At 30.1% G+C, this 58083-nt stretch overlaps 3 protein-coding genes and 1 pseudogene across 3 annotated transcripts; all 4 read left to right on the top strand.

The window, feature by feature from the left end:
* The first annotated feature begins 13650 nt into the window (after positions 1–13650).
* On the top strand, positions 13651–15350 carry LOC110643586 (myb-related protein 306). Its single transcript, XM_021796041.2, has 3 exons — positions 13651–13943; positions 14126–14255; positions 14373–15350. Exons 1-3 carry the CDS (start codon positions 13811–13813, stop codon positions 15085–15087), a joined length of 978 nt encoding a protein of 325 aa, XP_021651733.1. The 5' UTR covers positions 13651–13810; the 3' UTR covers positions 15088–15350.
* Positions 15351–30921: 15571 nt separating this feature from the next.
* Positions 30922–31656, top strand: LOC110643589 (mini zinc finger protein 3). The gene has a single exon (XM_021796046.2). The coding sequence runs from the start codon at positions 31185–31187 to the stop codon at positions 31473–31475; it is 291 nt and encodes a 96-aa protein (XP_021651738.2). The 5' UTR covers positions 30922–31184; the 3' UTR covers positions 31476–31656.
* Positions 31657–37599: 5943 nt separating this feature from the next.
* On the top strand, positions 37600–39181 carry LOC110643604 (gibberellin-regulated protein 6). The gene is made up of 4 exons (XM_021796064.2): positions 37600–38527; positions 38625–38660; positions 38768–38801; positions 38893–39181. Exons 1-4 carry the CDS (start codon positions 38459–38461, stop codon positions 39072–39074), a joined length of 321 nt encoding a protein of 106 aa, XP_021651756.1. The 5' UTR covers positions 37600–38458; the 3' UTR covers positions 39075–39181.
* A 14695-nt stretch (positions 39182–53876) lies between these two features.
* Positions 53877–57411, top strand: LOC110650770 (probable arabinosyltransferase ARAD1; annotated as a pseudogene).
* The last annotated feature ends 672 nt before the right edge of the window (positions 57412–58083 follow it).

Below are 58083 nucleotides of genomic sequence, written 5' to 3'. Positions count from 1 at the left end.
AAATTATTAAAGAGAATAGAACTGTGAATATTTGATTTTTCAACTTTCTATACCATAAGGTAAACATTGGATGCTGCTTTTAGGTTTCAACTAGTTCATTTTAAAAATAAGTTTATTGGCCTTTCCTGCTTAATTTGGTGGCCGAAGGATAATATTCACCTGATAAATTTATTCAAGTCTCCAATTCTATAACTCATATATTAAAAAAAAAAAATTATTTGGCCAAAAGTCTAATTATTCAGTGTCTTATTACTCAAAATTTAATATCGAATAATTTCCGGATTAAAAATTGACTTATCAATATTTTCAATTAATTCAACAATATTATCTAATTAGAAAGTATAAAATTTTTTAAATTGATTAGAACTTGATTTATATGAAAAATATTTTAAAACTATTACAGCTCCATAACTCATTTATTATCTTTAATATTTTGAATTGTCAAAAATGAAATTAATAATGAGGAAACAAGCATGGTATACAAGAGAGGAAGAGTCGAGTTAAAAGATCTTTATGGTATCTTCTTCGTGCACTCTTAATTTGCCATAAATATATAATATAAGGAAGAGTTAAGCAGTAGCTGGAAAGCTTCTTTCATTTAATTAATCTTGTCAAAACTTGGGGCCTTCATATGCTATACATAGAAATGACCGACTTAACCCACTTGTCTGAACCTGTGACTTGCAATGCTATTGTTGTAATGTCTCAGCTACCACATTCAAGTCACAAAGAAAATACACATAAACCTGTGAATTGCAAGTTTCTTTGTATATGATAATTAACAGTTTTTTTTAATTAATTACAAGTATCAAAATACCTTCTCCAATAGGTTCTTGAGAAAAAAAAAATATTTTTATTTATTACTATTTTACATAAAAAATTAATAATATTATATAAAAATATAAAATCCAGAAAAGGTGGCAATTATTCAAAGCAGAAATTAATTATACTGTATACTGTTTTACAGGGCGGCAGATTAAAAGACTTTTTTTTTCTCTGACAGAATTTGTCGGTGTCCCTGAAACCTGAATTTTTTTTTTTATGAATTTAAATGATGAGCCCATAACTGCTTCATCATCTAGATGACTGATCGATTTGGCATACTGTAACTAAATTATGTGATTGAGAGGACAACAAAAAAAAAAGAAAAAAAAATTTTCTTGTTCATCTATTTCATTTCAAAGTGACGGGGATGCTTACTTCAATATCAAGAAAGTTCAATTTTGAAATGACCTGCTGACAGGTACTCATTGATACAAATTATAGGTGTTTCAATGCATAGAATGAGCTGGACTGACTTTATTTTCGTAGACTTCATTTACTTGGATATTGCATGTAATCTTTTTAGATATAAGAGAAAATAAGATCATTTCAATTTGTTTGTGCTGAACACATTTTGAAGCATACATTAAGGGTTGTATAAAGCAACTCATGGCCTGATCAGTGCAAGTTCTCGGTTTTGAAACAAAAAAAAAAAAATTAAAAATTGCTCAAATCAAATGATATGTAAAAGGAGCGTTTCTTCTTACAGTAAGCTCATATTTAAGAGAGAGAGAGAAGGCCGTTTACAGAGGGAAAAAATTTGAGATATCTAATCTTTCATCAAGAAAGTTGAGATGCCTTAAGATTTTGAAGGTGACACTATAGGCACCTTGGTGACTCTCAACATTCAAATTTAGATGAATCAGTGATTGACTAGTTATGAATTGTTTGTTCTTCATCAAAGTTAAACATAAATTGGAGTTGGTTAATTAGTTTGAAGTGGCTTTTCCTTCTTGTTTTTTAGAACTCCCTAATAAATACATGATGTTTCATTATCAATTTGCCCCTTTGAATTTTCTTGTGCTAGCATTATGATGACTGTCATTGAATAGATAAATTAGTCATGCCGTGTACTGTAAATCTACAATGTCATTGTCACGTTCGTCTACACCTACATCTCCAACATCACCATTATATTCATTTTCATATCCAACTTCCTTATCTTCAAATCCTTCGTCTTCAAGTTGAAGAGGAGCAATATTTACATCTGCTTCTGCATTGCCTTTATCATGATCAAGTCCAAAAATATCTCTCGAAATTGCTCCATTTTTCACAGCGAGAATAAAATGGAGAGCTTGTTTTGCAGTTCATTAATAATGAACTCTTCTTGCTTATTTCAATCTTAAAAAGCCAATCAAATTTAATAGAAAAGCCAATCAAATTCAATGCAAAAACCAATAAAATTCAATGGAATGTGAAACATCTTCCTCTCCTTGCAGATGGACATTGTAAATTGCTTATAATAACTCACTTAATATAGAGGAAGATTATGGAGGGAATTAGAATTAATAGAGATGAATTAGGAAGGGAATTTCCCTCTCAGTTTGCTGCCAATTTTGCATCTCAATTAAGTTTAGCCTCTGGTTTTCAGCTTTTGCTCCTCCCCTCAAAGGAAAAAAATAAAAAAATAAAAAATAAAAAGAGTGAGGACTAAAGATACTTGGTCAGTTTCAATATTGTTCTTAACTATAAATAAATTAATTAAAAAAAATAATAATATCAAAAGTGTGATTAAATAAATTAAGAATGCAATAATAAAAAACCTCTCGAACTCATACAAAGATGAGCTTAATAATCATTAAATTAAATATTGAGTAATGATAAATAGATCAAATTGATCCGATGAGATGAAATATTATAGAAAATTCAAAAAATATAATTTTCAAACATTTATTAACACATTAAAATGAATGAAATTACAATCATAACTTTGATTATTGATTTGTTTTGAAATGTGGAGTCTGAATTCAACAATGCTCTAAATATGTGTGCTGCTTTAATTATAGAGATTAAATAGATCATTAGCTGTCTAAGAATTAGATTGGCTTAAGCCACCAAAAAAGTCCCACTTGATTTTTATCAGATTAATTTTGTTTCCACACTTTCTTTTTATTATGCTATTAGTTCACAAAAATCCCATTATTATGCCTTTTGAAAGATATACCATATGATTAACTAAGGATTTAGTATATTTTAACTTCTTAAATTATTTAATTTCTTAAAATATATAAGCGAAAGCTCAATTAAATCAATTTATTTAAATTGCCCATATTACATTAAGTAAATTTTTCAATAATTTTTTCCTACATTTAATTAATTTATTTATGTGATTCAAAATATATTACTTCATTAACTCTAGAAACTTCCAATAATTCATAAGTTAGATTTTATATATATATATATATATATATATATATATATATATATATATATATATATAATTTTTCCTCGATACTTTATATGTACTTTATATGTGAGGGATAAGAGATGAATTTACAAATAGATATACAAACAAGCCTACATTAATTAAAATAAGAAAAAAAAATAATGTAAGATAGTTTTTTGTGAGTAATTTATTATTTTTAAATTAAAAATAAAAATAAAAAGTTAAAAAGATTTTATTTTTCTAAGCAATTTTTTTAAATTAAAAAAAATATAAAACAAATCAAAACGATTGCTTTTAATAAGGAAATTTTAACATTTAAATATCGACCAATCAACTAGACATCTTTACATAATTTTCTTTTTTTTTATTTAAATTTTGTTGAAAATAATGCATTTGAATAATTATATAGTTAAATTTAAATATTATTTAATCTCTAGTTGAATAATGTGAAATTATTATATATATAATTATCATCTAACTTAAGTACATACTCTAAATTAAATTATAAGAAGTAATTGATGAAATACCTAGCACATATTATATTGAACTAAGATATAACACATTCATTTTATAATTGATTTAATTACTAATAATTTTATATGAAGCAATTGATGAAAAATTGTAGCATATATTATAGTATTATGTACTAAGTATATGGAATTAGGGTATGCATAACACATTTAATTATAATATTTTCATAATTAATTTAATACTAATTGAATTATAACAGCCATATTGATGAAATATTTAGACAAATTATATTGCTGTGTATTTATTATATAAAGTATACATAGCACATTTAATTATAATATGCTCCATAATTAATTTAAGTACCGATTGAATTATAATGAGCAATTTATGAAAAATCTAGCACATGATATAATGCTATATACTAACTATATTAAGCTAAGGTATATATAGCACATTTAATTATAATATATTTAATAAGTGTTTTTAGTACTAATTGAATTATAATGAGTAATTAATGAAAAATCTATTACCTATTATAATACTATGTGTTAATTATATGGAGTTCAGGTATGCATAGGTTTAATAATAATATGTTTTACAGGTTATTAAAATACTAATATGATTATAAGGAATGGTTAATGAAATATCTAGCACATATTATAGTTCTATGTGCTAACTACATAGAACTAAGGTGGGTATAACACATTTAATTATAATATTTCATAATTAAATACTAATTAAATTATAAAGAGCAATTAATAAAAAAAATTAGCACATTTTCATTCTAATTAGTAATTCTAATCTATTACTAATTTATATTAATTTTAAAATTAATATTTTTATTTTAATATCTAATTAATTAATTACTATTATCATATTTCTTTCTAAAGTGCTAAATCTAATGTCTTTTGCTACCTTTTTTTTCTATTAAACAACAATAACAATCATTTGAAAACGTACAAGGAAACCATTAACCTAATTCATTGCAATTGATATTAATTTGTAAAATATGATTTCTTCACTTGCAGGCAATATCATAAATATGTATTTTTGTTCTTAGATTATATTTATGCAACAAATATAAATAGATCTATAAAGTGTGTTGCAAGATATTAATTCAAGACTAATAGCCACTAAATTTAATAAAATCATTGCATTGGAAATAATTACTTTCATTAAATATTGTTTTTTAATCAAGATAAATTTTGAAAATCAAATTTCAGCTTTCAACTATTATTACTCTCCACATTAAAGGGTATTTATGTTGTTGTATAATAATATTTATTTAATTAATTTTTAACTAATATAAGTAAGATGTGAAAAATACCAGTCTAACTCTCTTAATATTGTCAAATATTTATATATAAATTTATATATTTATTATATATATTTTAATTAATTTTATATAAATTTAAATACAAATATTTGATTTAATTTAATGATAATTATTTTTTTTTATATTAAATGCACCTCAAAAATCAATGACGAGGAAGGAAGAATATTAATTAGAACTTTAGAAGACGGAGAGATCGAAGAGCGAAGCCACCTTATTGTACCAATTGTGTTATCGTTATTTAATTGTTAAAATAAAACAGACTAATTTGTTTTAAGGCATTGTTATCATTATGAATTAATAAATGCTATTATATTTAATAGTTTTTAAGTATGGATATTTTTATTTAGGCCAAATTTATGGTCGATTAGAAAATAAAATATAGTTAAAAGGAATATTTTTTAAGTATAAACTAATAATTATATAAATATTTAAAGTGCTTCAAAATTTAAATAAATCCTTCAAAATTTAAAAAATTAAATAAAATTTTCAAATTTAAAAAATATATCAAATAAGCAATTAAAATTTTAATTTTAAAAATATATTAAATAAACCTTGTTTTACTATTTTAGAGATATATATAAACCTTTTAACTTTTAAAAATATATATAAAAAAAATTAAATTATAATTTACTTCTAATATAAATATAATTAAGACTTCGCACAAAAACCCTCTAGTACTTGGGGTTCTTATCAATAATTCTATATATATGATTTGTAGTATATTGACAAATATTTACTACATCTTGAAATAAATTGATCAATTATTTTTTACCAAATGATTCAACAAACTTCTTTATGGGTTAATTATTTTCATCATAGTATTTGTAAAGCAACTTATTGAAATATTTGATAAATAACAACTTATCTATCTGCTTCAAGATACAGTAAATATTCATTAGCATGTTATAAATCGAATAACGCAATATTGCTGATGAGAGCTCCATGCACTAAAAGATTTTTATGCACTGTCTTCGCTAGATTTATATTAAATGTAAGTTATAGTTTAATATTTTTTTAATCTATTTTTAAAAATTAAAGGATTTATTTATTCTAAGGGTTTATTTGATCTATTTTTAAAAAATTAAAAATTTTATTTAATTATTTTAAAAGTTAAAGAGTTTGATTAAATCTTGAAATACTTTAAGAATTCATATATCTATTTTGTATAATTTTAATGATTAAAATAAGTCTTTTCCTAAAATATATGTATAGAATAATTAAAATATATATGAGATTCACCACTTTTTTCTCCTTCCAAAAACAGAAACAATAGACACCTACCCTACTTATCATTGTAAACTTCCACTAGAATTTCAGTGAAAAAGATAAAAAGAAAAAGCGAATAAATGAAATTCAAGAATAACGTTTTTAGATTGAAATTCATCTTATTTATCATTATTATTTTATCAGAAGTATATATATACATATATATTCGGGCTAACGTACAATTCAAATTTCAACTTAATCCGTTAAATTCTGATGTTTACAACTTGCAATATCAGTATAAAAAAGGTTAACCAACAACTGAAATAACTTAATAACTTCATTAAGAACAATAAATAAATATTTAAAACAGAAAGAAATAGATAACTAGCTGTCCAGATTACGTAGAGAAAGTGTGAATCAAAATCGAAAGAAGTATGCTTCCTCGATCTTCTGCTCAACTGAACAGGACCACAGAGCTGACTTTAGGGCCACCTAACCAACCATTATCATCATCAGCTCACAATCTCAACCCTAATTTCACATGCCAACATTTCATTTTTTCCAATATCACGCAAACATTTTAAATGGTCATATGTTAAAAACCTGTTTAATAAACTCTACATAATTAATTTAACTGATAAAAATGTAAATTTTTTATTAATTTAATTTTAATTTCATTAAAAAAATAATCGATATTATTTTAAAAAATTTTATAAAAATTGATTTGAAAGTATTTTAATTATAAATATTAAAAACCCTCAAAAATTTATAAATATTAGAAAATAAAATTATAGGAGTAATGGGTGTGCGCAATAGGGCCCTCCCCTAATAAAAACCCAAAAATAGGGCACTTCGCATCCAGGAGTGGCCTAAAATGAAATGCCCACATAATAAAATTAAAAAATTACTTTTAGGGTGGTGGGATCCAATTCCCACCTACCAAAGCCCAAAGAAGGTTATGTGTCCCAATTGTTTTAAGGGCAGTTAGGCTTTGCCTTTGGGATCACTATTCCTTTCTGTTAAATGTGTAATCTTCCACGTTGTTTATCCACTACCATACACGTAATAGTCATTGCCACGGGTACAAGCTGCGTGGAACTCGATGGGTCCCAAATGAGCTATGTGATCTCTCTCTAGTTTGACATTTGGTAGCGGTTCTTAATTACCAGATTTGATTCGTTGAAAATGAAACCGTGGGCTTGAGAGAGCGCCAATTTATTACTTATTGAGACGAATATAACAACTCGTCTATGTTGGGTCCTCTTCAATGAAGCGCCTTATGAATTCTGATCCTACTGCTTTGATTAATTTTTATAATTCTCGCCCAATAATATTTTTTAACTAAATAAAATATTTAAATTTCGTTCATTTCATAAAAATATTTTAAAAAAAATTTAGCATATAGAATACTCAAAAGAATAGCTTGACAAATTTTTTTTCATTAAATAAAAATTAAATTATTTTATTTTTTAAATTTTTATAATCTTATTAAAATATAAAAATATCTACATATGATATAATATATATTATTTATTTAATATTATAATTAAATAATAAAAAATATTTTTACATAAAAATTATTTTTACATAAAAATTATTTTTCCTAAAATAAATAAAAATTTAGATTATATTTATTTCATGTATATTTTTTAATATTTAAAACATTTAAAAAAATAAATAAATAAAAATATTTTTTTATCAAAAGAAAAATTAAATTATTTTTAAATAAAATAACTTTCTCTTAAATTATTTTTCAGATTTTAATAAATTTATTAAAATATAAAAATTTTTACATGTATAATATAAGTAAATATTATTAATTTAACAATTAAAAAATATTTTTTATAAAAAATAATTTTTTATATATAAATTATTTTTTATAAAATAAACATAGCCTTAATATGATAATTTTTTTCCTTCTTTAATATTATTATGACGCGTATATGTGTGGTCAACAAACCTTAATGGCTAGCCGCCCCATTATCTTCTGTTCACTCTTTATTATAAATTTCTTATTTTTGCTTGGTTTGGTTTTTTTTTTCTTTTTTTTTTCAAAGTTATTCTGATTTAGTTGAGTGGCTAAAAAGATATTATTCATTTAATAGGGGTTAGGTTAGAGTTTTTATTATCCTAATTTTTTTATAAAAAAATATAATTTTCTTATTTCTAATACTATTATAAGGCATTTTTATTATTATTATTTAATAAAGTGTTTTTTATATCTTATTTATTTAAATATCACTTTTATTTTAATAAAAATATTTTTATTATTTTACCTTTCAGTTATTGAATTTTTTACGATTTTTTTTATAAAATTTGGTAATTTATTAATAAATATTATAAAATAAACACATTATATTTTTTTCGTAAGGTAAAGAAATACAAACATGAATAATTAAAATTTTATGTTTAGAGATAATCTTGGTAGAACATAATAATTTTTAAAGTAGTTATCGGTCATTTTTCATTTTTGATTATCAAAAATATCTTTAACAATATTATCCTTTCATTTTTATGATTTATAAAAAAGATTAAACCAACTAATATCAATAAAGAAATAAGCCGTATTACTAAACTCCCATTGATAGAAGATTACTATTCATCAAGAACGAAAGTAGAACGATGAGATTGAGAGAGAAATGAAAATTTTAAATATTTAAAGAATTCAATGATTTTTTTTATTTTAAAATAATATATAAATAAATACAAGTAAAAATAATAATAATAATAAAAATTTGAAAGATTCTAGTAGTGTGAAAAATATTACCAAATATGGCGGCTGATTAAATAGTCAACCTCTATCACAATCCTAATCCTAATTAAATGAAAATATATAATTAGGGGACTTAGGAGAGTGATGTGTTGACTTGAGAAGTTTAAGTGTAATACTTTATATAGTTGCAAATTTAAATTTATTTTATTATTTTCATTATTATCTATGTATATCAATTTATAATAGTAAATTGATTAACGTCTAATATAGGAAGAGAAATTTGTAATTAAAAAAATTGTATAATTTATCAGTGATATGAATAATAAAAAAAATTATATAATTCATAACAATAAAAAATTACTATTATTAGTAAAAAATACAGTAGTCACATTCATTTGCATAGGCTTTAAATGTATAATTAAATTCCTTAATGAATTTATAATTAATTTATGAAAAATTAAAAATTAGATAATTTGATATGATCATCCATTGCATACTATACAAATTCAATAGTAAATTATGATTTAATTATTTCAGTTGGAGGTGACGGTGCAATTTTGTTGGCTTTCACACCTGCAATGATAAAATGAAGCAATAAAAAAATAAACATGAGTCTAAATCTTGTTAATTTTCTTTGTGAGATTGGAAACCCATGTGGTAGAAGCTAGACAAGAAGAAAAATGTCCACAACAATTTATTACTCCCAAAACAACAATTTGCAAGACTGCTGTACTTATCTAGTGGCCAAATTCAACCTCTAAATCCAAAATCACTCAGTTGCTTTCTATCAGCAGCTCTCGTCAATTGCCATTAACAATGGCTGGACTTATCCTGTCAAGTGTGAACGGGTCCATTTCAACTCCCCGCCCCAAAAATAAGAATTTGTCAAGCTCTTAAGTCTCTGCTTTCTTTTTCGCATCGCCCGATAATAACTTCGTTAATTTTGAGAAACTCTCATATAATAATAATAATAAAAAAAAGGACCACTTTCTTTTCTATTTTCATAATATTTTATTTATTTATTATTATTACTATGCAACATTCAATTCTCTTGTACTTCCTTCTCTCTATTTATTTTTTTCCTTGAAAAAAAAAAGGTTGGAGAAATAAGTGTCATTTAATTTTAATATTTGAATTTTTTTTTCTCTATTTAATTAATAATGTCTTTATTTTATAATTAAAAAGAGTAATTGCATTGTAATTTCAATTGCAAGATTTGTGTATTTATCAAACAAATACTGTACTTAAAATACTATAATGAGAGGATCCACGTCAATGAATGAGCTTAAGTAGTTCATTTAATTCAACCTCTCTCTTTTTTTTCTTCTTTTTTTTTTTTTTTTAAATGGCTATCCACTAGAAGGAAATCCACAAATTTCAACCACCAGATCATGCATTACGTCAACTTATGGTCACTTATTTTTATTGTTTGATAGCGAGGGTGAATAAACGTTGCCTTTACTTTGTCCATCCGAAGGCCAATGATTTTAAATATATTTTATTATATTTAATTAAATTATTATCATATTAAATATGAATTTAAAAAAAAATAATCCTTTTGGCTTATTATAGAATAAATAAATGGAATCATTTCGTAAAAATCTCAAGTTTTTATCGTTGAATTAAATAAGAAGTTTCATAATTGAATGATGGGTCCAACCTTAAAGCCCAGTATTATTGTCACTCTCATTCAACAGACAAATTGATCATAAGCCGTCCATTTGTCACCACATTTCACACATAATCGAATCTCGCGTACATCCGGCGAATCAAAACCCAATTTGCCGACTTCTCCGCTTGCCACTTATCTTCTCCGCATGCCACATGTTCTCTTCACTCTTAAGAATAAATTCACACCACTCTGATTTTGGTCTGATTTGAATCCGATTGTGAGGGTTTTAATGATTCTAACTTTGATTTTCAATTAAATTTTTTTTTATTTTAATTTAATATAAGTTGTAATAAATTAAGATTGTGTTTAAATTTTAAGATTTAGATTTAAAATCTAAATTTTAAATATTTGATTTAAAATTTAAATATTTAAAAATTTTTTGTTTAAAAATATTTAAAAATTGTGATAAAAGAAAGGGTTTTTTTTTTTTTTTTAACAAGAATTCATGTTATTTAAAATGAAGTTGAAGTTGTGGATTTCATGCTCCAGAAGAAGACAAGTTTTTAATTATTGTTTAATAGTGTCAACGACAATATACTTGAAAAGAAAGGAGGAGACGCAGATGAGTAACAAGTGTATGGAGAATCGTATCGTAGTGAGAAACGGGTTTATCATCTCCGCAAGAATAAGAAAAAGATAACCACAAACAGAGTTTAGTTTCACACACAGAGGGAAAGGAGGAAAAAAATAATTCTATATAAAGAGAAAAATATAAATATATCATTGAAAAAACATATTTGAGCTTATTAAATATAGATTAAAAAAAATGTAAAAAAGAAAAATGAAGTGTGGCAAAAGAGAATAGAAGTTGATCAATTCCGAGCATTTAATCAAGATGAATTATTCTCAAATTATGTAAAATGAAGGAAATTAAAGAATTTATGAACATATTAATTAAGAGAATCCAACACTTCCTTAAGCATAAAAAATGGACATTTCCTTAATTTCTATTCTATATATATTACATGGAAATTATTACCATTATTATAAGCTCATTCTCATATAAAATTTATAGTTTAAATTTATTTTTAAAATTAAATATTTACTATGAGATTTTATGCAGTGTCATTTAAAAAAAATATAATTATAATAATGTATATAATTAAAATAATAAATATACATTATTAATTTTTATATGAATTTTATAATAAATATTTAATTTCAAGACTATTAAACTTATTTTTATATGAAAATAAGCTTACAATACAATAATGAAATAAGGCATTAGAAGGTGAAATTTATGTTATCAAACTCTCTCTCTTCTCTTTCTCTTTCCCTTAAATGTGCTAGGTCAATTTACAACAGTAAATTTAACCTATTGCTTTCTTGATAGGAAATAATTAGACAATATTATTTGACATTTTGACTCAAGAAGTGATGCATAAATGGTAATTAATTAATAATCTGATTAATTCAACAATCTTAATTAGTCAACTAAGGGTAGATGGTGCTCTTAATTAATCATGGACTCAGTGTATATTTGACTAATGACTACTGTTTTTCTTTATCTTCATCACTCAAGAAGATATCATCTAGGCAACCTTCGCTATAGTTAATTTAATCCTATTTAATGATAGGGACATTTTCATTAACCATAAAAATAGTACGAGATATCATTTAATTATTTCAAAATATTTTATCATATACACTTCAGTTCTAAAAAAATAACACTTTTAATATATATATATATTTCTCACTTTTATCTATTATTTTTTAAAAATTGTCTTGTCCATAATTATATGTTGTTTTTTAGAAGTTGTGTTATTCATACATTCATAATAAATTATTATAAAATATGTTTAGAATTTTTTTTTATTTAAAATTTTTTTAATATGTGTTGTTTACTTATTTTATAATAGTATAATTATTTAAATAATTATTTTTAATTATAGAAAAATTATAATAGAATTTTTGTCAGAAAAATTTTATTATTATTGGTTTAGAAAACAAATTTTTTATTATAAAAGAGAGAATAATGAAAAAGTACTTAATATTAATTACTTTTCAAATTTTAGTTAAATTTTAAAAAATTAAAAAAATTATATTTTTTTCAATTTTATATTTAAAAGTTGGCATAAATAAAATAAAATTTTTATTTTTTTTAAATTTTCTTAAAATATTCTACAAAAAAAAGCCCTCATTTTTCACACGTGAGATCGCACTTGCACGCATCACAAAGGGTCAAGGACTGAGGTTTAAATTCCATACCCTCTAAGAGGGCCAAAGAAGATTTAAAACAATAGCTCTGCTTGTCATTAATATAAATAAATTTCACAAAATTTATAAATTAATACTGTTTGACATATGCAACAATTTATTCTACATAAATTTTATTTTATAAAACTGATTATATATATATATTATAATAATTATTAAAATTAATAAATTTCACAAATAAATATATCAAATTTGTGATTTTATTTACGAATGAATTACTCACTCCTAAAAAAAATAATTTCTATTTTTATATGATCTAAAAAATATAATTAATATAAAAATTTTGTTTGATTTTGTTTGGTCTTTTTAAAAATATCATTAACTCATATTGTTCGATTAAAATTAAATTATTTATATTATTAAATTGTTATTAAAATTAATGAATTTTAAATTTTTACTATATTAAATATAAATATATTATTAAATTAATAAATAAATTATTGTTTTAAAAAGAAAAATACTACTTATAATTTAAGATAAATAGAAATTATTATTTTTTAAATGGTGGAAGTAAATTAAAGACGGGTAATCGGAGAAGTTGTGGGGTTCACCAATTACTGGAATTGTTATGATTACTGCGAAGGGGTGATGATACATTGGTATTAAAGAGGTATAAGAGTAAATTATGGTTTTTCGTTTTCGGTGGCACCTCCACGATGCTCATAATCAATGCCACACAGTATTGTGAAGCGCAGGGGCCAGAGAGAGAAGTTTAAATATACGTAGCTGACTTTTTGCAAGAGAGAAGTGAATGCTCTCTGCTGTCCATTTTGACTATGTGGATGCAAAATCCCCTTTACCTCTCCTTGGTCAGCGTACACACCTCGTTAAGTCTATTCTCTCTATATATAGACAACCCAAACCCTTGCCTTGGACGCTTGCCTCTCAATTTCTAAGGTGGGAAAAAAAGATTCTCAAACGTCGACTATACATATAGATATATCACCTACACAGAAGAACCTGCTTGTTCTTAATTCTTTAGGATATATGGGGAGACCACCTTGCTGTGACAAAGTAGGAGTCAAGAAAGGGCCATGGACGCCTGAGGAAGATATCATCTTGGTCTCTTACATACAAGAACATGGACCTGGGAATTGGAGATCGGTTCCTACTAATACAGGTAAATTTTTTTCCTCATTTCTTTCTTGTTTGGTTTGGGGTTGGTTGATCTTTAAAGCTGTGCATTTAATATTCTGCAGTTCATGTGCTGTCACTTTGGCAGTACCCTAAACGTTGGGGTAGATTTATTATTTCCATATAAGGGTGTGGTTTTGGTTTACTGTTTCTTTGAGGGTTTTTCAGGTTTGCTTAGATGCAGCAAGAGTTGCCGGCTTAGATGGACTAATTATCTCCGGCCGGGTATTAAGCGTGGTAACTTCACTGAACATGAAGAGAAGATGATTATCCATCTCCAAGCTCTTCTGGGAAATAGGTGTGGGCTTCAAATAATCTGTCACTTATATTTCCAAATCCCAATAGTTTTTCTTCTGTTTATTGTTTATATGGGACCTTGGTAAACTAACCAGATTTTGATGTTGCTTGCATGCAGATGGGCAGCCATGGCATCCTATCTTCCTCAGAGAACCGATAATGATATAAAAAATTATTGGAATACCCATTTGAAAAAGAAGCTCAGAAAGCTCCAAGATGGGCAGAATCATGATGGGTTCTCAGCCTCACAGCAGTCAAAGGGTCAGTGGGAGAGAAGGCTCCAAACTGATATCCGTTTGGCTAAACAAGCCCTTTGTGAGGCCTTGTCCTTTGACAAATCAAGCTCTTTAACTGAAGCAAAGGCCTCTGTTACTAATGCCTCTCACCCTTACACAAGACCGCATCAAGTACAAGGATCCACCTATGCATCAAGTGCAGAAAACATTGCAAGATTGCTGGAAAACTGGATGAAAAATTCACCAAAACAAGCTCAAACGAACTCAGACACTACCCAAACTTCCTTCAACAACGCAGTAGCTGCCAATTCCAGTTCTAGTGAAGGAGCAAATAGTGAAACCACACTTGATCATCAGGGATTTGACTCACTTTTTAGCTTCAACTCTTCCAACTCATCCGATGCATCTCAGTCGGTGGATGAGAATGCAAATTTGACACCAGAAACCTGCCTGTTCCAAGACGAAAGCAAGCCAAACATGGAGAATCAAGTTCCTTTATCATTGCTGGAGAAATGGCTCTTTGATGAAGGTGGTGCTCAGGGTCATGAAGACCTAATTAACATGTCCTTAGAGGATGGTACAGCTGAGTTGCTTTGAAGAACAAAGACCTCGCCTTATCATGTCATTAATGTATTAGGGCTTCTTTTTCTTTTTGTTTTTAAGTCTAGGTATTCTGCTAGTAAGCCTTGTTAATTTCTAGCCTAGTTATGCATAAATTAAGATAGCACCCGCCTCACTGGAAGAACAAAAGTGTAAATTAAAAGGTACATCTATAAATATGAATATGCTATGTACTGGACACTAGTATTATCAAATGTCATCTTACTACTATATATGTTAATCGCTGTATTGTTTGCAAATTTTGTTGTTTATTTATTTTAATTAGCTCTTATAATTCTTCTTCTTCTTCGGATGGAGACTTGTGTCGTTGTTCCTCTTTGGAGGTGAGTATCTTCTTCTTCTTCTTCTTGGGATGGAGAACATGTCTGAGGATGTTTCTCTTTGGAGGCAAGTAATGAAAATTATGGGGCTTTATTTAGCGCATAATTACTTCTGGTAGAAGTTAGATTTAGTTCCGAATTAACTAATTTCTTGTTCGTGGGATGTATATATTGTGCAAATTCCTCAATCGAGCTAATACTGTGAAATCTCTCTCTCACTCTCTCTCTGTGTTCCTAATTTCAGACACCTTATTATTATGAATTTAATGCAAGTCCATTAAGTAAGCAGAGCAACACAGCGCCTTTAATCGGCTTTGGATCATATATTACATGAAGATATCTATATCTGTGATTTTTAAGGCTTCTAATGTATATTATATTCTTGTGAGACGTTAACACTCACGTAAACTAATTCAAGAATACCTTGAATCAGAAGTGCATATATATATATATAAAACCATCATTTCTTATTGTCATATATGTGTAAGAGGATGACTTACAATTATTTCAACTTCTTATTATTGGCTTCATGGCTAAAAAATCCCAAATTTTACATCTTTTTTGCAGTTTTTATCACAATTTTTTTTATTTTATAAATTTTCTATTAATGTTGATAGCGATTCTAACTTATTTAGTGAAGGAAAATGAAAATGTACATATAAATCATATATAACTATATATGTTAGCTAGGAAAGGAAAATATTTCTTTTGCTTATTTGGATGATAAGTATAATTTTTTATTTATTTTTATTTTTTATTAATTTTTTACAACAATTAGAAAATAAATATATTAATTTTTAGAAAGGAAAAAGTTACAAAAAAAACCTAATAATTTTTTACTCTCATAATATATATATATATATATATATCAAATTACTAAATCGGTTAAAATTATTATAGTACTAATAATTTAAGATAAAAATTGATAAAATTAAACGATAAAATAAATTTTAAAAAAAAGTTTAAAAATTTTTTTTTGTCATAAATAAACCTCTTGTTTAGAAATGGTACCCGAGGCTTTATCCTTTGTTTTTTTTTTTTTTTCCCTCCAACTTATTAGAGGTACAATAGATTAAGGTATAACTACAACATAGTACGAGGTAATCTTTTTCATTTCTCATTATAAAAATGAATAATTTTAAAATATAAATAGATGAAGATACTCGAATTTTGAAACCTCACTGCTCCGTATACGTTAAGGATGGAAAAACTAATCAAGGTACCTGCCTTTTATCAGTCTCTTTTTTTTTTCTAATTTATATTTTGTCCATAACTAACTGGAAAAGTTTATTACATTGTTTTGAAACCATGTTCGGGTCCTAGTTCATTATGTCAAAGATGAATGCAATCGATTTGAATCAATTAAGAACTGGATAAAAAAATTTAATAATTTTAAGATTAAAAAAAATTCAATATATTAATAATAATTCTAAAAAATAAAGTGCTCTGATACCAAAATTAAAAAACGGTAGAAGGATTTAATGCACTAAGAAAGAATATAAAAAATATAAAGACCTGATAAATTAAAATAAAAAGGTATACTTATTATTAAAATTTTTCAATTAGTTAAGATGAAATTTATTTGTTAGTTATTTTATTTTATTTTATTTTAGCATCAAAATCTTTTGATCGTATATACAATAGAATTAGACCTTATTCTCTTATAAAATTTTCCATTCCAGCCTTATAAAAAAAAAAAAAATCTACTCCAGAATTAATGTTTTGCGTTACAAAAATATTTTAACCAAATCTTTTCGGAAAACGTAAAAAGATGTCTTATATTCTTGATAAAATTTAATGGACAAATGAATTAAAATTACTATTTCCACTCTCTTTTATCCATATTTTTTTAAAGTTGTTAAGGCTAATTTAATATAAATTTAAACTTATATGAAAACAAGTTTAATAATAATTAAATTAAATATTTATATTGAGATACATATATAATTAATTAAGGATCATAATTAAGGGATTAAGTAGATTCATAATTAATGTGAATCAAAGAATTTTCAGCAACATAAAATATCTTGTTTATCTTTTATATTTTCTTAGGTAAAATTTCTCTCAATCCTTTACTCTTTCATTTTTCAATACTTTCCCTCCAATTACATCTTCTTTTTTAGCAAATAGTAATAAATTATGCTTTTATTTTTAGGAAAAAAAAATTAAACTTCTTCTGTACACTTTTTTTTCTTTGCACACATCGAAAAAAATATATAATTATTTGAATTTTAATAACATATACTTAATATTTAAATTTTAATTTTGAACATTTATTTTAATTTTACTTATTAAAGCTTTAAAGAGTACAATATACATGTACTTTTTTCTTTAGTCAATATTTGTGATGAAACAATTTTCTCTTAGCTAGTATTTATTGTTTAGAGGCTTTTTTATTTTTTTTTCTCAACTCTGTACCAATTGAGAAAAATCATGTATATTATATAAAACGTGTAAGGTACAACATGCCAAATTTTTTACCCTTTAATCTTGCTAGTTTAGTTAAAAAAAATGACCGGTTAATGTTATGATTAATTTTAGTTAAATCAAATTATTCATCTCACTTTTAATTATAATTTCTGAATTTAATTAAATTTAATTATTTGATTTTTAAACAAAAATTATTTTAATTTAAATTAAATTAATTAATTATTATTCAATTTAAATTTGATCTATGATACGAAATTGAATTAGACAGTGATAGATAAATTAATACGCTTGTTTAGTTTGAGTAAATCTATATGAATTCAATTCAATATGTGTTTTAATCAATCAAATAAACTGAACATGTGACACGTCACATTGATTGTATCAATTGCAAAAATTATAATTTAATTGATTCAATTTAATATATATTTGAGTCAGTTGAATCAATTTGAGTATTTGACATGTCATACTGATTATATATTTTAGTTAATTAAGCTTTTAATTGAGTCAATTGATTATGTGCAATGTCACATTAATCATATATATTTAAGTCAATTGTGAAATTATAATTCAGTTGATTCAATTGAATGTATATATTAGAGTCAACTGAATTAATTTGAGTATGTTGCATGTCACATTAATCATATATTTTAGTAAATTGATTTTTTAATTGAGTCAATTAAATCAAATTGATTATGTGTAATGTCACACTAATTATATACATTTGAGTCAATTGAATAAATTATAATTTAATTGAATATATATTTGAGTCAATTGAATAAATTTGAGTATGTGACATGTCACATTAATTATATATATTTGAGCCAATTACAAAAATTACCTTTAACTGATTTAATTGAATATATATTTAAATCGATTGAATCAATTTGAGTATGTAAAATGTCACTTTAATTATTTATTTTAGTCAATTGAGTTTTTAATTGAGTTAATTGAATCAATTGATTATGTGTAATATCACATTGATCATATATATTTGAGTCAATTATAACAATTATCATTTAATTGATTCAATTGAAAATATATTTAAATCAATTGAATCATTTTGAGTATATAACACATCACATTGATCATATACTTTAGTCAATTAAATATTTAATTGAATAAATTGAATCAACTGATTATGTAATCATCTATATTTTAGATTATCAATTAAATGATTAAATGAAATATATATTTTAGTTAATTGAATCAATTGAGTATGTGACATGTCACATTAATCGTATATTTTAGTTAATTGAATCAATTGAGTATGTGACATGTTACATTAATCATATATTTTTGTCAATTAAACCCTTAATTAAGTAAATTGAATCAATTGATTATGTAACATATCACATTATGTTAATTGACCATATATATTTTGAGTCAATTGAATCAATTAAATCAACTAACTATATATATTTTGAGTCAATTATGACGATTATTATTAGCTCTTAATTTAGTAAATAGAATCAATTGATTATATAATATATCACATTATGTCAATTAACCATATATATTTTGAGTCAATTGAATCAACTGACCATATATATTTTAAGTTAATTGTGACGATTATTAATTAAACGATTCAATTGAATATATATTTTAGTTAATTGAATCACTTGAGTATATCACATGTCACATTATATCACATTATTCATATATATTTTGGATCAACTATAACAATTATCATTTAAATGATTCAATTGAATATATATTTCAGTCAACTGAATCAATTAAACATGTGACATGTTAGACTGATCATATGTTTTAGTAAATTAATCCTTTAATTTATTTAATTAAGTAAAAATATATAATTTATTTTTATGATATATTTTTTTAATTAATTCAATTGAATTTATTTGAAATTATAATATTAATTAATTATTTATTATTATATATACATTAATCGAATCAATTTAATCGATTTAATTTTTTAGTTCAATTGAGTTAATTTAATCAATTTAAATTCAGATTGATCATTTATTTAATTAGAATAAAGTAATATATATTATATTTTTAATATTAATTTACACATGAAAAAAAAAATAAAAAAATAAAAGTATATTATTTATTTTTATTTTTAAGTTTTTTTTAATTTACATAAATAATTTTTTTTTAAACGTGTAAACCTAATTAAAAAAAAAGAAAATCGTTGATTAAAGAAAAGAGGAGAGAGAAAAAGTAAATGAAACTTTTAATTTGTATTAAAATTTACAGCTATAATAAATATAACACACAATTTAAAATTCAAATTTCAAATTTCTGCATTCTCCTATAAAAATAGTTTAAAGGATATTTTAGTAAAATGACTTAATTTTTATACATAAAATGACTTTATTATCTCTATTGTTTCACATTTAATGCAGATCCACTTGATCCCTCAAACTTTTTCCATTAATTAAATTGTGTTTATTGAATACATGAATTTCTAAGCAAATATTTAATATAACGATTGATGAACTCATTCTTATATAAGCTCGAGCTCTATGTAACCATATCCAAGTTGTTTTGTCTTTAATAATGCCTTATTTTGAGACAATAAAGAAGTATTAATTTTTTTTTTTCTAATTTTGTTCTTATATCTACTAAATACAATAACTATTTGTACAATTTCCTAAAACCCATTTTAACATTCCCATTTCTATCTTAATTAAGTAAGATAAAGAGTAAATTAAAAAGTATTTTGTTATAATTTAGGTGATTTATTTTTTTTTTTAATTATCCTATAAAAATATTGATCGACAAATAAAAGTGATGGAGAAAGTAAAAAATAAAATTAATAAGGTTTGAAATTGCAAATAATTCCTAAAATTTAGGATTTCATGTTTTTTTTTTTTTTTCATTTAATGAAAGTTCAATAGATTAAATAATAACTAATAGGTTATACAACTAAAGGTAGCTAATCATCTTTCTTAACATAAAGGTGAATTATCTTAGAATAGGTGAATAGAGATATTCAAATTTGAGGCCTCTCCACTCTCTACAACTTGGGAGCGTTTAGTACGAGATTAGCAATGGATAATTATTATTCTGTTTCTTTTAACCCCTCCTTAATGTTGTTTAAATATTAAATAAATTAACTTAATTTTTCATTTCATTAGCATTATATCTTCTTAAAGGATTAAATATTAATTTTGAGAGACTAAGTTAATACTCTATTCAAAGGTTAAAATTTTAAGAGTAATATTTAACTCTTAATTTTTAATAATTTACCGAATACATATCTAAAGGTAAAGAAAAACTGATCAAACTAATATTTGATTGAGAAATTAATATTAATTCTAGTGAATTAGGTTAATATCCTTTTTAAAAATTAAAATTTTAAGAGTAACATTTAACTCTTCATTTTTAAGAATATACCAAACACATATTTAAAGGTAAACGAAAATCAATCAAATTACTCTTTGCATTTATGAAGCCATTTGCTACATTGAAGTATTTTACCAACTAAATTGATGGATGCTACATATTATGAGTTATTTTTTTTAATTAATAAATAATTAATGACATATATTATTAAATGCTTTATATTTAAATATTCATATGGTACATGATATTTTTTTGTGCAAATATAGTACATGATATCAATTTATGTATTTGATGTGATGTTACGACTATACAAAAAAAAAAAATCCATTGTTTATTTTACCAAGATTACCAAAAATTCAATATATTAAAAGAATATCCCTTTTAATATTTACAAAATAAGTTATTAATAATATTGAAAATGGATTTAAAATCATTTTATAGTTTTTGAAATACCTTATAAACTATTAACTTCAACCGAAACAATTTATTTGTCTAAATTAATATATATTCCAAATGTTAAAAAATATAAAAAATGCTTTTTTATGAAATAGAGGGAGATCTAATTAAATTGAAAATTTTTAACTCCAGCATCTAACTCAAGATATTAGAACAGCTTAATTAATGAATGATTTGACATGTTAATAATTTTTTTATAGATAGAATACATACATATGTAGATTTGTGATAAATATAATATAAATAACGAAAAATTATAAGCTGTATTTATAATAATTTAGTATTAATTATATATTATAATATATATAAATTTCACCATAATTAATGTAAATTTATTTTACATATAAAGGATTCATTCAATAATAAAGATATTCCATTTCTAACCTTCTATTATTTTAGCTTGTGTTTAGTGGACTTTTTCCTTCACAAAACAACATGTCTACGACTTCTTCAACCCCCCTATTAATTCCACAATATTAACAAGTGGAAATTTTTAAAAATTCTCTATCAAGTTTTTGGAAGGAAAAAAAAAAATCTAAAATCTTTGTACATCATTTGAAAAATAAAATATAACCTCGACATTACATCTTCAAAAGGTGAAAATGAAAAATTACAGTTTTGTTATTAAACCTGATGGACCTATAAGTAAATATACCAATATTTAGCTAAGAAAAAAAAAATATTACAGGAACCTGTCAGGTAGGTAAATCTTTCGCTTCAAATTCTCCCTTATAATTTATAAAATTATTCCTGAAAAGAAAGAGGAATATGAATAGGAATAGGGTTGCATTGGGAATGTGTAAATGGGGGTTCTCAAATGAAGCAAATTGAAGAGCTTGACTTTTGCCTGTTTTTACAAGTTGGATCCCTTGTTTGATCCAGCTTTCAGCAATCTAATACCTAATCTCTTTAAGGTCATTACCATAAAGGCATAATAAACCTCTTGATGAATATCATAACGACATGGCAAGCCAAAAACAGTTCCTTTTGTCCTCCTTTTGAATTTCCAATACTAGCCAAATTACTAATTGCATTCAAGCTAATATATATATACATAGGGATGGAAGAAAGTCATTGCAAGGAAGCTTGCTCCTTGCAGACATATCATTTACGTGCATATGCACGGAATGGTAATGTTATCATAAGCTGGCTTCTTACAAAAAGGTCATGAGAACCCATGTTTCTGTTCTCAGAAATGACGAACAGCTAGCGACGTACGTACCTATTATTATTATTATTTAAATACAATATTTTCTGAAGCTAGCTAGCTTTTTCGTTATATTTTTCCTCTGGACCATGCTGTATCATCTTTTTATTTGGGATTGTTGGTTCCCATTTCTAAACTGTTCAACCTGTACACAAACCATTTGCTTCTTACTGTTTCATTCCTACCCTAAAATAATTGACATGTGATGGAAATTTTCACTATTACATTTAACTCGATTTAGCCAAATCAGCATTGGTTTTTGGCCCCATTTTACTTGATTTTTCTTTTCTCTTTCATTTTGTATATTAGTTGTACGTCTCAATTCAATTAAACCAAATATTATATATTATTTGGACTCCCCAATTGTGATGGCAACTGTCCTTTTAGGTTTTGCAACTTGATGTTGTTATTTCTTAATCCACCATAAGCTAATGAGTTTTATCTCAATAGTATTTAAGTTTTTTTTATAATTATAAAATTTTAAGTTTGAATCTCAATCAGAGTCAAAAATTTACTTTTATTCGCATAATTATTTATAAATTTAAATGTTTTAGTCTGATTTTTTTAACATTAATCGATCCATCACATTATATTCTAATTATTTTTTTTTAAATAATATAGGAATGGGGATTTATAGCTGCAACCGTTGTTTTAGGGTTAATAGCTAGAGATGGTAAACAAATTTGAATCGGTTAGTTTATTCTAAATGTTGGGATCATCTCATATTGTATATTTATTCATATCATTCTTTAGTTACAACACATAATAATAATTAGGAAGCGTGCATTTTCTCAGTTCTGTGTGTTTAAAAAAAATTACTATATTATAATAATAATAATAATAATTTATTAAACCCTATAACTGGCCAATAGAAATTTCATATTCAACACAGGGATAGCACCTAGCACAAATTGCTTCAAAACTTAATTACTCGTCAAAAAAATATGAGAATATGCAGCTAGCATTGGTGGTCGCCCAAGTTTACCAGTATTATTACAGGCCATTATCTCTATCTTAGATTTATATTATTATTATTATTATTATTATTATTATTGCATACTTTATCAGCAAACCAGTCAATAGAAAATTATTCAAAATTTTTTGAATAAGAGATAATAAATAATTATAACATTTCATTGTCAGTTAGTGGTCCATATATTTAATTGCAAATTTAATTCTGTTGCAGCGAGTTGCGGACACTTCAAAGGGACGCCCTCCATTAATGGAAATCTGTTTAGGCTGCAATTAAAATCCCTTGTCTATCTAATTTAATGCATATTTTCCTTGTAAGTTCAATTGTATATATCACTCAACTTCACTAAAGTTCTCTGTTTTAATTTCTTGATTATGCTCGTAATTTATGATTTTATACATCCATCTAATTAAATGTAGATTATTTACAATTAATCCAAGTTAGTTTGGGTGAACGTGTTGTGCTTTTATTGGACTTTAAAGGGAGCTCAATCGGGGCTAAGTTATAGCATTCAGTACATCTAATAATGGGTGTGTTGGGCTCAACCCAACAAGGAATAATTGTATGGATGGGAGAAACAATGAATAAACATAAGGCCCATATTACACTGGATTTTCACTTTGTGGATCGCTAGTATTGCTTTAAATGCCAGTGGAAAATGCTAAGATTAAAGCAAAAGCTACCCAGCAAGGGACAAGGTGGGAGACAGAGAGAGTCTGGGAAGAAAAACAAAGCCAGGTGTCTACCAACTTTTTATAAGTAGATGTCTTCTCTTATGGGTGGGAATTGGTGGATGAGTGGTCTCATTACACATGCATGCATGTGCTGTATTTCACTTGGGCTGTGTCCACATGCCTGGGCCAACACACAGTGCCAAATGCTCCGAAGACCAAAACATTGGGCCATACTAATACCAGGGTCCATGTTAAATATTCTATTCGTTCTTGGAGAAAAAATTATGATTGATGATAGTGGCTTTGGCAATTTAAACGCATGCATGCCCTATTGAACATGTAAAATCATCTGCAAAGACAAGCAGGAAAAGAAGAGGAAAGAGCTGAAAATGACAAGAGTGTTGTTCCAGAGATGGAGATGGGTTGCATTTGGAATGGTGCAAGCATTAACTGAACCTATATCCTGCCAGATTGGATTCAACATGATGAACCCACATGGGTTTAAGGGTTTTATATTTCAATCCTAAGGACCACTCCCCCCTCTCCCCCAAAAAGCCCCCCACAACTCCGATGCCCTAAGGACCAAAATTTTTCATTGCCCCACCTCATGTGATAAGGGTTTAGTGGGCTACTGGTTTCATGTATTTTTCATGCAGATTTTGTATGTCCATAGATGCCATTGAATAAATAGCTCCATGGTGGATTATATATCATTAGCGAGTAGAATTCAATAAAAATCAAAACAATTGCCTAAATTAAATTGAATAAGAAATTTAATTTAATTTATTTGATAATTCAATTCAGTCTCGATTTAAATTTTTTAAAAAATGATTTATTTAATTCAGGTTGTTTTTTTTTTAATGATGAAATGAAATTAGAATTATTTATGTAATTTTTTTTTAAAAAAATAAATTTTTAAATTTGCTTCATTCTTCCATAACGTTGCTAACTTACCGTCTCACTTCTTCAAACAGGCAATGTCATCTCCCTCCTTTACTCTTAACGCACATCTTCAAAGGTTTAAACTTATCTAACCATTTTCGATCTCACTCACTCCCTCAACCTTAAATCTATCTCCCTTTATTTCGTTTCATAATTAGAAGCGAAATTTTTTTTTTTTTCAAACTCGATTAGCAATGTGCATAATAAAATCAAATAAAATTCATTTTTAATCATAATTGGAAATGGATTGACCATAATTAAAAACAAAAAATTTTATTTTTAATTCGGTAATTTCTTGTAGTCGTACTCCCTCATTCTCTCATAGCTAAGCACCAATCAACCTCCCCAATCCTATTCTCTACCGTAGGCCTCTCTCATCTCCCTCTCTGTCGTAACAGCAGCTTTTTTTTTTATTATTTTTTTTAATTATCAATGTAAGACAATATTATTAAATTTTTTTTAATAAAATTATGAAAAATTAACATCAACACGTGAATTAACCTCCGATAATTTTTCTTTTTATTCTTCCCCAGTTCCTCTTTCCGCCATGGCCTTCCCTCGGGTCCTCTTCTTTTGGGTACCTCTTAACTCTGTAGCTGCTATACCTTTTCAAGCCACCGATAATTGCAATGCAGTTTCGATTCCATGGCTATGCGTGACAAAGTGGATTTCTTATATGATGCCATTTGCTTTGCCACGTGCGGATCAACCTCAAAGTCACAGTAAAATTTGGGAAATTACTAGATATTAATTTTCAATTGAAATTTATGAATTACTCTGATTGAAGGGAACTAACAAAATTGTTTATTATTGATTATTATTTTCGTTTATAAATTTTAATTGATTGTTCATTCATGATTTATTTGATATCTGATTTGTAATTGTTGATAAATTGTGATGTTAAAATTTGTGTGATAATTAGTTGAGAATTTGTTGCTCTTTGGGTGTTATTGGTAATTTTCTTTCATGTATTGCTCTGTGTGCGCAATTGTGAATATTGAGGGAAAGAGATTGAACATTTGAGATTTTGATTCACTGAAGAGTAATAAAAACTAATTTATAATATCAAATTGAATAAAAAAAATTAAAATTTGAATATATTTATATATCTAATTTGATTTTATTTTTATATTTAAATTAAAAAATTTGATATCTTACATTATAATATTATAATATAAAAATTAAATTGAGAGCAAGATGGACAGGGCAGAGGACATCCAGTGTGTACCTTTGAAGGTTCATGGGTTCAGCCACAGGTGAAGAGGGATCATAATAAGAACCCCAAAGAATGAGGGGGCCCACAAGAAATATATAAAACAAAAGTAAAAAGATAATGATTAGTGGGGTGGGTGTATGGTCCTCTCAAGATGGTGAAAGCTTATTAGGTGAAATCTAAAACAGGGTCCACAGCCCAAAAGATGAGCCCATCAAAAGAACTAAACTTGTCCTCTGGTTGATAAAGCTAGAGGACACAATTTGAGTGATCACATATGGATTGATTGATGGAATTTTGGGCCTATTCACCACCCCATTTATCAAGGGGCAGATGCTTTCCGTCCAGATTTCGAAATTTTGCTTTTTCCAGTTTTTTTTTTTTTTTGGGAAAATAAAGTAATCAAGGGCATTAATTTGTTAATGACTTCATGGGATAAGAAAAGAGTTGATATAAAAGAAAGGAAAAGAGTTTCCTAGACGTCAATTAATATATATCAAAAAAAGGGGAAGAAAAGAAAAGGAATAAAGTAGAAAAACAATAGTGTCTTTATTCTTGGGCAATTCAACATGCAGTAGTTGCATGGGTGGTGGAGAGCTAGCTAGATGACATTTTTGGAAAAGAAAGAAAAAGAAAGCATGGGCAAGTCCCGATGGTGAGTTCTCCACATTATTGACAGATATGTAGATAATGGTTCCAGAATCTGCTCAACTCTTCATAATGATGTGTGCAAGTGTCTCGCATCAATTTCCTGGTTAAAATATTAGACCCAACATTCAAATCTTGGCTAGGATTAATTAGGCCTTAGCATGACCTTAAGCTATGATGGAAACTCATCAGGCTTTCTATTCTTGCTTAAAAGTGATTTTCTTTCTATTACTTAAAGTAATATATACTTTTTGTTGATGTATCTTAATCTGTGCCAAATGAGGAGTACTATTTAACTACCAGCTCCTTAGAATAAAAACGCTTAATTTGTTGCATTAATTGATTTTAATTTCCTGCTCTTTTAGCCTATCACAATCCTTGACATAACTATATATGATTTTTATTATATTTGAAATAAAAGATAAAGTATTGTTGTTAATATTTAAGTAACTTTGTTAAAATTCATATTAAAGAACATCTCTATTGCATAATAATATATCTGTTATTTTTATATTACTTGAATTTTAGATTTTTTTTATGAAGTTGAATCGTAATCCATTACAAAAATTTCATACTGCAATACAATTGAAATAAAAAATGAGGTCTGTGATAGTAGTAAAGGGCATAAATTTGAGAGTTTTGAATAATTGTATTTTATTTTTTTTATTATTATAATAAAACTTTTTCTCTCGCTTTATCCGTAAACGTAAATTTTACAGTCGAACTACATAAATCAAATAATTAGTTAACATTCATTAGTTATGCATTACTAACACTTATTATTTGCAAACTATAAGTTCGCAATGATTATCAATAACAATATAATTGACTAATCAAACCACCTATTAGTTCTATTTTAAGATATTATTAATAATGTAGAAATAAATATAAATTAATGTGTATGTCATTTGGAGATTCGGTCTTAGTCTAATCTGATTAAGATATTGATAAGGTAAGTAGCACTCAATCAAGCCAAGGATTTTTCCTTCCACAATGGTCAACTTTCTTTGGTTGGGTCACGATGATTTTGGAGGCCTCATAGCTTGTGGTACCATAAGACTCACAACTCACAAACTTGGGTACGGTTGGTGAGGGGCAAAGGGTCTCATCATAGTCTCTTCCCAAATTACAAATCGTCCACATTTTCAAGTCTCCATCACTAACAATATCTTCATCCAGTTCTTGGCCTGCCTTAAATTATAGGATAGATTATGCATATATTAGGAGAATGCACTCACTTTATACATAAAGTAATAGCATTTGGATATGCCCATATGAATCCTTTCGTTGCTCAATTAAGCAATTTTATATTAATAATTCCCCTTTCAATTGATATATCATATTCAATTAAGCAATTGAAAAATTATTTTATTTTATGTAACAGGTTATTTTTATTTTTATTATTTTTGGGCACCATATGGAAATCTAGAATTGTCAAATTTGACTCCCATAGAAATGAATATGTTATCGTTTACGTCAAATCAATCCAGAGTGTGCAAACAATTATCATAAAACTTGTGTATGGCTATATCTGGCAAGTGGAAGGATGAAAAATGAATAAAGGCTTTACGAGCAAACTAAATTAAATAAAAAGAGACAGAAAAAAATATTTTTATTTTATGTTGATGAGTGGAAAGAGAAGAGAGTTATAAAAACAAATATTTTCCTTCTTAAAAATTGAATTTTTTAAAATTTTGAGATGAGATGTAATGAATTTCGGTGCACAGTAAAAAATTAAAAATCTTTCTATCCTTTTTTCTTCCTTTACAAAAAAAAAAAATGCACGCCAAGATATTAAAAGAGTTTTTCCTCCATATTTCTCTCATTCCCTCCATTATTTTTGCAGGCATGTATAGTGTGAGAGAATGGGGGAATTAATAAGTAAAAACATTTGATGCATAAAGCCAATATTGGCATGATTAACAGACTTTTTGGTGAGTGATCACATCTCTAATAGCAACTCCAGGTCTCCAGCGTTCATCATTTGACAAGAAAAAGATGGATGATTATGTGATTATATATATATATATATAATGCCTTCAGTGGACTGTCCCCAACATTCTAAATCACTGTAGCTATTCAAAACACCACTTGCACAGGGCTCGGGATATACATCATCGAGCGCACAACACCAACCATCAAAAACCCTTTTCTTTTCTTTTCTTTTCTTTTGCAGGAAAATATATAAAAGAAATCGTGGCTATATCTTAATTATATATTTAAACATATTCAGACTGAGGATTGGGATAACATTAATTATTTATATTTGTAATAGATAACTATCCGATAGCTAATGTTCCTCATTGACAACCACAGGTGTCTTTGTCCCTCATCACTTTCCCAATTAATATGGTTGAACTCGAAAAAAGTGCACTTGATTTTGATTGAGGGTTGCTTGCCTCCTTTCTTCTCAATTCATATTTATGGTTCAGCTAATCTTCTGCATTTTTATAACATCAAATCCTCTATATATATTAATGCACTTGCTAGCTTCTTCTATATGTTTTTCTTCATATACACCAAAACCTCACTTCAAATGGACCACTATGAAAAGACATATTAATCAACAGGCAATGACTAATTAGCGCACAAGAGTATGGATTTAAAATTTATTATTATTTTTAAAGAATTTTTATTGTTTAATTATTATTGGCTATATGTATTGCCAATATTTGAACACAGACCACTAATCATCAATAGCTAACTGCAACATCTAAACTAAATAAGCCCATAAATTGCTGTTAATGGGAAAATTTTATACCATGTGGATTCCTAATTAGTCATTTAATTAATGTGATTCTCATTCCTTTTGTAATTATGGTTAACAAATATATAAATATATTACGTATTTCACAACCACATGACATCATAAAATAGATATCCATCAAGAATCTTTAGTTTCATTTTTTTTTAAAAATAATAATAATAAACATTTTTGTTTATACAGTTTGGATTAAGACTTCTACCAATGCTAAACTACAGGAGCCGAAAAGCATCTGAGCGATGTTGAAATTTTGAAAGTAATGATCGTCAATATAGGAAGATAGTTCATTCATACAATACAATGTGGACAACACACACTGCTAATAATAATTTGAATCAAGGTAATTAGACAAGAGTTGTTGCCACAGTTCCAAGGGGCCATACCTAAACCGCCTTTCTACCACCATTTTGGACCTACTCTTATTTATAGCTCCTTTACAATTTCGTCCGCAAGCCAATATTTTCTTTCAACATATTTTAGGGCCATTCCAATCCCTTGAAATTTATGGTCTTTTGTTCTCTGTCTCAAGAGGCAGTTGAAATATCATTTCCAAAGATAATTCTAGCCTTCTAGGGTTAAATTTTTTTTTTTCTTTTATACTTCATGTAGACCTCCATAATGCATTCAGATTGACCCGCGTACAATTTTATATAATTTCATTTCAAGATAAAAGAGGAAATAAAAAGGAGGAGAAATTGGGTGATTTTTAAATTGCAAGATACTTTAATCCCATCTACTTTTTTGGCAAAATAATGCAAGCGCCACCTATTTAGTGACGTGGCGCACTGTGATTTGCTGACAGGATGAAATGGGGGTGAATCTTAGCCCTCTTTAAGTGAACCAAAAAACATGAAAGTAATGGTAAAATAATTAAGACTGCTAGTGGCATTTTTCTATTTCTTGGCTCTTGCCAGTGGGATAGCACTAACCCCTTATAAGTACACATGCTAGGGTTAGGGTTAAGTCACAATACGCACAAAGGTGTACAGCTTTTTTTCCTTCTTGCTCAATCAACCCAAAAGCTGGTTCTTTTCCTTATTCCTCATTCCTGTGCTTGAATGAGTAAATTCATCACCAGGAACCCCCTCAACTCATTTCCATTGACACGTTCAGAAGATTGTTTAGGGTTTTGAAATAATGAAGAAACGCCAAGTGGTAGTCAAAAGAGATAATGGGTCTGGAAGATCTTCTACTACTTCATCTTCAGTGGTGAGAAACGTGAGATATGGAGAGTGCCAAAAGAATCATGCGGCCAATATCGGGGGATACACTGTGGATGGTTGCAGGGAATTCATGGCAAGTGGAGAGGAAGGTACTACCGGAGCCCTTATGTGTGCTGCTTGCGGCTGCCACAGGAATTTCCACAGAAGGGAAGTGGATACTGAGGTAGTTTGTGAGTATTCTCCGCCTAATTCTAGTCGAAGATAGATTTATAACACACATGTAGAGTGAAGAATTATATATTTATGATATGAATTTGACTGATTGTTGTGTGAAAATGGGAAACACAAATTAATCTTCAAGCAGTGTGAATTTTCTTTCAAAATTTGTTCAAGATTGTATTACTCTTCAACAAAAATTGAGAGATTTTCTTTTCTTTTTCTACTAATTTCATCTGATTACTCTTGTTTATTGATGTTGCATGCAAAGGGTTTGAAACTCTCTATAATTTTACATTAGGTGCAAATAATCAGGTTCAAATTTACGCTTACTGAAGAAAATTAAGAAAGGGAAAATGAGGGTACATCCCAATGAAAACGTAAAATTAGCTATTTGAATCTCAGAATCTAAGCATAAAATTCCATTCAAAAGTAGGTACGAGTTTGTTCCTCTAATTATTTAGGAAAACTAAAGCTTTCCCTTTAATTCTAATTCTTTCTTAGCATCTGAAGCATGAGCTCCTCTCTCTTTTTTCCGTCACTCATATACAGTGCTGCCACTTGGGCACCTATACATGATGAAAAACACTTTGACTAACATAAAATTTCAGTTGTTTCATCTCATTAATCAACAATTAAGAATAACCCCCTTAGTGATTAATAAAATTGTATGTTTTCCCTTGCTTCTCAATTCATAGCTAAGTGTTAGAATTCTCGGAGAATGAAGGGGAAAGAACGGGACTTTCCATCTTCTGAACCTAATTCAACGTAAATAAAGCATGTAAGTTGCATTTTTCCTTTTTTTTGTGCCAAATATCAAAAATGGATTTTCTTTCTTTCGATGCCATGATTTCTTGGTGAAAGCAGCCAAGAGTACTTCCCTATAAAGATGGTTTATCCAATTATCCTTGTTACAATCATGTAGTATCTGGAATAAAATAATTTTCAAAGGCCCACATATCCAATCATGTTATCTCCATAATATAAATCTCTTCAATAATAAACTTAAAAGTAAATAAAGCTTAGACAACAGAATTTATAATCTTGAGGAGGTGATCCTCCTCTCTTCTGGGTGGTGGAGCTCACTAGAAGAGAACAAAGAGCATGAACAAGCAGACAAAATAAAATAACAAAAAATGAGTTGGAAATGGAAACAATGCTTTATATCTTTTCTGGAAATGTTTCTTCAATTGTTTAATATTGCCTTGTGTTCAGGAAAGAATAACATATATATATAGCATTACCACTAATTTTTAAAGAGTTTTATCTCACTGAGTGCCAATGAAAAAGGCATTCTTTTGCAGATAGCCTTTGAGGTCTTGATTACATGTTATGAGTAATAATTTATGTGATTAAAAATGACAAATTTCATAATTAGAAAAATAAGGGAAAGAGAGGTTTGTTTAAATAATGAACCTTTTAGAATATATGGTATAGAATTCTTTGTTCTTTTTCGGTTTATATATAGCACATAACACAACAAAAGAAAGAAATATGCATATATATCCGTATTTCTATCGAGTGCCAGCTACACATTGGAAGTGGTTTGATGATAGGCATATTGTACCAATGAGTTATATGCCAACAATAGAATAATTACAAGCAAGAGCACCGCATGATATGATAGACTGACAACCATGATAGGATGGATTGATGACACATTGACAAGGCCAACTATTTATGTGCTATCTAGGATTTAATCTTTTATGGGATAACTCCTTTTCCTTTATATGAGTTGAGAGATCCTCCACTATACATTTAGTAGCTAGTTTAGTTTTTTATTTTTTATTTTTTAAGTTGAGATTTATTAATATAAGGAATTTCTGGAAAAAAATTTAGTATAGATATCACCATCTAAAACCAAGTCGATAGCTTATTTTAGAATTGAAAAATGATTTCCATCAGCATGAATTAATGAATAAACATAAATTAGATTATTGAATTTAGATTATATTGTTGATGACTCTAAATTGATTTCTTTTAGTCTCAAGGTAAAAAAGAAAACAAGAAGATTTTAAAGTTTGAATGAGAGAAAGGAATGTAAGTTTAGTTAAATGTCTAAATGTAAGCAAGAAGAGGGTACATTATTAAAGGTAAGTACGCAAGTTGAAAGGAATTTTGGAGTTACAAGGGAAAAAAAATTAGGATGTGATAGTAGAAGGTTAAAAAATTAAGAGTGAAATGTTACCCTTGAAGATTTTAACTTTTAAGAAGAGTAATTTTTAACTTGGATTCCTAATATTAATATTTAACTTTTCAAAAAGACATAAATATTAATGAGGTGAAAAATTAATCTTATATTTTTTAAGTATTCAAACAATATTCATGAGTGGTTAAAAGTTATAAAAGTAATAATTACTCAAATGTTAATATCATACCAAATACCCCCTTAAGATTAAAAGGAAGCAAGAGAAATGAAATCAAGCAGCATGTTCTTTCAAAAAAGGACAGTATTTTCCAAATAGCAATAACTCAATAGTGAGAAATTTCAATAAAATTTCCAGTTTAAATCTCAATGGAGGTACATACTGCACAACTCAGAAGGACGTCGATACGCTTCTCTACTCATCTTTTCCCTATACTTATTCATATTCTTTCTTTCCAAGCATTGTACATAAGTTTTCTTTCTTTGCTTCTAAGTCAAAGCATATTTGGGTTTTCTTGTACTTTGCAAGATGTAATAAGATGCAAAGCCCATCCACTCTATAAATTAAGTTTCGTTTAAGTCATCAAACATAAAACTTTCATAGTTGAACGACTGGGCATGAAGTCAAATTGATTTGGAGAAGGCTTATGATAGTGTTATAAGAGATATCTTATGATGTATGTTAGAACAAAAAATGGTATCCATTAGGTACATACAAGTGTTGAAAGATATGTATGAAGAAGCAACTACTATTGTGCGCACAGTGGGAGGGGAAACAAGAGATTTTCTGATCTCAATTAGATTACACTAAGAATCAGCTATAAGCCCTTACCTTTTTATATTAGTTTTAGAAGAATTGATGAAACATATACAAGAGAGTATTCCTTGGTGCATGATGTTTGCGGATGATATTATTCTGATAGATGAGATGCGAGAATGAGTTAATAGAAAGCTAGAGTTTTGGAAAAGTATTCTAGAGTCAAAGAATTTTAAGTTAAGTAGAACGAAAACAGAATACATACATTGCAAGTTCAGTGAAGGCCAAACTGGTGATAGGGAAGGAATTAGTTTGGATGGAATGGTATTTATCAAAGTAATCACTTTAAATATCTCGGCTCAGTCCTTTAAGTAGATGGAGGATGTGAGGAGGATGTTAGTCATAGGATTAAAGCCGGATGGTTGAAGTGAAGACGTGCCACAGGAGTTTTATGTGATCGCAAGATTCCCAATAAGTTGAAAGGAAAATTTTACCGTACAGCCATACGATCGGCTATGTTATATGGTAGTGAGTGTTGGGCACTGAAGGAGTCGTATGCGTCTAATATAAGAGTTGTGGAGATGAGAATGTTAAGGTGGATGAGTGGCCATATTAGACTAGATAAAGTCCGTAATGAGAGTATTAGAGAAAAGGTAGGAGTGGTACCAATTGAAGATAAGTTGAGAGAAGGGAGATTAAGGTGGTTTGGTCATATGAAGCGTAGACATACGGAGGCTCCAGTTAGACAAGTAGAGCACATTAGGCTAGAGGATAGAAAGAAAAAAAGGGGTATACCTAAATTGACTTGGAGAAGGCTAATACAACATGACCTAGAAGCATTACACATTTCTGAGGATTTAACCCAAAATCGTTTAGAGTGGAGAAAGCGAATCCATATAGCCGACCCCAAATTTTTGGGATAAAGGCTTAGTTGAGTTGAGTTGAGTTGAGTTAAGTCATCAAACATCCTATCTATGTTCATACTATTCTTAATTTCTCCCCCTATTTTGAGTCAAATAAAAACATGTTCTCATTTGAATTAAGCAAATAAGATAGTTCATTAATGCATATCCCAAAAGACCATCTTTATTTTATATATTGGTTCTGGTGACCAACCTGATCCTATTGACGTCTTGTAGGGACATTCCAGTATGTAGAACACCATGAATATAATACCAATGTCCCTTTAGGTGGATTATCATTAGAAGTTGAACGTATTTTAAGCTGTTTTTCGGAGGAACAGTGGCTAGACAAGCCACCTTATCTCGGCCGCAAAATTTTCCCTGGTTAGGCTGCTAATTAACCTGCTTTATGACAACATCTATATAGGGCTAGAGTATACACTGGGTTTTTAATTTACAAGTTTAAAATCTTGTGGGGTTGCCTAAATTTGAGGGTTGGGTTAGGGCGATCACCCACAAGCCATATGGGCATGAGGCCCATGTCAGATATCTGTATATATACACACGCATTCGCTATTCATAACACCTCTTCCATGTTTTAAGTAAGCTTTCTACGATTGAGAATTTTATTATTAGATGCTCCCTTCCAATTTAGATTCATTCACATCATGGAATTGAACATATGTTCTGGACCTTCTGGTTGTAAATGCACTTTGCTTCAATGGTTGAAACAGAAAATAATGGGAATTTCAGTTAAACACTCGGATAGTCCCCATAAATTTATTTCTCTAAGGAGCATAATGTTATGTTATGGCGAGTTGCATGGATTACTGTGTACAAAATTTTTTAAGCAAAATCAATAAAAAAAAAATTATTCTGATATAAATGTCAAGAAGTAACCAAAAATATAATAAAAAAATAATTTAATAATATCATTTTCATTTTCAAAATTGTGAAATTTAAATGTAAATTTCAATAAAACCAAATGAATAAAAAAAACATCAAGGTTCATCAAAGAGTAATGATTGATTCTTTAGCATCTGTTTTCTTCAAATAATATGTATGGCTTCTCGAAGACTTGAATTAACTCTATTTTATTTGCTGCACATGATGTTGATTCGCCTCTCCCCTAGGCCTTTCACATGGACTTGAACGCAGAGTCCTCCGATGCGTCACCAAAAAACCAGAATATGATAATATGTTATAGCTTGGCATGGTTTCTTCTTCACCTCAAGATTTGAAGAACTAATACTACCATCATTGAGCTTATACATATCCTCACAAAACTTGGTTCAAGAGTCCAAAATAATATCACAGATATTAAATTGTTCGAAATCACTGCTCATCAATAACCCTTGCAAAGGAAGAACAGCTCCTTAATGGTATTAACTAATAATGGGACTTTTTTTATTTAAAAAAAAAAAAAAGGGATCTTCAGTGTGCCTTTCTTGTCCCAAGTTAATTTTATGGTTTGATTTAGAAGAAGCAGAAAGAGATCAGATAGATATGGTCAAATTGCAGAACATTTTTCGAAACCAAACTAAGTCACAGTAATAATTGATGAATCTGTAGTGTTATGCAAGTTAGAACTAGAGAGGAGACAAGAGTGGCCATTAACTACCCAAATACTAAATTGGAGATGAGCAATGGAAAACACAGTAAGGACAGGACGGGATCGAATACAGCGAAAGGGGGCCAATTGTTGTCGTTTTTAGTGCATTTTATATTGGGTCATGCATGTGCGTTTTTGCTTGGCCTCATATGGGTGCACATGGATACTCTTCCAACTCCTCCATTCAATTATGAGCTCCCAAGATTCTCCTACCCTCCCCAAATTTCATAATCCACCACACCACATCAATTTTAGTATCTTCTCATCTATGATCTTGCCATGTCACCCACCTGCAATCTCACTGGTGTACTTTGATATAGCGGCTAGATGCATCAAAGGGTTTGTGGTTTTTTGAACTGTGTAGAAAATAGGAATACACTATAGCTCTTGTGCTTCTCTTATTACTGATTTACATCATAAATGTCATCCAAATTTGCCTCACCTCTTCTTCTTGAGGTGCTACACACTTGACTGCCGCCCCCATGTTGCCCTGGCAGCAATATATCAGCTGCTTTGTACACTTACCCATCTATACCATTCAAATTGTTGTTCTCCATCCTATATTTATTATCTTCAATGAATGCTTCTGCTTCTATTTTGTAACCACTAGATTATATATATTAATTAGTGGCCATATTCGTTTTTCCATAGTTAAAAGGTAAATATGTAATCAAGCAGTAGTAACCAAGTTTTTTTATTTTTTATTTTTTATTTTTTATTTAGTGGATTAGAAAGTTTTAGTATCACAAATTAGCTTGCCCTTTTTAGAAAACAATGGAAAGGTTACCTAAGAGACCAAGGGCATATAATATTATGTTTTTATGTAATTTTGAACGGTTGAGGAGAGTCCTTGGGCCATTTTTAGTTTTCACAAAGTGCAATCACATGGCCATATGAATGTCAGCAGCTTTGAGAAAGAATAGAGGAGAAATATGTGGATATGAACAAGGTCCAAGGAACCGACCATTTGTGAATTTGATAAGTGTGCAATGGATAATCCACAGCTTTTAATGAGATCCAGATCGTACAATATAATAGTACTCATTGTTTATATGACTAATACAAATTGGTTATTATTTTAGATGTCAATTAGAAGGAATAATGCAATTTAACGTCATTAACATCAGAAAGTAAAAAATGTAATATAACAGAAGAAGCGTAAGCAAAAAAAATAATTACTATTGATAACTGATATTTATCAGTGCACTGCTCAATACGTCCTATATGGGTAATTTAATTAAAAATGACAAATGTTAACTGGCTGTTCCAGAACAAATAGGATATTGCCTAACACAGAGCTGAAAAAAAAAGGTAATGCAAAGATCCCAATTGCAAAATCACACGGAGGACATTTTAGAAAATATGACCTCAACATGAGTCAATTCAGGGCCTTGATTGGAGTTTTTGTAGGAACAACAGATTAGATACAGCCCAATGTATTGGCCAGCTAACTCCTCAAAGAGATCTATTTATAGCACACTGCCTTGGCACTTGGCACCAAGAAACAAGCAGAGACCCCACACTACCAGGGCAAAATTCACACAAAGAAAACCCTCTCTTTCTGTTTCTTTTCGTGTTCCCAGTCCAAAGAGAGAGGCTGCTTTACCTTGTAGTGATGGCAATGGCGAAGCTTGTTTGTGTCTTGCTTCTTGCTATCCTTGGCATTTCCATGGCTGCAACCCAGGTAAAGTTCACGTTGCCTTTTATGCACAATCTGGAATCTCCATTGCTCCGACCATGTCCTCAATAAACGAACAAAATTTTCTTGAACATTCTTGCAGGTTATGGCAAAAGATACTCAGTACCATCTTGACAGGGTAAGTATTTTCAATTTCCTCTTTCTTTTCGCATCTCTTTCAAAATTTATGGGTTATCAAATAAAAGTCCTCCAATTAACAGTATGACAAAATTTTATAATTTTCAGGGGAATTATGGACCTGGAAGTCTGAAGAGCTATCGTAAGTGATCACTTTACATTTCAGAATTGTCATAGAATAAGCACATGTAGAAAACAGAAATGACTTAAATGAATTGGAATGGAATGAGCAGAATGCCCATCGCAATGCTCGAGGAGATGTAGCCAGACGCAGTACCACAAACCTTGCATGTTCTTCTGCCAAAAATGCTGTGCAAAGTGTCTATGCGTCCCTCCAGGCTACTATGGAAACAAAAGTTCATGCCCCTGCTACAACAACTGGAAGACTAAGCATGGAGGACCCAAATGCCCTTAGATCACTTCACCCTTTCCCCCTTTTTTTTTTCAATTAATTCTGTCTGGAACTCGACTTCAAGAAAACATAAGGCTCTGAAAATGACTGAGCTCATTGATCTTGTCTTCTTTTCTTTGTTTTCATTGGTCATTTTGAATTTATTTTATGGCTCCTTTGGGTTCCCCATATGAGAAGCCTAGTGCTGCCCAAACATATGCTTCTTTTTATGCATCTTTCGTTTATAAATTAATAAAAATTGCCCCATTTTATCTAATGATTAGATTTGTGGAGGTACTTTTCATCCTCTGCCTGATAATTTTGTGCTGTTGATTATATGCATTTTACGCTTTGCATCATTAATTATAGCAAAACAGACTTAACTAATGACTAATTAATCCAATTAAGTGTATGATTTTTGCAACCATACCTGCCGATATCTTATTTTGAAAATCATAAATAATTCAATAAAAAAACACCTTATCCTTTATCTAAATTCTTACCTATGGGAAAATTATGTGTCATTAGAGATTATAGATATGTCAATTCTTATCTAAACTATAGGTATGTATCATTAGATTATTTAGCTAATAATATTTATTTTTTATACGTCAAAAAATATATATATATTTTTAAATATGAAATAAAAGGTTTCGTTAATCAAGGTAGAAATATACAATGATCAAATAGAGATACAAATGAAAAATTGGCCAAGATTTCATTAATCACAAAATATTTTCTCACCTTGTTGGTTATATTAAAATTAAATTGATGTATTCATCATAATTCGATGTAGAAGAACAAAATAGAAAGGCTTCTTGGATCTCCTGAAAAAGGTGTAGCCCGTAGCCCAGGCTTTTAGGCTACAGCTTAGTCTTCTGTAGCATCATCCTAAATTTGATAATCTTTGAGCCCAGGGCTTTCTCTCGCTTCAAATCTCAAAATTATAAACACAAATTCAAAATTGTTGGGCTAAAACCCAATTGATTATCACTTAAACTCCATTTATTTGAAAGAAAATATTTTCCTATGAAATGTTTTCTTCATCCTTCATTATTCGGAGCTTGATAAAAATAAGTTAAAGAAAAATAATGTATTAGTCAAAGAACAATAATTTTGAAACACAAAATAATATATATATATATATATATATATATATGAAACATAATTTCAATGTAATTTAAAATTTTAAATAATAATATGCTTATCAAAATGAAATTAAAATTTTATTTATTTGATAATTATTAATTATTTTCCTGCAAATATTTTTTAAGAATGTGATAATATAATGTTTTATGTTTTTTACAACAATTTATATGATTTTGTATTTTAAAAAATAATATAAAAATATATGTCATTTAATTTTTAAAATTTAAAATAATTTGATTAATAAATTATTTTTATTACTTTATAAATTATATTAATTTAATTCTTTTAAATGCTATGTGATGATTTTTTTTAAAAAGTAAAATGGCATTTTATTTTTTGTAAAGCATTTTTTAAACAAGTTTAAATAGAGTTTTGATTCTATGATAAATGATAGTATCTTTTAACATGAATTAGCTTTTATATATATATATATATATATAATGGTACCTTAGAATATTAAAGTCCAGTTGGATTGAGGTTATGACAAAAAAAAATTATTTAAATATATTTTAAAATTATTTAATGTCACGACCCAACCTATGGGCCGGACCGGCACTAGGACCTGGGCCAACCTAAAGCCCCCGAGGCACGTAGTAAGCCTAACTATTCATTAACCCAACTCTACGACCCATTTGGGCCCAATTTCAAGAAAACAACCGGACAGAGTCCGGCCATAAAATGGACCTTCCAACGAGGAGTTTTTGACTCACCCAACCTGTAAACAAAATATAACATCAATTGGGGAGCTCAGCTCACCCTCCACATACTCATCATCATAAAAATAAATGGGAGCTCAGCTCCCTCATCCAATCCATCAATCATGCATAGAATATTATGTTTATAGGCCCAAAATAACAATTTAGTTTACAGACCCAATTCAAATAATATTTCTATCACATGCGAAAATTCTAGGAGTAAATAAAATTACACAACTATTGATAAACAACCTGCGAGGGAGAAAAGCAGGTTAACCACAATAAAATCCTCCTGTAGCCTGAAAAAATATTGAACAGGAGTGAGCGTTCGACTCAGAGAGTAAAATATCAATTTTAACCATAATCTCTATAACTATCTAAAACTAATGCACCCTGTAGAGTGAAATGCAACATCAACAATATTTTCACATCATAACATCAAAAAGGTAATTTGGAGCACTCACACACCCTGTAGTATCAATCATAATATATGGGAGCTGATCCCCTATCTGACTCTCTTAAATCCAACACAGTGCGATGAAGAACTCAAGCCGGACTTTCGCTTAATAAACCAAATCGGGGGTCCCAGCGAAGAACTCAAGCCGTGACTACCCCCCGAAGGATCGGGTCCCAGCGAAGAACTCAAGCCGTGACTACCCGTCCTATCCATAGTCCACACCACATCACACGCACGCCAACGCACGCACACTGCTCCAAATTACCACAGCAACATACATGGCACTTTCACAGTTATGAATGCAACATAAATCGTGCCTAAAGTTTATCTACATAGATATATGCATATAAGTGATGCATGGGCATGCTTGAACATATAATAATAGTGAAATTACAATTAAAATTAATATTTTACTCACAGACTTGACGGTGGTCACTGAGGCGGCTGGGCGGAGGAAGAAGGCTGTCCCGGCTCACCTGACAATTACATTACAATTATTTAATACAAATGACTCAATACAAATCATGAAAAGACCAAATACGTCCTAAGTCGTGCCGAAAATCCGGCAGAGTCTCCCCTATACCTAGGACCTACCCAACCTGCAAAAGGGCTCAAAACACACTTCTATATTCGCAACTCATATATCCACCATTCAATCACATCACACAGCCCCTCCTGGGCCCATCAAATCAATCATTCATCACAATATGTAAAATTTCAATTTAGTCCTCATAATTGATCATTTTTGCAAAAACTGCCCAAACAAGCTCTAAAAATTCTAAAACTTTGCCCCGCGGTCCTTAGCAATATTACTAGGCTATTGCAAAAAGAATCATAATTTTCTGAGCTACCACGAATATTTTATGGATTTTTAATCCTATTTAAGCACTAGAAAATTACGAAAAAGCAAGGTTCGGGTTTACCTTTGCCGATTCCGACTTCGGGAACGCGCTCGGGATGTCTGACAATGGGGGGGTAGCCAAAACCTCGGTCCAATTCGGAGACTTTTCCGGTAACGGGTCTATTTAGCCAGAAATTTACAGACCCGGACCACTATCAAATTTCCGCGAATTGAGGATACCTACACGAAGCCCACAACACGGGGGTTAGTACATAAATTTTTCAGAATTTTCTAAGCTCATTAAATGCTCGGAAAAACACTGCGAAGTTCCGTGGGACCCACCGAAAAACGGTGTCGGAAAAATTCGAAATTTATGTCGCCGCGAAGCTCTCGACGAGTGGAGCGCTCTAGTACTCTCGGTTTCTCGTGGGGTTCATGGTTTGTGAGAAATCTAGCCCGAAAGTCAAAATGGGCTAAAACTTCCCGAGCAAAAATTGGACAAACCGCTCGATGGATTTCGGTATTCTTGGTGTCTATGGAAAGCTCTTGACGAGTAGATGAGTTTATACACAAGACCCGGTCCGATTGGTGGCCGGATAGGTCGGATTTTGGCCGGGAAGTCGAGGAGTCACGCGCGCGCTGTGCGTCGTTTCTGGAGCTGTTTTCCGGCGTTCCAGGCGGCGTCTGGCCGTGGGGGAGGGCTGAGGTGGGGCGCCGGCGAGGTGGGGAGGCAGGGGAGGTGGCGGCGCGGCAAGGGGAGGAGGGAGGAGAGAGAAAAGAGAGAGAGAAGGGGAGGAGGTCAGATGCGCGCGGGAGGAAGAAGGAAGAAAAAGAAAAGGCCGGTCCGATTCGACCGGTCCGGTTCAATTCGGCCGGTCCGATTCATGATACAAAATTTTGAATTTTTACTCTACCTCGGGACCGAAAACGAGGTCCAAAAATTCTGAAAAAATTTCAGAAAACTCAGAAAAATACGTAGACTCCAAATATATTTTTAGTTTTGCCACGTGGTCTTTAAATAAATTTTTAAAAATCATCAAAGTTTATATTTTCGGAAAATCGAACCCGATTTTTAAAATCCGAAAAATCTAAAAAAAATTCCTAAAATTTAAATAAAATTAAAATATCAATAATACTCATAAAATAATAAAATTTAAAATTCTTGGGGTGTTACATTCTTCCCCAAGGCAGAATAAAGTACATGATTACACATTGAACAAGTAAGGGTACTTGCTACGCATGTCCCGTTCTGACTCCCAGGTGCACTCTTCTACTGACTGACTCCTCCACAAAACCTTAACCATAGGGATCTGTTTTGATCTTAGCTGTCTCACTTGATAGTCCACTATGGCTACAGGTTGCTCCTCAAATGTCAAATTCTCTTTTAGCTCTATTACATCTGGCTGTAGTACATGAGAAGGATCTGGAATGTATTTCCTGAGCATGGAGATGTGAAATACGGGATGAACGTGAGAAAGGTTGGGTGGTAGCTCCAACCGGTAGGCAACTGCTCCAACTCTATCAGTAACCTCAAAAGGTCCAATATACCGAGGTGCCAACTTGCCCTTCTTCCCAAATCTCATCACTCCCTTCATCGGAGAAACCTTCAGGAATACATAGTCGCCTACTGCAAACTCCACATCCCTCCGTCTGGGGTCTGCATAACTCTTCTGCCTACTGAAAGCTGTTTTCAATCGTTCCCTGATTAAAGGAACTACTTCTGAAGTGTACTGCACTAGGTCTACGTCATGCACCCTCGCTTCTCCCATTTCCGTCCAACACAGAGGAGACCTACACTTTCTTCCATATAATGCCTCATAGGGTGCCATCCCTATGCTGGAATGGTAACTGTTGTTGTAGGCAAACTCTACCAAAGCTAGCTGATCATCCCATTGACCTCCAAAATCCAAAACACTCATGCGAAGCATGTCTTCTAGTGTTTGGATTGTCCTTTCAGACTGTCCGTCTATCTGAGGGTGGAAAGCCGTACTAAAGTTCAACTGTGTACCAAGTGCCTCCTGCAACTTCCTCCAAAACCGAGAAGTGAACTGGGGCCCTCTGTCAGATATTATAGAAGCTGGAACTCCATGCAATCTGACTATTTCTCGAATGTAGAGTCGGGCGTACTGTGCCACAGAATACGTAGTCTTCACAGGCAAAAAGTGAGCTGATTTGGTTAGACGGTCCACAATTACCCATATCGAATCATATCCTCGTGTGGTACGAGGCAACCCAGTCACAAAATCCATAGTGATCATTTCCCACTTCCATTCTGGGATAGGGAGCTCTTGCAGCTTCCCTGACGATCTCTGGTGTTCAAACTTCATCTTCTGACAAGTCAAGCACTTGGACACAAAGTCTGCTATGTCTCTCTTCATGCCATTCCACCAGTAGCTATCTTTCACATTATGGTACATCTTGGTGGAACCTGGATGGACACTGTACAGTGTATAGTGTGCCTCTCGCATGATTTCATCTCTGAGATTGTCCACATCGGGCACACATATCCTAGAACCTTGCATAAGGGCGCCATCATTGGCAAATCCAAACTCACCACCTTCACCTTGCTGTACTCTTTCTATGATCTTCATCAATTGTTGGTCTCTGTGCTGGGAAACTCTAACTCTGTCTCTCAAGTCTGGCCTCACTGAAAAATGAGCCAGCAATACCCCCTCATTTGAATGATCTAGGATTAAACCTTGATCCATCAACTCATGTACCTCCTGAATCAATGGTCTCTTCTCTGCTGAAATGTGCGCCAAACTGCCAGAAGATTTTCTGCTCAAAGCATCTGCTACTACATTGGCCTTCCCAGGGTGGTACTGGATAGTGCAATCATAGTCTTTCAGAAGCTCCATCCATCTCCTCTGTCTCAAGTTTAAATCCCTCTGTTGAAAGATGTACTTCAAACTCTTATGGTCAGTGTATATCTCGCACACTTCACCATACAGGTAATGTCTCCAGATTTTTAGTGCAAAGATTACAGCCGCCATTTCCAAATCATGGGTGGGGTAGTTCTGCTCATGCCTCTTCAGCTGCCTTGAAGCATAAGCCACTACCTTTCCATTCTGCATCAAAACACACCCTAAGCCAACTCTGGAGGCGTCACAGTACACGGTGTATCCTTCACCACTCATAGGTAGTGTCAACACAGGGGCGGTGGTTAGACACTCCTTAAGCTTCTGGAAGCTCTTCTCACAGTCATCTGTCCAAATGAATGGAACATTCTTCCGAGTTAACTTAGTTAAGGGAACTGTTATCCTGGAAAAATCTTGCAAAAAACGCCTATAGGAGCCAGCTAAACCCAGAAAACTTCGCACCTCAGTGACTGTTATAGGCCTAAGCCAATCAGTTACAGCGTCAATTTTCTTGGGATCCACTTGAATGCCGTCACTAGAAACCACGTGTCCCAAGAATGAGATGCTTTCTAGCCAAAATTCACATTTTGAAATTTTGGCATATAGCTGGTGCTCCCTCAAAGTCTGCAACACTATTCTCAAGTGCCACACGTGTTCTTCCTCGGTTCGAGAGTATACCAAAATGTCATCTATGAATACGATGACAAAACGGTCCAAAAATGGCTTGAACACCCTGTTCATCAAGTCCATGAAGGCTGCTGGTGCATTAGTGAGTCCAAAAGACATCACCAAGAACTCATAATGACCATATCTTGTCCTGAATGCCGTTTTGGACACGTCCTCATTCCTGATTCTCAACTGATGGTAGCCTGATCGCAGGTCTATCTTGGAAAATAATCTAGCCCCTTGGAGCTGATCAAACAGATCATCGATCCGAGGAAGTGGATACTTATTCTTCACAGTCACTTTGTTCAGCTATCTGTAGTCAATACACAACCTCAATGACCCATCTTTCTTTCTTACAAATAGCACAGGAGCACCCCAGGGTGAAGTGCTCGGACATATGAAACCCTTGTCCAATAGCTCCTGTAGTTGCTCCTTTAGCTCTTTCAATTCTGCTGGTGCCATCCTGTAAGGTGGCATTGATATGGGGTTCGTACCCGGTACAACATCAATGCAAAACTCTATTTCCCTTCCTGGTGGCAACCCTGGAAGCTCCTCTGGAAAGACATCCATAAATTCTCTGACAACAGGAACATTTTTCATGTTGGCACCTTCTACAGATGTATCTCTCACCAATGCCAAATACCCTTGGCATCCACGCCTCAACATTTTTCTAGCACTAATTGCTGACACCAAATTATATGGAGCCACGCTCCTGTCACCGTCAAAGCTAAACTCTTCCACACCAGGTATGTGGAAATATTCCTGCAGTCTAAAGTAGCATAGTGAGTTGCCAACCAATCCATTCCCAGAATTACATCAAAATCCATTACTGGTAGAGGAACCAAGTCTGCTGAGAGGATCTTTCCATCCACTACTACTGGGCTACCCGGAAAAACCATGTCTACATCTATGTTGTCACCAAGCGAGGTAGCTACCGACAAAGGACATTCTAAGGTTGTAGGGTTTCTACCCAACCTCATGGCAAACACAGGGGAGACAAATGAGTGTGTAGCACCCGGATCTATTAAAACACGAGCCTCATAGGAATAGACCAGAAGAATACCTGCCACAACTGCATTTGAAGCCTGAGCATCCTGGTGGGTCAGGGTGAAAACCCGAGCTTGACCCCTACCCTGAGTGGCGTAACCACGATCGACTTCTACCTCTGATCGCCTCCAAATCCATGTCCCCCTTGTCCTCGCCTTTGTACATGGCCGATCGCTGCCATGCCGAAGCACCCGGATACAACTGACGAGGAACATTTGCAACAAAACCCTGTGACCCCATCTGTGGCTCTCTGAACACGGGGCATTCTCTAGCAAAGTGACCTGGTTGGCCACACCTGAAACATACTCCTGAACCCATCAAACAAGGTCCTGAATGTCCTCTTCCACACTGTGCACAAGGTGCCAAGGAGGATCCCGAACCAGACCCAGAACTGCTGTATCCTGAACTGTGACCACTGCAGGATCCATATCCTAGTCTGAACCCTCGAGGTTTGTGTCTAAAACCACTCTTCTTGTTCCTACTTTTTCCTCTGTAATTACTCTGGCCACCACTGTTTGGAGTACCCATTTGGGGAACACCGGTAGAACCCTCTGCTCTGTTTTTCTTTGCTCTTCCGTTGTCATCCGCAACATAGCTAATCTCTATCTGTCTGGCTCGATCAACTACCACATCAAACGACTGATCCGACATCATGGCCAGATTTGCATACCTCCTGTCCAGCCCCTTTAGGAACCTCTTCACCTTCATAGTTTCTGTAGCTACTGCTGTAGGGGCATACTTGCTCAACTCCAGAAATTCTGTAGCATACTCATCTACAGACCTGCCATTCTGTCTTAAGGCCTCAAAGGCTCACTGCTTTTGATCCCTGAAGCTTTCTGGCACAAACCGATTGATGAACAGTTCCACAAACTAGGTCCCATGACATGCTGCATACACTCTATTAGTCTCCTATCAGTCAACTGTAATTCTGTTCCTGCCTGTCTGCAGGAATCCAAAAACCGATATGCATCGTCTAACACATCATAAGTACCAGGCACCAACTTCTTAAAATTGATGATTTGTTTATAAGGTTACCCTCGTGATGCGGTGGACTGCTGCTGCTGTGGAGGGTGGACCATATATTGCGCCATCATGTCGATGGTTCTCTGCAATCCAGCTAGAGTAGCTGCCATGGGGTCCATGGGACCCTGAGCCATGAAAGACTGATCCTGAACTGTTGGCAGCTGCTCTTCTACTTGAGCAGCTCTAGGCCTCCTACCCCGCCTCCTCGGGGCAGGCGCCTCATCTGTCTTGACACCTCGTCGGGCACATCAGTTACAGTGCAATGGTAGCTCTCCTGCTTCTACGCATTTTCCTGAAATTCAGCAGTATTAGCCCACAAAATTCAAAACAGCATGTTACACAGCTCTATAGACTCATATTTATACATAATTACATGAAGCAGAAACTTGAAGCAAAGATGACAATGCAAGACGAATGTGGACCCTATTTTTCCGCATGTGACTCCTAGTAGACTCTTCCCAACACTTTAGACAAACATTCCCTAAGAATTTGGAGCCTAAGCTCTGATACCACATTTGTCACGACCCAACCTATGGGCCGGACCGGCACTAGAACCTGGGCCAGCCTAAAGCCCCCGAGGCCTATAATTAGGGGTGTGCAAACGGTCGGTTCGATTCCGAACCGATAAAACCGAAAACCGAAAATAAAAAATTTTAAAAACCGAACTGAACCGATTAATAAGAGAAAATCGAACTGAATCGAATCGATAAATTTCGATTCGGCCGAAATTTATAAAATTTCATATTTTTAACATTAAATCTAAATAATAAAAACATAAAAACAAAAAAAATTAGAAATCAAAAATCAAAAATCTTTAGGTTCGGTTCGATTTTCTTTGATTTCGGTTCGATTCAATTTGATTCGATTTTTTTTATTTCTTATATATATTAATAATTTCGGTTCGGTTCGGTTTTTTTGATTTTTTATGAAAATAACCGAACCGAACCGATTAACCAAAATTATCAAAATTATAAACCGAACCGATTAAATTTTAAAACCGAACCGATTGAACCGAATTAATCGGTTCGGTTCGATTTTTCGGTTTAAACCGAAAACTGCACACCCCTACCTGTAGTAAGCCTAACTATTCATTAACCCAACTCTACGGCCCATTCAATTTGATTCGATTTTTTTTTTATTTCTTATATATATTAATAATTTCGGTTCGGTTCAGTTTTTTTGATTTTTTATGAAAATAACCGAACCGAACCGATTAACCGAAATTATCAAAATTATAAACCGAACCGATTAAATTTTAAAATCGAACCGATTGAACCGAATTAATCGGTTCGGTTCGGTTTTTCGGTTTAAACCGAAAACTGCACACCCCTACCTGTAGTAAGCCTAACTATTCATTAACCCAACTCTACGGCCCATTTGGGCTCAAATTCAAGAAAACAACCGGACAGAGTCCGGCCATAAAATGGACCTTCCAACGGGGAGTTTTTGACTCACCCGACCTGTAAACAAAATATAACATCAATTGGGGAGCTCAGCTCACCCTCCACATACTCATCATCATAAAAATAAATGGGAGCTCAGCTCCCTCATCCAATCCATCAATCATGCATAAAATATTATGTTTACAGGCCCAAAATAACAATTTAGTTTACAGACCCAATTCAAATAATATTTCTATCACATGCGGAAATTCTAGGAGTAAATAAAATTACACAAATATTGATAAACAACCTGCGAGGGAGAAAAGCAGGTTAACCACAATAAAATCCTCCTGTAGCCTGAAAAAATATTGAACAGGAGTGAGCGTTCAACTCAGAGAGTAAATTATCAATTTTAACCATAATCTCTATAACTATCTAAAACTAATGCACCCTGTAGAGTGAAATGCAACATCAACAACATTTTCATATCATAACATCAAAAAGGTAATTTGGAGCACTCACACACCCTATAGTATCAATCATAATATATGGGAGCTGATCCCCTATACAGCTCTCTTAAATCCAATCTGGTGCCAGCGAAGAACTCAAGCCGGACTTTCGCTTAATAAACCAAATCGGGGGTCCCAGCGAAGAACTCAAGCCGTGACTACCCCCGGAAGGATCGGGTCCCAGCGAAGAACTCAAGCCGTGACTACCCGTCCTATCCATAGTCCACACCACATCACACGCACGCCAACGCACGCACACTGCTCCAAATTACCACAGCAACATACATGGCACTTTCACAGTTATGAATGCAACATAAATCGTAGACTCGCGCGGGAGGAAGAAGGAAGAAGGAAGAAAAAGAAAAGGCCGGTCCGATTCGATCGGTCCGATCCGGCCCGGTTCGATTCAGCCGGTCCGATTCAGGATACAAAATTTTGAATTTTTACTCTGCCTCGGGACCGAAAACGAGGTCCAAAAATTCCGAAAAAATTTCAAAAAACTTAGAAAAATACGTAGACTCCAAATATATTTTTAGTTTTGCCACGTGGTCTTTAAATAAATTTTTAAAAATCATCAAAGTTTATATTTTCGAAAAAATCTAAAAAAAAATTCCTAAAATTTAAATAAAATTAAAATATCAATAATATTCATAAAATAATAAAATTTAAAATTCCTGGGGTGTTACATTTAATTATTTTAAAATTTTATAAACAAAATATATTTAATTTTAAATTAATTTTTAATATTTTTTTAATATATTTAAGAAATTTTTTTAATAGCAATATGTATGTATATATATAAAGAAAAAAAATGCATAATTTTATAGATTTACTTTTTAGAATTAGTATATATATATATATATATATATAAGTTTTAAAATAAATTAACATAATATTACCAAATATTTTTTTTCTTTCATTTCATTCAAATTTTATATTATGTTACAATATTAAATATGTCTTTTTATTGACATGAAAGTGTATTTTTTAATAAATTCACCTTAGAATTGCTTTTCATTGTTAAACATAATTTATATAATCATGTTCTCATTTCTTATAATAAAAAAAATTATGACAATAGAGCCTTTTGGACTCCCACATCGATCGTAGATAGCGCGTGCGTGTAATTTATGTGGGTTAGCATGGCCATGATTTTACCAAAGGGTGTATCCTATCTCTAAACCATGTGTGTGTGTTTACCTTTAAAAAAAAAATCTTAAAGTCAAGGGGGTGAGTCGGTGTATGTAAGTATGCCCTAACTTGCATAAGTATCCTAGTGGGACTGAGTCTTCGAGCTCTCATATCGATCGTAGATAGTGCATGAGTGTGGTTTATATGGGTTAACATGTCTTGCTAAATTTACCATGGTTTTACTGAAAGGTGTGTCCCGTCCCTGAACCACGTGCGTGTGTCTACCTTTGAGAAAAAAAAATTATGACAATAAGTATAATTTAATTAATATTAATATAATTATGAGTTATGATTATAAATTATATAAATTAAATTTACTTTTTTATTCATTATAATTAAAAATTATATACTTAATTTCTTATAATAGAATCATTTATGACAATAATTGTATATTAATTTACATAATATATAAATGTGTAAAAGGGAAACATTAACTTTGACAAAATTGCCCTTCATTATTTATAGTATTTGGAATTATATTTTTTAATATTTATTTATTTTTAGAGTTTATTTGAATTTAAAATTCCTATAACTTAAAATTGAATTGTTTATATTATTTTAGATTTTATATAAATCTAAAAATCTTAATCTTATTTGTATTTAAAGTTTACTTAATTATTTTTTATTATAATATAATTTTAAATAAAATTTTATAAAAATACTTTCATAATTTACATTATTTATAAAATAAAAATATATTTTATTTATATCAATCACTTTTTTAATGAATTCTAATAAATTTTTATTATTAAGTTTATTTGAATTTAAAATTCCTATGACTTAAAATTTAATTGTTTATATTATTTTAAATTTTATATAAATTTAAAATTCTTAATCTTATTTGTATTTAAAGTTTACTTAATTATTTTTTTATTATAATATAATTTTAAATAAAATTTTATAAAAATACTTTCATAATTTACATTATTTATGAAAATAAAAATATATTTTTATTTATATCAATCACTTTTTTTAATGAATTCTAATAAATTTTTATTATTATTTTATAATTATTTATATAAAATTATTTAAATATAATTATATTTAAATTTATGTATAAAAACAAGAAAAAAAAATAATTTTTATCAATCAAATATATGAATTCTTTTATTAATATTTATGAAATTATCAGTTAATTTAACTTTTTATAAGTTCATTAAAAAAATATTTTATATAAAATAAATTTATATTATTCTTAATTATCAATATATTTTTAAAATTTTTAATTATTACATAAATAAATAAATTAGCTCTAATTAAAATTAAATTTTAAGTTTTATGGAAATATTGCTAATTGATAAGTTATATATATATATATATATATATATATATATATATATATTTTCAACAACGAAAAAAAGAAATTTATATTTATAAAAAATATTTAATTAGTATGTAATATATATTAAAATTATATGAATATCAAATTTTTAAATAATGTATAATTATATATAAAGTATTAAAAAATAAATTATATATATGAAAAAAAATTTAAATAGGTAAACAAATATTATTAAAATTAATAATTAACCTAATATATTAAGTTTGAATTTAATTATAAAATTAACATAATTAATAGGATGATTATAATTTACAACATTATTTTTTATTTTAAAATGATATATTATTAAAAGTTTAAAAATATTTATGTATATATATGTAAAGAATATAATATTTTTTAATTTTTTAATATCATAATATTATTCTAACTTAATAAATAGTGAATATATATAAAAAATTAAAAATCATACTTTTAATATAAAATTAGTATTTCAATTTAATAAATTTATATTATAAACATAAACACAAAATGATATTTGATTAAAAAAATTACAATTTTTGTATGAATACAAACATTACATCACTTAATAAAATTTTTATTTATTTAGATTCAATAACTTCTTTTATCGAAATTAGATATTTACCTTTAAAAAAATAATTATAAAAATTTAATTTAAAAATACATTTGATAAAATATTTTATTATAAATCAAATAATTATCTATACATCTTTTATTACAATTATTTCAATTAAAAATAATAATATATTAACATCAATATTTTTATTTTATTAGCATTTATTTTTTATTTTTTATAGAAAAGAAAATTTTAGTTAATTTATTATTTATAAATCATTTATGAGTATTAATATATTTTTTAATCTTACTTTTAAAATTTTTCTTTGCATCATAAAAAATATGAAATAATATAAAATATTATATATTAAATAAAAATTAATAATATTAATACTTATTAATATAGACGTGCACAATTAATTTTATCAAATAAAATTAAAAAATTAAATTAAAAATAATTAGAAATAAAAAAATTTAATATTATATAAAATTATATCAAATTGAATTTATTTTACTATTATATATAAACTCTTAAATAGTATTGAAAAAATTTTAAATTTTTTATGTTAATTATATATATTTTATAAAAATTATAAAATGATAAAAATTAATTAATCTTAATTAACTTAATATTTGTGAATTAATAAAATAATAAATAATTAAATTTATATATTTATAAAATACTTATAATTATAAAATTTTATTATAATAATAAAATTTTCATTATAAATTTTACCTCTATAATTTTTTATTTCTATTAATATAATTTCATTTTTTTAATTTAATTTTAAAAAAATAAATACATATACAACATACACATTACCAAAAATAAAAAATTATATAATAATAATATATCATATTAAAAATTTAATAAAATAAAAATAAGTAAAAAAAACATGAAATACATATTTTAAAAACACCTACCTAATATTAATTAATAGTCATAATTATAAATTATATGAACTAATATCATACATAAAATATCAAACTATTCATGCTCACGTAAAAAAAAATACAATATCAAATTAAGATTTTCTCCCATATCTTTTTTATTTTTTTGTTGAACATTTTATTCTTTATTTTTTATATTTTCATATTTTTTATAAATAATTTTAAAAAATATTTTAAATAAATTAAATATAATGCTAGGCCAAAAGTCTAGTTTTAGGATTAGAAGAGACGAAAGTATTGTCCAGACTGCCCGCCGCCGAGTGCTGCTCTGTCTGGAAAAGATGCTTAACCCTTCTGGCCATGGAGTCTCGAGTCAGGTACTCTTTCTTGCAAGTTCTCATTGACCCAGATTATCAAATCATGTAGCTTGCGTGCCCAGATGATAAAGTTTGATTTTGTATTTGTTTTTCACTCTGTTTTTCATTTGTTTAGGATGTTCCTTAATTGTCCATGTAATACAAAAATCTACTTGTTTGAGCTCAAAATTACGATTTTTTTGTGTGTTCTTTTATCCACTTGGTTTGCAGATAAAGTACTTGCTTCGGTAGCTCAATGAAGAAGTTCATAAAATATAAGCACTGAATAATTTCGGAAGAAGAGGAAAATAATTTTCTTCCTCTTCTTCTTCTTTTAGAAATAGTTGGGTGCTGGAAATTTTCAGGTGGTTGAAATCTGTAGCAGAATATGTTGTGGATGAATCCTTGATATCTTTTCAAGGGATTAAGGTTAGAATTCGGGTTTAGCTTTTATTTGGAGAAGGTCATGTTTGTGGAAACAAAGTTGTTCCTGTTATTGCTTAGGAACTAATAGCTCGTTTTTCAAGTGATTACCTTCTGCATTGATGCATTAAGAAGCTGAGATAAGTTTTGCTTGGGCATATGCTAGGAGTCTTTACTGTACGTCTTTTTTTACTGGGAAATTAACTTTATTTGCTTAGATTCATTGTGTAATACCTCTTGCCTCCTGCAGTCCTGCTAAATTTTATAATTGAATATTTTTTTTTTCCTCCAATTCTATCAATGTTTGAGAAAAGCAGACTTCCATCAACGTTTCTTTTTTTCTTGATTTCCATTTCTATGTTCTTTTTTTTTTTTTTATCATTTCCTCGGTTTCCCTTCTTCAACTTGGAAATATTACTCTACTGCCCGCATCTGTTTTCAAGCTAATTCTTATGAATAGTACATCAGTTTATTTGAAACCCAAGGCCAAAAGTGAACCAGTCAAAATTCCGTTCTTCTATTCCATGCCATCACTAATTGAAACTAGATCATCAATGAGAAGCAGAGGAGTGAATCATCCAAATCCAGAAATGGCTGCTTTTAGAAAGCACAGAAAGAAAAACTGTGACCCCAGTCAGGCTCTCTTAAGAGTATATACGTATGACTTCGCTCCTGAATTTCACTTTGGGCTATTGGGTTGGGAGGGAAAAACAAATCAAACATGGCCATATGTTGATAACCTTGATCACATCCCACCATATGCAGGTGTGTTGAACCTACAGCACATTATGAAGTACTGGCTGACCCTTGATCTTCTAGCATCAAGCACACCCAAGGTGGTCGGACGTGGCGTGCGGGGCAATTAGAGTGGAGAATTCTAGTTAAGCAGATATAATTTTTGTGCCATTTTTCTCATCTTTGAGTTACAATCAACATTCTAAGCTTCATGGAAAGGAAAAACTTAGTGTGAACAAGATGTTGCAGGATAGGTTGGTGCAATTTTTAATGGGTCAGGAATGGATGAATAGAAGCGATTTGGGGGAAGGGATCATTTGATTGTGGCCACCACCCAAATAGCATGTTAGATGCTAGGAAGATGCTGGGTTCTGCCATGTATGTTCTTGCAGATTTCGGAAGATACCCAGTTCAAATTGCAAATCTTGGGAAGGATATAATTGCTTCTTACAAGCATGTTGTGAGGACCATTCCAAGTGGTGAATCTGCTCATTTTGATGAGAGTCCCATATTGGTGTTTTTCCAAGGAGCAATATATAGGGAGGACGTAAGTTTCTCTTCCTTCTTTCCTTTTATTACAAACTGTTGAAAATGTTCATCATTTGATGTGTTAATAATCTATAATTGACCCTCCATTCTTAATATGGATATATGTTATCCCTGAAACTGGAATTTATAACCAAAACTCTAGGTTGATCAAGAGAGTACATCAGTGCTCAAATTGTTATGATATAGTTTTTCCAAGGTGATTCAGGCTTTCTAGATGCTGTTGCTTGGAAATTTTCTGATTTTTTTTTCCTGCTGCCTGGTTATCATCTTAACATGATTATCTGTGACAAAATATTTCAATTATTGGCCATGTAGAAAAGCATCCCAGATCAAAAATTTATTATCTCATTAACTGAAATATGATTCTTAATATTCTCTAGACAGTTCCTTCCTTCAATTGGGCCACAATATACACCCATTTGGACATCACAAAAAGCATAATTAGGTTTTGTTTTTGAGTTGGAATTAACAGTTGGTAATTAGGCAATTATGCAGTATCCTGGGAGCCATTTCAAAACCTGGTGCGTAACAGCACTGGAGGATGAACTAATCCATTTAGATTTTATGGCGTTTGAAAGTGCGAATTTGTGTCACACGGTGGGATGATGGTCAAGTATGAACAAGAAATCAAAAGTCAATGTCATTTATCATAGATTTTAATCCTAAAACCACAATTGAGTAACAATGTTGTTATGATATGATACAACATAAATGTCAGTTTCTATTGATATAGTTTTGCAATGCCACATTTTTTTTTTACCCTACATATTAGACCACTGGTCTTTTTTTTTTTTGTTTTCCGTCCTACTTCCCTTCCTGTTTTCATATTTTCTTGAATTTAATTTCAGAAAGAACTTACTATATTTATATATGGAGAGTAGTATATCTCCATCGCCAAAAAAAAAGAAAAAAAAAGTCGTATATCTCGTTATATGCTAATCAGTCTCATTTTTCTTCTTTTTTCTTTTAGGGAGGAGTCATTCGCCAAGAACTGTATTACCTTCTGAGAGATGAGGAAGATGTACACTTTGCATTTGGAACAGTTCGAGGAAATGGAATCAACAAGGCAAGCCAAGGAATGGCCTCATTGAAGTTCTGCCTCAATATTGCTGGCGATACCCCTTCCTCAAATCGTCTCTTTGATGCCATTGTGAGCCATTGTGTTCCTGTGATAATAAGCGATGACATTGAGCTACCATTTGAAGATGTCTTAGACTACTTAGAATTTAGCATAATTTATGCGTGCATCTGATGCTGTTAGGAAAGGGTAACTACTGAATCTTCTTCAGAGTATTGAGCAAGACAAGTGGACCATGATGTGGGAAAGATGAAAGGACATTACACCACGGTTTGAATATCAGTATCCGTCTCAGCCTGGTGATGCTGTAGATATGATTTGGACGGCAGTATCACGTAAGACATCTTTAGTGCAGTTATACTTTACAGGAAGAACAGATATCGCGGATCTGAGATTTATTAATTGAAAGGACCATCAGCCAAGAGACAACTTTATACATTTGGTCTTAGGTGCATAGACAAAGATGATTTTTGCTGGGCTGCAGGTTTTTGGACGAGGCAGAAGCTCAGTTTTTTTCTTCTTATTTTTTTCTTTTTTGTTAGATCTGCAAGGGCATTTGTTGTCTATAGTCCTTTTTACTGTTGATTTTGTTGTTATATTTGTTGACTCCATTTTTTTTCTGATTAAATGACAATCATCTTTGTGGGATTCTGTTAGAGAGCACGTTGAACTTCTTCCATCTTCTTTTCCATTATGAGACTTTGAGTCACTACGCTTGAGGTTATCAGCAAAAATAAGATGAAGTGGTGCAATGAAAGAGACACTTGAATAGCTATAAAAGTTTCACGCAAGTATATCATTGAAAAATACGATAGCTAAAGTCACATGCAAAGTACATATAAATTTTTTTTTTTCATGCAGAGAAAATTAGGAAAAGCAATATATTTCGTGTAGGAGAGCCAGCATCGTCATCTTTCATGTATTCAGCTGTAGAAGTCTATACAATATAGAGAGGATGCTGGCTCACAGAGGGGTTTTAGCTGCAATTCTTCAGCTCGACTAAAAAAAATCAAAGAAAAAAAAAGACCTTTGGCTAAAAGCAAACAAAAATATTAAAAATCCAACGAACTCCAATTGAGAAACAGCTAAGAAGGCAAAGGACTCCCACCCCCTCATATTTCTCTCTTGCATCAGTTGTAGCCTCTCGCCATCACTTCCTTTGCTGCAAAAGTTCCTGTTTCTGTTCCACTTTGCCTAACTGCTTCAACCTGTCAACATCTGTTGTGGATGGGATCTGATCCTTTATGAACTGTTCTTTTGTTTGACTGGTTGGGATCAAACACCATTGAAGGTGCAGGTGCAGAACTTGCCAATGTTTGCAAATCCTT

The sequence above is a fragment of the Hevea brasiliensis genome, chromosome 13, assembly GCF_030052815.1.
Source record: "Hevea brasiliensis isolate MT/VB/25A 57/8 chromosome 13, ASM3005281v1, whole genome shotgun sequence".
NCBI classification, from domain to species: domain Eukaryota; kingdom Viridiplantae; phylum Streptophyta; class Magnoliopsida; order Malpighiales; family Euphorbiaceae; genus Hevea; species Hevea brasiliensis.
Note: the sequence above shows the minus strand (reverse complement) of the source record. Positions and strands in the feature narration are given on the sequence as shown.

Bases quoted from the DNA above. Each gene is read 5' to 3' on its own strand.
- LOC110643604 (XM_021796064.2), top strand. From the start codon at position 38,459: ATGGCAATGGCGAAGCTTGTTTGTGTCTTGCTTCTTGCTATCCTTGGC. The intron at 38,661-38,767 runs GTAAGTATTTTC...TATAATTTTCAG, and splicing joins CTCAGTACCATCTTGACAGG to GGGAATTATGGACCTGGAAG. The intron at 38,802-38,892 runs GTAAGTGATCAC...TGGAATGAGCAG, and splicing joins TGGAAGTCTGAAGAGCTATC to AATGCCCATCGCAATGCTCG.
- LOC110643589 (XM_021796046.2), top strand. From the start codon at position 31,185: ATGAAGAAACGCCAAGTGGTAGTCAAAAGAGATAATGGGTCTGGAAGA.
- LOC110643586 (XM_021796041.2), top strand. From the start codon at position 13,811: ATGGGGAGACCACCTTGCTGTGACAAAGTAGGAGTCAAGAAAGGGCCA. The intron at 13,944-14,125 runs GTAAATTTTTTT...AGGGTTTTTCAG, and splicing joins ATCGGTTCCTACTAATACAG to GTTTGCTTAGATGCAGCAAG. The intron at 14,256-14,372 runs GTGTGGGCTTCA...GCTTGCATGCAG, and splicing joins CAAGCTCTTCTGGGAAATAG to ATGGGCAGCCATGGCATCCT.